General features: G+C 36.2%; 5 protein-coding genes across 8 annotated transcripts; 2 read left to right on the top strand and 3 right to left on the bottom strand.

Annotated features, from left to right (window-relative positions):
• Positions 1-3,449: 3,449 nt before the first annotated feature.
• On the top strand, positions 3,450-7,164 carry LOC133870296 (protein NSP-INTERACTING KINASE 1-like). Of its 2 annotated transcripts, none has more exons than XM_062307397.1 (11): positions 3,450-3,877; positions 3,981-4,113; positions 4,243-4,314; positions 4,396-4,539; positions 4,611-4,682; positions 4,828-4,851; positions 4,939-5,036; positions 5,277-5,426; positions 5,520-5,858; positions 6,128-6,507; positions 6,584-7,164. In XM_062307397.1, the coding sequence occupies exons 1-11, from the start codon at positions 3,778-3,780 to the stop codon at positions 6,902-6,904; spliced, it is 1,833 nt and encodes a 610-aa protein (XP_062163381.1). In that variant the 5' UTR covers positions 3,450-3,777; the 3' UTR covers positions 6,905-7,164. The 2 variants fall into 2 exon arrangements, with proteins under 2 accessions (XP_062163381.1, XP_062163374.1); XM_062307390.1 differs by having other exon boundaries at positions 3,452-3,877; positions 4,789-4,851.
• Positions 7,165-7,939: 775 nt separating this feature from the next.
• Positions 7,940-10,383, bottom strand: LOC133870282 (F-box/FBD/LRR-repeat protein At1g13570). 2 transcript variants are annotated; one of them, XM_062307374.1, is made up of 4 exons: positions 10,228-10,383; positions 8,788-9,622; positions 8,518-8,676; positions 7,940-8,400 (listed from the first exon to the last, which is right to left on the bottom strand). In XM_062307374.1, the coding sequence occupies exons 2-4, from the start codon at positions 9,598-9,600 to the stop codon at positions 8,104-8,106; spliced, it is 1,269 nt and encodes a 422-aa protein (XP_062163358.1). In that variant the 5' UTR covers positions 9,601-9,622; positions 10,228-10,383; the 3' UTR covers positions 7,940-8,103. The 2 variants fall into 2 exon arrangements, with proteins under 2 accessions (XP_062163358.1, XP_062163363.1); XM_062307379.1 differs by having other exon boundaries at positions 7,940-8,397; positions 10,228-10,380.
• A 3,892-nt stretch (positions 10,384-14,275) lies between these two features.
• On the bottom strand, positions 14,276-30,941 carry LOC133870275 (inorganic pyrophosphatase TTM2). Its single transcript, XM_062307366.1, has 12 exons — positions 30,599-30,941; positions 28,258-28,614; positions 23,033-23,147; positions 22,186-22,381; positions 21,986-22,099; positions 21,443-21,616; positions 18,444-18,638; positions 17,829-17,951; positions 17,609-17,730; positions 16,517-16,640; positions 16,129-16,401; positions 14,276-14,825 (listed from the first exon to the last, which is right to left on the bottom strand). The coding sequence occupies exons 2-12, from the start codon at positions 28,592-28,594 to the stop codon at positions 14,604-14,606; spliced, it is 1,995 nt and encodes a 664-aa protein (XP_062163350.1). The 5' UTR covers positions 28,595-28,614; positions 30,599-30,941; the 3' UTR covers positions 14,276-14,603.
• Positions 30,942-40,462: 9,521 nt separating this feature from the next.
• Positions 40,463-66,373, bottom strand: LOC133870261 (protein PHYLLO, chloroplastic). Of its 2 annotated transcripts, XM_062307349.1 has the most exons (28): positions 66,121-66,373; positions 65,829-66,038; positions 65,446-65,663; positions 64,768-64,885; positions 64,489-64,605; positions 64,063-64,164; positions 62,029-62,088; positions 61,847-61,915; positions 59,531-59,635; positions 59,209-59,403; positions 58,765-58,863; positions 56,986-57,549; positions 51,250-51,474; positions 50,314-50,616; positions 48,091-48,158; positions 47,633-47,791; positions 45,998-46,123; positions 45,792-45,905; positions 45,580-45,697; positions 45,241-45,396; positions 44,814-45,056; positions 44,512-44,679; positions 44,203-44,346; positions 43,270-43,731; positions 42,419-42,706; positions 42,171-42,328; positions 41,957-42,064; positions 40,463-40,915 (listed from the first exon to the last, which is right to left on the bottom strand). In XM_062307349.1, the coding sequence occupies exons 1-28, from the start codon at positions 66,280-66,282 to the stop codon at positions 40,672-40,674; spliced, it is 5,103 nt and encodes a 1,700-aa protein (XP_062163333.1). In that variant the 5' UTR covers positions 66,283-66,373; the 3' UTR covers positions 40,463-40,671. The 2 variants fall into 2 exon arrangements, with proteins under 2 accessions (XP_062163333.1, XP_062163342.1); XM_062307358.1 differs by lacking the exons at positions 64,063-64,164; positions 64,489-64,605; positions 64,768-64,885; ... (1 more) ...; positions 65,829-66,038; positions 66,121-66,373 and having other exon boundaries at positions 62,012-62,082.
• A 356-nt stretch (positions 66,374-66,729) lies between these two features.
• LOC133858754 (fe(2+) transport protein 1-like) lies at positions 66,730-68,244 on the top strand. The gene is made up of 3 exons (XM_062294220.1): positions 66,730-67,374; positions 67,445-67,594; positions 67,698-68,244. The coding sequence occupies exons 1-3, from the start codon at positions 66,757-66,759 to the stop codon at positions 68,001-68,003; spliced, it is 1,074 nt and encodes a 357-aa protein (XP_062150204.1). The 5' UTR covers positions 66,730-66,756; the 3' UTR covers positions 68,004-68,244.
• Positions 68,245-70,921: the final 2,677 nt, after the last annotated feature.

Below are 70,921 nucleotides of genomic sequence, written 5' to 3'. Positions count from 1 at the left end.
AGAGGTACTCGTTTTGCTACGTCTAAGTGCATTTTGTAGGCTAAATCATAGGAGGAGGGAAAAAAAAAAAAAAAAAAAGACTACCCCACAACAAATTAAGTTGGATTGAGAAACAGAGAGAGGGAGATGAGAATATAATTGCAGAGATGGAGAAAGATATTGATGGTGCACTTGAGTGATGAATTTTTGAAATCATAATTAAATTATTATTTTGTTTGCGAATTTTGAAATTTGACTTTTTAGAAAAAATTGAATAAAATATAATTTATTTATAAAAAGTTGAATAAAATATAATTTGTTTTTTAAAAAGTTGAATAAAATATGATTTATTTCTGAAAAAAGTAGAATCAGAATTATATTTTATTGTCAAAATTTCGTATCAAAACACACCATGAGTTGAGAAACAGAGAGAGAGAGGAGGATAAGAGACTTGGGTGTTGAGAAGGTTGGAGTTTTTGGGCAAAAGACGAATTTAATTTATTCCCATAGGAAAGGAATAGGCATTCCACTCCTTTTTGAGTGGAATACCTATTCCTCTTCGTAAGGGAATAGCTATTCCGTGGGAATAACTATTCCCTTAAATAATATACAACCAAACAAAAGAATAGCTATTCCGTAGGAATAGTTATTCCTTTCCATGGGTCTAATCCGCAAACCAAACGAGGCCTAAGGGTGGGTGTTTACAATACATTGTGCATTTATTTGAGTAAAATCAGTGAAAAAGGGCCATACAATGTACTAGAGCAATTGCACTTGATCCTGTATCAATAAGTGATCGAAACTCGAAACAATGGGCAGCTAAATTCGGATCAAGATTAAGTGCAATACCATGCCCTATTCCAGTAATAGAGCCCTGTATGTGAGCGTATGGATGAGCACTATCTACTTGAATAAGTACTAGAGCAGTCCAAATAAGTGTTAATCGAATTGTTTGGTTACCTATCTAATGAGGTGAGGCCTACCCATGCACTCACATACTTGGGCTTTATTGCATTGTATCAGAGCAAATGTATTGCATTGGATCTTAATCATATACTCTAGGACAACTGAAATTTTATGACGGCCTCATAACACTATTAGAAGTTCATGGTGGCCGTTACGTGGGTCGGTGGAAGTTCATGGCAACCACAAAAGGATTGTCAGAAAGTTCCTAACAGCTGCCACAAGGTAGTCGAAAGTTCACTACAGTAGCTAGTCACGTACACATGCGGCCTACATGTTCATGATATTTACTTTTTAAGAAAGCTGCTACTAGAGAGAGAAGAAGCAAGGAAAAAAATGAGAGCTCGTCGTTCCCGGGGGAGGCTCCCTCCCTCCCCCCGGCTCTTGTCTTGGCCCTTAATCCTCTTGGACTAAGATGTTTTGTTTCCTTCCTGAGCTTTTCTCAGTGTAGGCTATATTTCTCTAAGCCATTAGGGCTGTGGAGCTTTTGTTTCCCTAGCCTTGTTAGACTATAGAGGTTTGTATTTGCATTTTTTTCTTTCTATTTCTCGTTTCTGGCAGGAAGGCTCAAATCTAAGTGATTCAGCTTAGGGGTGTAGCGGTGATCGTGTCTTTAACGTTGGTTGCTTGGCCTGTTTTTTCAAATTTTCATCTTCAACTTTGGAACCAGATCTACACAATTTTATTGCTTTTTCCAAGACATGCGCCCCTCAGCCGCATTCTTCGTCGTCGTCCGATCTAGCCTCTAGAAGATCAAGCCACGTCAGTCATCGGTGTTTGGTGCGTGGCCTTCACATGCCAGAGAGCCTTTTGCTCTTTGGCGCGCATGACGGCCACACTCTGCTTTCTCTGGCCATGCACGGTGTTGGATGGGGCCTACAGTGGTTGATCTACGGCTGTGTGGTACTAGTGACGGCGAGTGGTGGACACGCGCCGACGTCTTCGGCGAAATCTGTTGCTGTCTCTTCTACTAGCAGCCTTTTTTTGGGTTTTTTTTTCTACATTGTGTTGTGCATTCTTCTTGTTTCCTCCAGTACATTCTGTTTGTGTATTGCTCAAATTTTATTGAAATTTCTTTTGGCTAGATGCTAGATCGACTCTCTTTTATTTGAGAGTGAGCATTAATGTAAAAGAGGTTCAAATATAATTATGAGCCTTCAGACCTTTTAAACAATATATAATAACACATGCTACATGTTCTAAAAAAGAAAGCTGCTATTAATCCTCTTAGCGTTACAACGGAAGAAAGTTTATAAAAAGGTTACCAAGCAGACTCAAATGGACTCCGTAACCGCGACGCGGGCATTAAAAGGTTTGTATCCAAACAAACTGTGAATCGCTTCTTAAGTTAAAAAGACATATTCAGTGCTAATCCAACCTTATTAGCTTTATGTCTGATCACAAATGACATCCATCCGATCCTCTTTGCTTTCATTGATGATCATGGAAAAGCACCAGGCAATCGGTCCAAAGGAACGTTTGAAACATCAAGTCAACGGCACTATGGGCCTACATTGCACGTGCACCTATGTACAAGCTATAATCAGGGTGGTGCCTCCGACCAAATACCAGAGTGGGACCCCAGCATCCACTTTGATGCTAACCGGGCACACTGTAACACACTACTGTTTTCCAGCAAAGAGTATTACCGTCTGTTCTTCATCTGACAGCATTAAATGTAACAGTCACAGGTGTATTTTATCTCACCTGATATTAAGGACTGCAAAAATAACATGTCTGAGTAATATTTTTTATGGAATTCTTATATAATTTTAATAATTTTTTTTAAAAAAATTAATCATTAAATATATATAATTCATGTGTAAGAAAATAAATTCAATAATTAATTATAAAAAAAAATAGTTAAAATTATATAAAAATTGTGTAAAAATTATGAAAAAAATATTACTGTAACATGTTACATTATTCATAGAGAGGGCAGAGAGAGGAGAGAGAGAGTGACCAGCTTTTGCTTTTTAAAGTTTGCTGCTTTTGATTGTTCATTGGATGGACTGTCCCTTGAATGTGGAGCCAGGGTGTACAGAGTTTTTAGAATCAATAAAGCAAACCCAAGTTAGATAATGGCAGGAAAAAGTATTAAAAAAAAGGTTGATAAAATGTGAGAAATAATTGGCACAACTAAGATCTCACGAGGAGCCATTACATCATCAAACTAAACCTCAATCCTTGAAGATTCTCACATATTATTAAAAACTGAAAAGAAAAAAACATGTTATGTTGGATTTCCCAGAGGCCACAGTAGAAGGCAAACAAAGCAAAGCAATCCCAACACAAATTTGGACTTTCTCACCTCACAAAGTAATTATAAACTGTATAGTGTTTATTAGTGAATATTTCATTATAAATCATCCAGGTAATGGTAAATGGAAAAGTTTCCACTCTCTAGCACCTTTTTCTTTTCATTAAAAATAATCCATGATTGAAGGTATTTCCCTTTTCAACCATCTTTCTCGTTTATCTAGATTTGGCTAATATGGCTCTTAGCTTTTATATATTCTTTTCTCCACTTTGCTAAACCAGTAGCACGCGTGTATTGTTCTTCCCCTTGGCCTTTACACTCCCAAACTTCTGTGATTTTTTGTTCTGAGAGAAGGTGTGACTGGGGATTGCCGGCATGGGACGCCTGAGCAGTTGCAGTGGTTGGCTTCTGATGTAAATATTACATGCAACAAAAGAAAAAGGCAGCTGAAGTAATTTGATTGTGTTTACTTGTTTAAACCACCCCTAACGGCTCTTTTACCTGCTTCCTTCATATATAGAAAGGAAAAGCTGATTTTGGCATCTGGGCTCCTAGTCTTTTGAACTTTCTATTCAATGGGAAAGAGAGTGGATGCTGTTTTGTGCTGTTTGGCTTTCTTATCCTTATGGGCGTCAGCAACTGGTTTGCTTTCTGCTAAAGGCATCAACTATGAAGGTAACTGGAGCTCTTTCTCAAGTTTTAAAGCTTGGATGTTTGCTTAATCGTTCCAGCAGAATAAATTTGAATGGTCTTTCACAATTCTTTATAAATTTTGTAGTGCTAGCTTTGATGGACATTAGCCGCTCTCTGAAGGATCCTCATAATGTTCTTGAAAGTTGGGATGAGACTGCTGTGGATCCATGTAGCTGGTTTATGGTCACTTGTTCTCCTGATGGTTTGGTAATTGGGCTGTAAGTAGAAATATATCAAACCATGCATTCAAGTAATTTGGAACTTGATGAAAATTCTCTCAGTTATATATATATATATATTATAAAATATTGTTTTTGAATTAATTAGATGAAATGGTTTTGGTGCAGAGGAACTCCAAGCCAGGACTTGTCTGGTATTCTGTCACCAAGCATCAGCAACTTGACAAATCTCCAGTTTGTGTAAGTAAACCAGCATATTAAGAAAGTGTGATATATTCAGCCTGGAGTTTCTTACTAGGGCAGTTTTTTTTTTTTTTGCAGACTCCTGCAAAATAACAAAATATCAGGACAAATCCCCTCTGAGCTTGGCAGACTCCAAAAGCTTAAAACACTTGATCTTTCTAATAACTTCTTCACTGGTCAACTTCCCAATACTCTATACCACTTGAAAGGCCTCCAATACCTGTAAGTAAAATCGTAGCTTTAACAGTCTCCTGCTGGTATAAATCTAATAGTGGGATTTCAATGCTGATCAGGCGGCTAAACAACAATAGTCTCACCGGAGCAATTCCTTCAGCTTTGGCAAACATGACCCAGCTTGCTTTTCTGTAATTCTCTTCATACCTTGTCCTTTAATGATAATTATATTTGTGTCATGAAATTTGTATGATCATATGTCTGAATAAGATGTATGTGGTTTGTTTGATGTTCTAGGGATCTGTCTTATAACAATTTGAGTGGTCCTGTACCCAGGTTGCATGATATTAAGACATTCAAGTAAGTCACTCAGAAAATTTTTCTTTTCCCTCTTCAGAACATTCAACTTTTTCTTTGTTTAATTATTTTGTCTTTTGCCTGACGCAGTGTTGTTGGAAACCCTTTGATATGTGCCCCCGGAACAGAGAACGATGGCTGCCGGACATCGTCGCCGTCACCTTCTTATACCTTGAATAATTCCCAAAGTAATGAAGAGTTCCTGCTTGTTGCAAGTTTGTTCAATTTTTTCAAACCTTCACCTTATAATACAAATACATGTACCCTTTCGACTGACTTTAGCTTTAAGTTCATGATCGAGTTACCCTCTTTAGATTTATATATGTGACATCCCTCCTTTAAGATTAAGTTTCTAAATTTCAATTTAGTTTCCCACATACAATTTTCTTGCTATTATCCTGACCGCTTTTTTCTCCATGATTCTTCAGACTCTCAACCTTCTGGAACAACTAAAAGCCACAAAATTGCCTTGGCCTTTGGTTCAAGCCTAGGGTGTATCTGCCTGTTAATTCTTGGGTGTGGTTTCCTTCTTTGGTGGAGACAACGACACAACCAGCAAATATTCTTTGATGTTTATGGTTAGTAAGATACATATTTTTTTTCAGACATTTAAGCAGTAGCAGACAGAATCAAATTAGTATGTATTTTATTAATACTCTTTTAAATTTCAGAACACCATGAAGAACTTTGCCTAGGAAACTTGAAGAAATTTCAGCTTAAAGAATTACAAATTGCTACAAACAACTTCAGCAGCAAGAACCTGATTGGCAAGGGTGGTTTCGGCAATGTCTACAAAGGCTATCTTCAAGATGGTACAGTAGTAGCTGTGAAAAGGCTCAAAGATGGAAATGCCATTGGGGGTGAGATCCAATTTCAAACAGAAGTTGAGATGATCAGCCTAGCAGTGCACCGGAATCTCCTCCGCCTCTATGGATTTTGTATGACGGCCACGGAGAGGCTTTTGGTTTACCCATACATGTCAAATGGGAGTGTTGCTTCCCGTCTCAAAGGTACATTAGGATTAGAATAGTGCTATTTAGCGGACTGATATAACTGTCATAAAACTGGAATATTGTGATAGTAAAAATCAGCCTCGGGATCAGCAAGGACTTGTAAACAAAAAAAAAATTAAAAGCTGATTTTCACTATTACGTCATCCCAACCGTATAGCAGTATACTAAATAACATTTTTCTTAGGATTATACTATACCACTGCCCCCTTGTATTCTATCTCCAGCATGAACATATAACGATGATGATCTTCTTTTCTCCATTGTAGCAAAGCCAGCTCTGGATTGGGGTACAAGGAAAAGAATTGCCTTGGGAGCTGCAAGGGGTTTGCTATACTTGCACGAACAGTGTGATCCCAAGATAATTCACAGGGATGTGAAGGCAGCAAATATATTGCTTGACGACTACTGCGAGGCTGTGGTAGGAGATTTTGGACTGGCAAAGCTGTTGGATCACCAAGATTCACACGTGACAACAGCAGTAAGAGGAACAGTGGGGCACATAGCTCCGGAGTATCTCTCAACAGGCCAGTCTTCTGAGAAAACAGATGTTTTTGGGTTTGGGATCCTTCTACTTGAACTAATATCTGGTCAAAGAGCTCTAGAGTTTGGCAAAGCGGCAAACCAGAAAGGAGTCATGCTCGACTGGGTACCCACAAAGTTTTCCTTCATTTATTGTCCAGACAGTAGACAATATTATCTAATTCATGACACAACAATTGCAGGTGAAGAAAATTCATCAGGAAAGAAAGCTTGATGTGCTGGTTGACAAGGACCTGAAGAACAACTACGATCGAATAGAGCTTGAAGAAATGGTTCGAGTGGCTTTATTGTGCACCCAATACCTTCCAAGTCACAGACCAAAGATGTCTGAAGTGGTCCGGATGCTGGAAGGAGATGGGCTTGCAGAAAAGTGGGAAGCTTCCCATAGAAATGAATCAACCAGAGGCAGAGCCAATGAATTCTCCTCCTCGGAGCGATACTCAGATCTTACTGATGACTCTTCCTTGCTTGTCCAAGCAATGGAGCTCTCTGGACCCAGGTGACACATGACATGGTTGTGGAAAATGAGACCAAACCAGTTATACAATAATATGAGTGAAAAATCCCTGTCGAAATGAGTTTGCTGTATATTAGATGATATTGAACCTTCAAGGAATTGTGTTCGCTTCTGACTGTACAGAATCTGACGTTTAGGTGAGTGTTACGTGTCCTTTTGTTTCTGCTGAGTGAAGAAATTTTTGGGGCAAATGTCATAGTGAGGACTTGAACTTGTAAGAATAATGAATTTGTTTGTTTTAATTAATAGCATTTTGAATCCAAAAAAAAAAAAAAAAAAAGGTCTCTTCATCCATCTAGCCATTTTAACAAAGGATTTCACTAATTACTACATTTCAGCAAATTTGCTAAGCATTGACGCTCAATAATGCATAAGTTAAATTAATAATAATAAAAAATAAAAAAAAAACCTTATTCTCTCTCCTCTTTGGTAGTAGTGAAAAATAAAAATAGATAGAGAAATAATATTTTAAAATGAAATAGTAAAGTGGATAGCTAAAATGGCAGATGTAATTGATTTGGAAAAGTGAATAGCTTTAAAAAAAAAAAAAAAATGTTCTTTAACTCAATGTTAGGCTGTTAATTAGCTGAGCCGGAAATTGGGATGCTTTATTCTTTCTACTTCTGAAAATCCAATATCAACTTCAAGATTTCTTTCAAGCAATCACATGGCAGAATTGAAAATTCTATTACTTTAAATTACATGATTTTGGAATCTAAGAATTTTTTAAATTCTTCGTCCCAACACATCATAAAGGTTATATCAAATTCTATAGCCGTAATAACGTGATTAAACAAGTTACAGGATACCAAAATTTAGTTATCAAAGCTTAAGCTGAAGGTAAAAACACTATTTCAGGGGGGGGTGCCATGCTGATATTTATCTGTTACATTAATTTTAGACTAAAGATATATAATAATGATGTGCACAAGTCTACTTGTTTCGAGATAAATAAGGTAGAAAATCTATATAATTATTATCTTTGAGCTATTAGATTTAACTTTATCTTCAACAGCAACACTCATGCAAATACAGTCAACGATTTAACTGGATGCTAACATCGTTTGTTATTTCAAAAGAAACAGTTACACATAAATGTAACTGGAAATCAAACTACCAAAAGGAATGAAACAAAACAGTAATCAGAACGAAAGGAACTTTACATTAGATGGATGCATTTAATGTTTAACCTTGGCTGAATAAAATTTCTGCTCTAGCAGAAGCCCTTCGAAACCTCACCAACTCAGTCAACATATTCAATCTTCCGTCCGTAACAAATGGACAAGGCATGATACTCATTATCTCCAGCACTGGAGAATTTTCAAGCAAAAACTTGATGAATTCCATCTCATGTGGTGCACCAGACATCTCTGACATCTTCACAACTATAAGTCTCTCAAATGAGCAATGCGAAGGGCATTCTTTCTCCCAAAAATCCAAATCAGTGGCTTCCATAGCAGCATGCGTGGTCGAGGAACCCTGCTGGACATTAATTGATAGAAAACATGATGGCCGTAATCTTAACTCTTGAAAAAAGTTATTCAAAACAAAACTAAAGCATTCACCAAATAAAGCTTCAATATGTTGACAATAGCTTACCGAAATTCGAAGTTCCTTCAAGTTCTGAGAGTTCGTAATCAAGCGAAGAACAACAAGTATCTCTTTCATATCTTCAAAACTTACTTGACATAATTCGATAATCTTCAAATGACTATATGTAATTGGAAGTCTTCTTGGGTCACCACCTATACTTAAGTACTGGAGACAGGAAAAAAGTTATGATAGTTTTGCATACAAAACTATGATGGAGACCTCAGAACAACGTGGAGGAAGATCCAGTAAACAAACAAAAACATGACATAGAATTACCTTTGTGAAGTAAATACGCCCAATGAGCCTCTCAAGATGAGGTACACCACCAAGAAGCTTGATAAAATTGCAACCTGAACTTTGCTCCATGTGTTCAGCAATGTCCTCAGTCATATACATAGCAATAGACATTGCAACAAGAAGAGGAGTATTTTCAAGACATATGTCTTTGAATTCACCTTCAAGGCACAAGTATTTGAGATTTGGGGCACGAATATTAAGAGTTAAACTATCAGAGTACGACAGCGATAGATTCTCAAGAAGAGGGCAACTAGAAATAAGACTTTCAATTGCGTCAGAGGCGTCGAAAACTTGGTAAAGATTAAGGGTCTTCAAATACAAGAAGCCCTTAAAAGTAGGAGGCGGATCCAGTTCACAACGAAACAGCTCCAAACGAATTAATTTTTTACAATTAAAAAGACATGAAGGTACCCGAATCCACTGGCTTTCTCCCAATTCAAGAACCAACTCTTTTATATCTTTCCTTGAAAGGAAAAGTATCCATTGATCTATATCAGGGCAGCTCTGCAAGTATGAAGTGCAAAGCTGGAACTTGTGGATTGGTCCTTGGTGAAGAAATAGAGCCCGAGTAATAAAGTTAATAAGCTTGTGCTCAATAAGAGCTCGGTCATTGGATAAAGTTACACATTCTTCATCAAATACAAGATGAGTGAGTGTAGCCCATCTATACCTCCATTTACTTGATAAAACACTTGTTCTTACAGCCTCTCTTATTGGTAGCCGTGTGAGAATGCTCTCTAGAATGCTTTGAGGCAGATCGCTGATCAAATCCGGACTTGAAAAATCATCCATTTGCGCATCTCAGCTAAGAGGACTGCAGAGCAATCCAACACAACGTCTAAGCAATTGAAAACATAACTCAGAAAAAATCAAATGCCACCGTTATATTTTCATCATCTTCCACATTAAAACAAAATAAAGAATTTAAGGAAACCCATAATGTCTCTTCTAATATTACACGCGTTTATAAAGAAAATCAAAGAGAACAAAAGATTCCAAAATTATATTTTGCATCATCAGAATCGAAGGAAGCAAAATGCCACTAATCTGTCTCTGATATAACCATTTGACTGTAAGTTGATGTGAGATTTATCAGCGCAATGGGTAAGCAAAATCACCACGAGCACACAATACAAAGCTCTTATATCCATTTCTTACCCCTCCCACAATTTTTCTCAGCAACCAAAAAGAGGGTTTCTACAATATTTCTAATTCCATCTAAACGTGCTATCAATTTCTTTCAAATTTTAGTTCAGAAAATACAAGAAAAAAAAGAAAAGAAAACCCAATACAACTAAAATCAGATGATAGACAAAACGAAGCATAAAATATCCAAAATTCAGATGGGAGAGAGAAAATTTTGTAAATGAAAAGTATTGACAAAACTTTGATTTATATAACCGGAAAAGCAATAAATACCCAGATTGGAAGATGGACCCGAGGCTCCTGATCCTCTCTTTCTTCTTCTTCTTCTTAAGAGAAATGCCAAATTTCTTTGCGAAAGCAATGGGGAGATTGTACCAAACGGTGAAAGAAAAGTGAGAAAAGGTGTGGAAAGTTCAGAAATTTAAGACTCACAAAGAAAATATAAGAAGTTTCATTTTGCACCCCTAAACTTCAAGTCGTTTCCCTTTGCTCCCCATATTTTTTTCTCTTACGTTTTTTGTGTTAAAAAAGAAAATCCTCAATTTTCTTTTCTTTTCTTTTCCTTCTTATTCTGTTCTACATATTAATTAAGTGATATATTAATTTTAATTTTTATATGTAATTCCAGAGCAATCTACTTATCCTTTAGGATACTTATTACATAATAAACCTTAAACCTTAAAATTTCGATTGTGTCAATTTTAAATCTACCTATAAATTCTTATTGAGACTAAGTAAAACCACATAAAACTCCTCTTATGTGATTCTAGCCTTCTAGGTGGCAGTTTGACGCACATAAATATAATTAGGAGAACTTCACTTAAGAATATCGAATTTTCACAATTTTGAAAGAAGGTACCTGAACTTCAAAAAAAATCTCAATTTAGAGTATTTATTTTCCGAAAAGTCTTAATTAGTGGTCATTCGTTGGGATTTTCTGTTAAATCCTATCAAAATTTAAAAAATACCCTTGTGTTTATTTTTTAAAAAAATATATAAATTTTTCAAAGATTCAGGCATCGGTATTTTTGCAAATTCCGTTAAATTCTAACAAACATATAAATCCTAACAATTTTTTTTTTCTCAATAAAAAAGAGAGGTATTTTGAGAATTTTGATAGGATTTAACGAAAAATCCTAACGGATGACCTCTAATGAGACTTTCCGAAAAATAGATACCCTAAATTGAGATATTTTGAAATTCAAATACCTTCTTTCACAAATGGTCAAAGTTCAATATTCTTAAGTGAAGTTCTCCCAATATAGTTTGATGTAGATGTGTTTTTTTTTATTATTATTATTTTTTTAGAAAAACTTGAACATTGTTTTTTAGTGCTCAAATAGATATGTCTATAAATCTTAATGATTTTGAAATTACAGGGTGAACATTAACATACTTAAAACTTACAGTAATACTACGTGTCAATCTATATTTTTCTGTCTATTACTCTAAGTTTGCATATAAAGGCTAGCAAAATGAGTTACTCTAATGAAGATAATTATTAGATTTTAATCAAATAGTGATTTTAAAAGCTTTATCCAATAGTAATTTTAAAAGCAACATTAACTTTGCGTTCGACAAATATTCAATGCCTTAATAAACTTGAATTATATAAGTCTAGCAAAATAACTATGATTACAAATGAAAATAATTGCTTATCTAATATCTATCCTCTCTTGTTTTCTTAGTAGACTTTTCTTAGAAAATATAAATACAAAGGGTTTTACCAACGTTACATAAAATGTTGCATAAATACCATTAGCTTGGGAAATGAAATAAATAAATAAATAAAAAGAAAGAAAAAAAGAAGAAAGAGAATATTCGATCCGAATATGAAGAAGAACTAAGCACCGCGATTTTGCTAAAAGGAAATAACACTGTTGAACAATTTTATTTTTTTTTATTTTTTTTTTTTTGTAAAAAAAAAAAAAAAAAAAAAAACTACACTAATGAAGATAATTTTCCTTAGCATTCACATCATCTTCCCTTTAATTTTCTTTAAATTTGAGGAACAAAACTACATTTTGTTTCTCTATTCATATACACTCCATAATAGCTTCATTTATCTTTCCTTATATCAATTAAATATTATTTATTTACAAATATAAGTTTACACTTACCCTTACATTTTTCACAAAATTCCAACACAATTCTTAATAAAAGGCAAAAAAAAAAAATGACAGATAAGAGATGAAAGAAAAATATTTTGTATTAAAATAATAGATAGGAAAGCTCTCTTGGTTCCTTATACATTGGGTAGAATTATAACATTTCTAATATTTAGAGAATTAATAAAGTATCTGTTATGGGTAATTTTTTTGACATTTTTCCTATACATAAAAAAGAAAAGTGACTATAAAGAAGCTGTTGAAAATAATCCAAATACATCCGTGACAAGACCTCTTTCAAGAAAAGTAACTCATCTTGCTAGCCTTCTTACATACATTGATTTATTATTATTATTTTTGGGGTAACTAAGTTATTTATTTAAATGAAAAACCATACAAAGGCAGAGGGGGCAAACCCCAGCAAAATAAAACTAGGTCAAGAGAGAATATCCTCCCCGACACAACACAAAAGAAACAAAATTACAATAATTCTATGAGTAATGTTTCTTACACAATTTTTGTACAACTTTTACACAACTCTAACAACTTTCTTTTAAAATCAGCCATTGAATATTTAGGACCCACATGTTGGAAAACAAATCCAATGGTTGATCATAACAAAAAGTAGTTAGAGTTGTGCAAAAGTTGTGTGAGAGTTGTGTAAGAAACATTACTCTAATTCTATTAAAATACCTCATCCGAGATTTCCTACGATCTTTAAAGCCATCTCTTACATGCATTGAATTGCCAAAAGATAAATCCTATTTCCTACTAGTAGACTTCAAATATTATTCAAAAAAATAAAAAAAGTAGACTTCAAATAGAAAAGAAAATGAAACTAACATCGAAGGGTTTGGATACCAGCGAAAGGACTCAGCCGTCAAAAAGCTTAATTGATCTCTAGAAGTATAAGGAATCACACATCATCAGGGCCTGACAGCTCACAATCCAACCATTATGGGTGTACATGTAGACAGATATTAGTCGTCTGCATCCGTTATTCTCACATGCAAATGTGAATAGCAACTGTGCAAATGCATATAGCAATTTTAAGGTAAATTTTATATCTAATATATATACATTTCATTTATGAATGTGTAATATTTAGACAATTTATATTTTTACATTATGAATTTATAATATATATATATATATATATATATATATTTTTTGTTATGTTAGATTTGTAATTTATGTTTGCTAGCTTGATTGTTATGCTCATTGAATCATGAATAATAAAATATAAGGGTGTTTCTTATGAGCATTAATTACCATGAATATTTTGAGGTCGTATCCATCATCCTATTTTTTTTTTCTCGGTTCTACATATTTTTGGTGTTGCATTATATTTTCAAAACAGCCTAAAAGACTAAAAATTGGTCAAAATTATTTTTAAAAGAGTTGAAAATAGGCTCATTACCTATTTGCAGATAGCGGATAATAACCGTAATAACCACGAGGATGCGAATGGTAAAAAATTGTGCGAATGCAGATGTGGATATCTAAAAGTAATATCCGCATTTTGCGAATGCGGGTGCGGATATCGCAAATACCCGCATGGATATCCACGTGTACACCCCTACCAACCACTTATTAGGATCTAAATGCACCTTTGCCAAATGACATTGCTAAGCAGCGAATATCCACATGTACACCCCTACCAACCACCTACCAGGATCTGAGTGCACCTACACCAAAGGACATTGCCGAGCAACTGATTCTCCCTCCTTCAGCTCAACTAGCTGAATGCCTACGCCATGCTACCCCACCTAACAGACTAAGGGAGGAAATTTCGAGAAAATCTCAACGTCAGGTAATAACTTCTTGGCAGGAGTCCCTTAAACCTTAAGGATACGTTAGCCTATATAAAGAGCCTAGGTAAACCACACAAATATGCAATCCGACTCTTTAGCTAAACTCTGGGAAAATACATTTTCACTGTTCTTTTGCTAACTTAGGCGTCACAGTAGCTTCACTGGATCCCACTAGTGAACTCTTCTAACCCTTTCTTTCTCTTGCAGACTCCTCCATAAAAGGCAGTCTTGAGGTCACTGTAGGTTCTTGCACCAACAACCATTAATCCTATTTTGTTTGCTCTTCTTCCGTGGAAAACCCATGAAATACACTTCCAAACCAAGCCACAGGCCTACTACTACCAGACTGAATTTGCAGTAACTGTGAATAGAAGACTAAGGTTGTGGGGGAATTCGTAATTCACATGTAAAATCAGTAGTTAATTTGTAGATTATAAACTTTGAAAATGTCATAACAAGCAAATAACAATTATTGACATGAGCATGGAGGCCCCCAAAGTCACAAAATTGACCGCTCCACCCTTCCTTGAAAAACCCTCAAAGAGAACCTCGAAAGCTCCTCCTAAATGCTTTTAGTATCTATACAGCACTATCAGCAGCCATTGGTAAATCAACTGTCATTTCCGAGCAGAAGGGTAAATATTGCAAGACAGGAGAAACACAGGAAAATTGAAATAAAATTTAAAACAATCTCCTAATTTTTGTATAACTCTACTGGGTGGAGGAATCAACTTCGAGTTAAGAACCCCTTAATCAAGAAGATTCCTAAACCACCAACTGCCAGTGAAAACATTATAGGGCCGGCGAAAGGTTCAACCTTAGCCATAATAATGCTTTTCCTGCTACTTCTTACTTGGCGAGACCTCTCTCCCGAACTCTCACGGAGAAGATTGCTAAGACTGTCCAACTGATGCACGATTTGACGTTGTCCCCGCGCAATAACTGATAACTGATTTCAAAGTAGGAACCAATAAGAAAATGAATAACCAGCCAGCAAACAATCAATGTCTGAAACACGACTTTTGCTGACTAGATACCAAATGCCATAAAACACTACAAAACTCTTGATCAAATTGTCGTTGAAAACAGAAATCGATGCAATGATCATACATTATTAGAACAATCATCAAAACTAAAATGGGATAATTTTTAGTCTCTTCTGATCCAGAAATTATCAGAACAAGAAAGGATAACACCTCCCACCACAAGCTGTTCTTTCAGTTTATTGAGAACGTAACTAAGCAAATAATCAGAATTGCTCTATGCAAACTCAATTTTTGTAGGTTTTGATCTATATTTATTTTTATTTGTGAACATCTTCTTTTAAGTATTCTCCTACATGTCACAATACCCTCCAATTTATAGCAACATATCGGCTGCTACCCAATCATATGACAGCTGTACATGAATCAGTAACAAGGACAGAAACTTAGACCAATGCTAGAAGGTAAAGCCCTATTGCCATGGTTTTAGACGCCCGGGTTCCAGACCTGTGTACATGCAAACTGACTAGTATCTAATCACTATCCAGATTTTAAAAAGAAATAAGTACCTAACCGAAAAGAGTCAAGTAAGAAGACTACAATATGATCCATGAGAACAGATTGATAAAATCCCTGAATCAAGCAGATAAAATTTTTTTCTACCCTCCAAAACTGCAAGTTTTTTCAGTTAGCCCCATTGCCATGTTTTAGAGGCCTGGGTTCAAATACAGACTGATAAATTTTCTGTATCTCTTCTTCACTGCCTCCCTAAATTTCTGAACAGTGGTACTATTTTTGTCACTTTCCTCTCTGGTTGCTTCATTGCATCTTTAAGGTAGTTCATTCCTATACTGCATTTTATCATCCAACCTCATGTCATCAATCCACTTCTTTGTTTTTATTTCCTTCAAAAAAAATTTGGCAGTAGACTGGGTTGCAAATTAAGGAACATCTACAAATCTAACTGAATTATTAGTGTACAAAAAGAAATCGTTGATAACTTTTTCTTTTTTTGATAAGTAATTTTTTGTCCTTAGGAGAGAGGGGGAAGGAGAGCTTCGAATTAGTGTCCTCGAGGGGAGGAGGTTTCTAGTTATAAACAATATACTCCGAACAGCATAAACATGGCAAGGTGTTTAACCATCATAGCAAGCAGCCTTAACATATCAAATGCAACTATTAACATTGTGACTTGTCTCTTATAATTATTTACCAAAAAAGCTACAGAATAACAAACTTTAGAAGGGAATAAAAAGGCTAGATTAATACCTCTTCCATCAAAGGAGACTCCTTAGCCAGCTGGGAGGAAGATGACGAATTAGGCATCATGGATCCAGTCAACGAACCATTGCCTAAATTAGAGATGAACTGAGAAGTGGGAGCAGAGCCATTGCAGGGGTCAACTTGAATAGACATATTTTGTTGGCTAGGAGAATTTTTCTTGATGGTTAACTTGAAATTGAGCTCTTCAATATGATTTGTAAATTCATCCATTCTATCATTCAATGAGGAAATTTGTTCTGAAAGCCGAGTAATGACCCCCTACAAAAATAAATAAATAAAAACAGATTGACAAATGAAATTTTCAATTGCTACTATCGAAGCAAAAGCACAATATCAGAACCATTAAGAATAACTTAAAAGATCATGAGTCTACCTCATTCGCCACTGTTGCAGAGGACTCCGAGTTTCTGTCATCAAACCTTCTACTGTTGGCAGCATATCCAGTAAGCCTGGCCAGATTCTTGTCCCTCTGGGTTGAATATGAATGTGACCCACCTCTGTTCAAAATCACATCGTCACTCAAAGGCAGCCAACTTATGAAAGAAATTTCAAATAAAAGAAAGATCAAACAAACAGAAAAAAAAAAAAAAAAAAAAAAAAAAAAAAAAAAAACAAACAAACAAAAACAAAAACAAAAAGACCATATTTGAGAAGTTCATTGCATAAAAGGTGCGTACATACACATACAACTTGTTTTCAGGTTTTGGACCATTAAATTTTTATATGCTTTTTTTAAATAATATTTTCTTCCCTTCAATATTGTCCAAAAACTTCTAAAGTATCTGTCAATGACACACCTAGATATTCAGAACTTAAATATCTTTATAATAAACACATAAATCCCTGGGGCACACTAATTTTGCACAGCAGACTAAGTGATTTTTACTTTAGTTTCTCAAGACAATAATGATACCAGATAACAGAAAAGCAAATAATCTATCACATGGAAAACCTAGCAACAGATTGGCAGGAGCAGTCTATTTTTAAAACATAGAAGGTAAATCACAGGAACCACGATGGAAAAAAATAAAAAATAAAAAAATTGTATTGCAACAAAAAATCCAGAAACCACTTTGAATTCCTAACAGGCCGGTTAACTTTCAAGGCCATATTCCTAACTGAATACTGACAAAGGTTAAGAGGACAAAAAGGGACCACACATGATTTTTATAGTGACAAAGCATGAAAATTCCATGCAAAGACATTGGCATCCTCTTTGTCGATTCTCAAACCCAGAGAATCAGGACTTCTAACATGATAAAATTTTCCGTGAAATTCAAGTTACCAACTCAAATAATTTGAAGCAATCGTAACATGTACAGATATATACAATTCGCAAATCGGTGGATCTCACATATCGACCTACCAACTGAGGTTGTCCATAACCTTGTCAGAATACAATTTCAGCATTTGTATATTGAATTCACAACAAGAATAACAATAGAGAAGGCTCAGAAAAATGCACCTCTTAAGATGCTTATTTCTCATGGTGATTCTATCTGCAGAGGCTCTAGAAAGTGCTTCTTTGGGACTTGAAACCAGATCCTCATCTAGGCTGAGCTTCGTCTTTAAATCTTCTGGCAGGGCCTGTGGCAAGATTAGATCACAACAACTTTACTTTCAAAAAGAAGAAAAGATCACAACTAATGCAAGGAAAGGCATAATAAGTTTAGGAATTTTCATACCATGACATCATTTACAAGCTTTTCCAATTGAATTTGTTCGATGTAGGTACGAGGAACGTATGAACCTTCCAATCTCAGCTGCTCAGCAACATATTTTACATGTAAGCGGTCCTTTCCTTGCACCTTTTCACCAAAAAGCAAGAAATTTAGGTTGGTATAGCTCATTACAATAAGAGTTCAAAAAGATTAAAGATGAACAAAGTTGCATTTAAACACAAAACATCATGTCTCTTAGATGTATATCTTAGCCTCAACCACTTGTTCTGCAGTCATATGATGGAAATAGGTAGGAAATAAATGAAGAGAAGTGAAAGTTATGCCAATAAGAACCACTCAATGAGTCAGGCCAGGCAAGGCCCAGACTAAACTTTTCCTCTTAAGGTCACGTCAGCACCAACCACACCAGGCACTCAGGCGAGGGCAGGCCTTGGCCTGAACTATGAATGTTCTTGGTGCAAGCCTGGACCAAACAGGTCCAGCCAGGCCATGGACAAGCCTATATAAAAGAAATGAAGCATATGCCTAAGCATAGGTTTTCTAGAACCAAAGCTTACAACATATGTAGATTACTATCCGAGTATTCACAGATGAAGGTGCAGAAATACACAGCCATACCTGAACATACTGACGTTTTAATTGCTCTAGCCAATCGATTTTTACAATGACCTTCTCATCAGAGAATACATGGCTGGTTCTTTTAAGGATAGCTGCTATCGTGTATCCCAAGGCCATTAGTCCACCAAGTAGACGCACACTAACCTCAAAAGTTATTCTTGGTGATATGAGAAATGGATTATCTGTCATCAATTCCTGCAAAACAGAAGTATAACCCACCAAGTCAGGTAATACCATATAGCTTTGCCTTCAATGTGTCAAATCGATTCTTAGCTAGAATGGAGAGCCACAGAAAGGTAAGATGTCAACCATATAGGAAATTTATTCCGTTATTATATGGATTTACCAGATTAAATAAAGTGAAAAAATCATTGGGAACAATGGTCTATGTTGAAAAATTTTAAAATCATCAAGGAACAAGTACAAAATTCAATATAATGCAACTACTATGGTCTACAACTCTTAATATATATATTTTCTTTTTTTAGGTCCTCCAACTTCGATTAGTGTTGCTATTTGGTCCTTATTCTTCTAATTACAGAGAAATTGCCCTCCAATTACTGACATTGTTCTTCAATATTACCCTTCGTCCAAATCTGTTTAAATTAAGTTAAAGTTAGTCACTTGCAAGTACCATGATTCAAATTGCACAAGAGGCTCGCTTAATTGGACATAATATACTGCATCACCTTATAAATATCTTGGATTTTTATTTGTTTACTCAAATAACAAAAAATAAAAATTCTTCCTCCTGTGGAGCTTCCTGGCGCTTCCTGCCATCTAGACAAATCTTTCAAACGTAATAGACCCAAAAACTCAAGAATCAATGGTGATAAATCTAGCAAGAGGGCATGGTGTGTGGCGTGGCTATGTAGGTAAGTTCGAGTTAAAAAAAAAAAAAAAAAAAAAGAACGAAAGAAACTTTGTTTGACCTGTCCTAATCTTGATTCCAACCTCCTCCCAGGACAAATAGTCTCAATTCCCAAACTTCCTCCTAAGGCCACAAGCAATGCTACTACAGTACACAAATTGGGTGTCAAACCTTCCCTTTGCGCCCAGACGCCTCCTTGCTAAAATAACAACACCTCACATACCCAAGTACCAAGGGATTCCATGAAACTATATCTTACTCACCCATCTTATGTCATGTCAAGGTACTGCTAAAAAAATAAATGCAAAATATCCAATTCATAGTAACGTGTTGGTTCACCGTATTCTGGAAAAAAAAAAAAAAAAACCATTGGCTTCATCTATCAAGCTATGAGAATGAGTCAATGAAAGACACAAAAATCCACAATCTATTTTAGATACTACATGGAGTAACTCTGGACAAAGTAAAAGAAAAACATGTGGGCAGACCAAATCATCTAATCGCTAGCATGGATCTGTGCAACTTAATCAGAAAAAAAAATGGAAATGGTAGAAATATTTATCGAAACAAACGAAAAGGAAACGAAGGACCAAACATACACCATGCATGGGGACATGTTTAAGAATAAGAAATTAGGTTTTACCGTAAGTTTTTTTCAACAGACATTACACCAAAATTAACTAGTCAGCAACAAAGTACCAATGGAGTGTGACTACAAGCAATACAATCTGAAACCAATGAATTATAAAAATCTGCATTTTACATTAAAAAAGAAAAAGAAAAAATAGTCTGTACGATTCAACCAGATATGCATTGAGTTGATTTGGGACAGAACCCAACAAACTTACAATTCTGCCGAGGAGAAAGAAGGAAAGACATGCAAAGCACCCACTAAAGAATGAGATTAGACCATGAAGAAAAAAGAGGGGGAAAAAAATAGGTACACAACCCACCCATGGAAAAAGATATATATTCTTTTTTATGAATAGGAAAAGGATATGACCATGGAGAAAAGGAAAACAAACCAAGAATGATAAGGAAGAAGGAAAAACAAAAAATAATGATGATGCTTCTGGGTTCTTTCAACTCTCATGCAGATGCTGATTTGATTTGGGGGCTGGGGATTTGTTTTGTTAACAAACGACAGTTTTGATTTTATTTTTTTTTCGCACGGGGTGGGGGGGGGGCAAAGGCCCCAAACTGTATTTAAGTAGCCTGAATGAAAAACACCCAAGTAGTAAAATTCAGCATCAGGTAGGATGTACTCTGGGTCTTGGAGAAGCTATTCTGGTGGTAAGAGCATTGCCACAGCATGACAAAAAACTCGTTATTTTTTTTCCCTAAAATTCAGCTTTGCTGCTCTTTACACGCATAAGTGTTGACTTGCTTTTATTCTGGGACATACACGTACACATCCATTTGTGCATATAAAAATTTTTATTCTTCAAGTCCAATTTCCAGTTCAAGCATATAACGCAAACCAATCAAGAAAATATTGACAGAGGATTGCCTTACTAACCCACAAGATGCATCATGTTTATCATATAGCTATATTTGATCATGCCCTACTAAGCCCTCGCCAATCATAAGACACTGACCCTCAGACTAGACTAACTAATGAACAACTGTCAGAAGCGAGCTACATCAAATTCTTTTTCTATGAAGCTATTTCTAGGACCATACCTTTACTAAACAATCATGTCTGTAAACATAAATACAGGGCCATACAAAAAGTCTATTAGTTCTCAAAATATGTTTTTTTTTTTTTTGATAAGTAATTTCAAATTCAATAAAAAGCGCAGAGGGGCGCAACCCTAATACACGGAAAGTATACAAGAGAGCCCCTAAACGGGAGAAACAACTAATAAATTTAGAAAGTCTACAAAAGTAAAAACACCTAGATGGCAAAGACGGGACGCTATCCAAAGATATAGCGTGTTAAGTACACGCTTCCCTAACACTACCATTACAGTCTCGACATCTTCAAAAAGCCTCGCATTCCGCTCCCGCCAAATGCACATTTTGATCACTAAAAATTTCAGAATGCACATTTTTCCCTTTTTTTTTTTCCCGGGCAAGTAAGAATGCAATTATAAAAACAAGAAAACTCAAACTTTAGAGAGCAAACCTCAAACATGAGACTGTATTTTCCATCTTTATTCCGCATCCTTAAATATGATTGGCAAGATTCTGGATCTTCACCAGGTGGTAGAAGGTATATATCATAAGTCTGCTCTGTTGAATCTGTATGATTTTCAGTGAAAACAGCCTTGACTTGGTCCACCGTCACCTTCCTTGCTGACTACAATTAGAGGCAGCACTCAGTTATCGATGTAGACAAAGTTGTAGTACTACATCCATCCTACATTATTTGTCCACAAGCCATTTTGAGATATTCCAAAATATTGTCCACCATAAAAAGTCAAGAGACATAATTTTAATAATTTTTCTAACCCATGTTTTATTTGAGTTTAAATTAAGGAGGCTACTTTCGAAAATAGATAACTTTTTTATTTAAAAAACAATGCATCAAATGTCATCTCCTTAAAGAATTGCATTTTCTAAGGTGGACAAACAATATGGGATGGAGAGTAACTTAGAGACTTTCGGTAAGAATGGCAACAAGTATACACATAAAGTAAGAAATAAATATTATAACATAGAGAGTGACCTTTAATATATAAGTAGGAGTCTGAAATCCAGTAAATGGATTGAACTTGTTGGTGATTTTTATATGTGCTGTTTGGAGATCTGGCTCAATAAAGGCCTTGTACATTGGATATACCTGTGTAGAAGAGGCTAGTTGAGAACTTCTAGAAAATCAATTTCTATTAGGATGCTCAAATATAATGATTAAAAGGAAAAACAAACCGTTTCCGATATTTGCTGGATTATTTCTTCTGGTTCTTGTCCAGCACGTTGTATATCCCGTAAAACCCTTTTGACAAGGTCAAAGTGAACTCCACCTGTTACAGACACACGAAGGTCCAGTAGAGGTCGCAACCTTTCACTCAAAGCATAGATGCCCTCAATGATGACAATACGGGAGCTTGGCACTTCGAGTGTCCTGTCACCAGTACATGCATTTAAATACATACCAGGTGGGTATGAAAGAGGTGTAGATAATGTAACTAGGAATTAATAAACAAATCAAAAATCAAAATCAAAACTGCCGGATTATTCAAGAAATTAACCATGTGCATTAGCAGAACCAGCAAACATCAAAAAAGGAAGTCCAATATCATAAAGGATTACATTTGTACAGGGAAAAATATGGCTTCAGATTTGAAGATATAGATAGGACATATTACCCAAAATATTTCTTTTCCTTTTTTTTCTAGGATGGGCAGGAGGCTCTGAATATAAATATAGATCTCTCCAATTATGGAAGATCTTGCACAAACGACTTGGTCCCTTGAAATGAATGAGAAAAAAATGGTCCTCATAACCATATCTAAGTAAATGAAAGATCACAATATCAACCACTGTCCGTGTCCAATAGCAGAGAAACTCAGTACATCATTGTACCGATCATTCACAATGAAAAAACAAAAAGTTTCTACTGTTTGTTAGGACTAATTGGGACTTTTAGAACTCACATCTAAGATCTCCATATATTATTCCTTGAACTACCATGAAATAGTATAAGTTCAAACAGCTTAATCAAAGAATACTGCACCCCTCAGCTATGAAAAAGTATTAGATGGAGAGCAATTACCTGTATCCTGTGCGAGAGCTAGACTTGAAATCATAAATTGGAACCTGGACCTCCTTCCCTGCCTTTAAATCATGGACATTCTGAAGTAAGGTATGATAGTCTGTCAAGCGTGGATCTGTTTCAGAAAGATAATAGAACCACTAGAATTATACATGTCTTATTTCCAAACTTGAAACAGTTAGCTTGCTTTGATTAAAGTCTCACAATTATAAGTAAATTCCAAAACACACTATTTGACAGAAACTAATTAGATTGTCATGTCAGCTTTACAATGATATCCAGACATGCTCGCTTCTTTCCAATCTGCAAAAGTTGGTTGGCTTAACAAATAATTTCCATGAAACTAGACGGAACTTGGAAACAAACAAGATATTTATATACTGAGTGCAAAGGATATATTCGTTCATTAAAAGACAAAAGAGCAAGGCAGTAAATGAGCTATTGATTCAGGGATGACACCAAGGGCCAAGATATCCAAGGTTACGCACACCTAAGAACCCTAACCATGACTGTGTCATTAAATCAGACTCCACAAATGGACTGAAGACATTCCAAGCTCACAATGACATTTTTGCCCAACCATACTCATTTTAAAAAAAATGAAAAAGAGAGGCAAAGAAGAAGCTTTGGCTCCACTCTTGCAGTGGAGCATATAATATCCAATATCCAATCATATTAAAAAGAACACTTAGAAAGAAATACTATTCAACAGGTCTTGCAAATTGCATGTGTATCCTAAGGTTTCAAAATCTCAAGAATAAAAATCATCTCAGAGAGAAAAATAAAAATAAAAAGGAGAAACAAAAGCTCTCCAGCCCGAATTGATGCTTTAAGTTTCTATGAACAAACTAGACTTCATCAACAATAAATTGGAAATACTCCATCATTGGAGCAACGATGGAGTATTTCCCTATGGATCACTATTAACGCATATCCTACACTTACGGCACATGCAGAATTGGAACATCCATATCCGGTCACTAATGATAAGCCTTAGGTTCTAGACTTATTATACAATTGAAATACTTGTATCCGGAACTCTAGTGATATCTTTGTATCCGGAAACCTAGAGATAAGTCATTAGTCTAAGACTTATAATAGGATTAGAATTCTTGTTTGTAAACGCATGCTGAGATGATAGTATCCAGCATGCGATATTGGTTAGTTTAAACCTAGAGATAGAGTTGTACCTAAACTATACTTTTGTTTCTTCTTCTTCTATACATATCAACGCAAGCTCACATTGATGAGCACGTCAGAATTTACAGCCATCTCTATATTCTTCCACTGTTCTATTATGGTATCAGAGCCACATATAGACTAACGTCTCATATGGTTTATGCACCCTCCACTCCCACTGCTGCCATAGTGTCTCCCACACCCTCTCCTCCTCCTTCCATTGCCTCTATCTCTACAATGGCGTCACCACCTCACCCAACAAACTCTTCCCAAATTGTTTTTTCAGTTCCAAATATGACTCATTCTCTCCACATCAAGCTGGCCAAAGGCAATTTCATGGCTTGGAATACTCAAATCCTTGCCTACATCAAAGGGCAAGATGCTTTAGGTTTTCTCAACGGTTCTTCTCAACCTCCTGCACAGCACAATCCCGAATCCCAGCCCTATTGATGGTGCTCCTGCTACTATTATCAATCCTGATTATCTTGCATGGTGTCAACGAGATCAAATGATCCTTAGTGTTCTCATCTCCACCCTTACCAAACCCTCTATGTGGTTCATGCCGTCGGATGTGCTACAGCCAGCCACTTATGGAGCACATTGATCTCCATGTTCGCCTCTCAAGCCAAAGCTCGTGTTTTGCAGATCTATTTCCAACTTGCCACGGTCCAGAAGGGAAATCACTCCATCACTGAGTATTTCCATACGATCAAAACCCTGCGAGACACACTGGCTGCTGCTGGACAGCCTATCGATGAGTTTGAAGCTGTTTCTTTCCTCCTCAAAGGCCTTGGTACCGAGTTTGACTCTTTTGTTACGTCTATAACAACTCGGGTGGACCCTCTTTCATTTGACAAGCTATATGGCCATCTCTTAGCTCATGGGATGCCGATTGAGCAACAATAAAGGTTTTGTGAAGATGGTTGTAAGCTAGAAGAGCGAGGGTGGTGTCAATAAGGTGAAGATGTTTGCGTTCAGCACATCCTTGTTGTTGATGTGTGTGAGGACAAGACAGACGATGAATGAGGATTGAAAGTATGTGTTGAGACTGCGATATTCACCACCCCAATCAGTTTGAAAACTTTTGATTTATGTGTTTAGAAAGTGTTCGATCATAACTTGAAATTTTAAAAAGGTGGGTTTAAATCAGATTTTGATTGGATAGGAAACACCCAAGTATAACGACTAAAGACATCAACAAAAGAAACATAATAACGATTACCATTGATAGAAAGAGTTGGGGAAGGACCCCATACATCAGAATAAACCAAATCTAAAGGCTTACAAATAGTGAAAATTGAAACTAGAAATGGCAATTGATGTCCTTTAGCCTGAGGACAAGCAGTACAAGGAGAGGGTGCCTTATTGTTGATGACTGAAAGCTGAAACATAGAGAGGACTCGGTGGACTGTGTGGAGTGCAGGATGACTTAAGCGCTTGTGCCAGTAATCAGTGGAGGTTCGTTCACCTACAAGAGCTTGCTTATTAATGGAAGGTGGGGATGAAGGATGGAGTTGGTAAAGTCTATCCTTAAGAGGGCCTTGATGAAGAGTGATCCTGGATTTGTAGTCCTTAATCACAAAATGGGAAGAGTGAAACTCAAAAAAGACAGCATTATCACGTGCAAATTTTTGAACTGAGAGTAGATTTTTACAAATAAGAGGAACAAGAAGTTGAGTGAGGATATAACGACCGACAGGTAAGAGTTAATAGAGCAGAACCAATGAGTGATAGGCAAACCTGAACTATCGCCTACACAAACTTATCCTGGCCGGTGTAGTCCTCGGATGAGAGATTGAGGTGTTGATGCTCACTAGTGACATGATGAGTGGCCCTGGTATCAGTATACCAATTTTCTTCAATTGGCAGGGCTGGAGATGAGTAGTAGGCATGTGGATTTTGCTGGTAGGCTTGCTGTGGTTGCTAATATGAGTCGGAAGATTGGACAGATTCCAACCTTTGGTAGCATCGAGCAGTAGTGTGGCCAATACGACCACAAAATTGACAAACAGGCTAGTTGGAAGAAGAAGCATCATTGTTGAAGTAAGATCCTCGGCCACGGTTGGTAGAAGAATTGCCTCTACCACAGAAGGGTGCTCTGCCGCCAAAGGAAGAGCCTCTACCACCACGGTATTCTCTTCCCCTCAAGCATGGCAGCACGGGTTGTGTAGTGGGCATACGACTGGGCGAGCTCCATGGCTGGAAATTGTTGCTCAATTCGCATCTCATGGCCATATAGCTCGTCAAATGAAAGAGGATCCACCCGCGTTGTTACAGATGTAACAAAAGAGTCAAACTCGGTACCAAGGCCTTTGAGGAGGAAAGAAACAGCTTCAAACTCATTGATAGGCTGTCTAGCAGCAGCGAGTGTGCCTCACAGGGTTTTGATTGTCTGGAAATACTCAGTGATGGAGTGATTTCCCTTCTGGATCGTGGCAAGTTGGAAATAGATCTGCATAACACGAGCCTTGGCTTGAGAGGCGAACATGGAGATCAAGCTGCTCCATAAGTGACTGGCTACAGCACATCCGACGGCATGAACCACATAGGGTTCGGTAAGGGTGGAGATGACATCACGCAAGATAAGCAGGATTGATAATAGTAGCAGGAGCACCATCGATAGGGCTGGGATTCGGGACATGTTGTGCAGGAGGTTGAGAAGAACCGTCGAGAAAACCAAAACCATCTTGCCCTTTGATGTAGGCAAGGATTTGAGTATTCCAAGCCATGAAATTGCCTTTGGCCAACTTGATGTGGAGAGAATGAGTCATATTTGGAACTGGAAAATCAATATGGGGAAGAGTTTGTTGGGTGAGGTGGTGACGCCATTGTAGAGATAGAGGCAATGGAAGGAGGAGGAGAGGGTGTGGGAGACACCATGGCAGCAATAGGAGTGGAGGGTGCAGAAACCATATAAGACGTTAGTCTATATGTGGCTCTGATACCATAATAGAATAGTGGAAGAATATAGAGATTGCTGTAAATTCTAAAATGCTCATCAATGTGAGCTTGCGTTGATATGTATAGAAGAAGAAGAAACAAAAGTATAGTTTAGGTACAACTCTATCTCTGGGTTTAAACTAAGATAAACTAACCAATATCGCATGCTGGATATTATCATCTCAGCATGCGTTTACAAACAAGAATTCTAATCCTATTATAAGTCTTAGACTAATGACTTATCTCTAGGTTTCCGGATACAAAGATATCACTAGAGTTCCGGATACAAGTATTTCAATTGTAAAATAAGTCTAGAACCTAAGGCTTATCATTAGTGACCGGATATGGATGTTCCAATTCTGCATTTGCCGTAAGTGTAGGATATGCGTTAATAATCACAAAGCCCTATACTCAATAGCATTACAAATTAGCACATTCGCTAAATAAATACCGGAATTTTTTTATTTTTTTTATAAGTAAGAAGCCAATCTCAAAAAAAGCGTAAGGCGCGCCTTAGTACACTGGGAATATACAAGGAAAACACCTAGTTAGAAAGAGAAAAGCGAGTGAGAAAGTCAGGAAAAGAAAATGACAAAGGGTGGACATAAGCCGTAGTCCAAAAATACAAGAAATGGTAAAACGAGGAAAGAATCTCTTCCAAGGTACTTTCCAAGTCCTCAAAGCTTCTATTGTTTCTTTCCCTCCATAAGCACCAAAAGAGGCACGAAAATTGTAGCAATGAGATAACTGACAAATCATGACCTAAAAGTAATATTGAGTCAAAACACTTATGGCAATGCTTCTGTACAACTCTGAGCTTAGATTTAAGTCACTCAATTGATTAGTTTCCTCAAAACTTTCAATGTTAATATGCATATGTCTAGCAAGGCCCAAGTACATGAGAAGTATGCATATGCCCTCACCATGTATAAAGGAAAGCTTTTTCTTACACAGATTTCAACAAGATAATATAAAACTTTTGCAGATCTTATCCCCTAAGAAACACAAATGTAAGAAAATCCCCAATATTATAATTACTTCTGGAGAATACTCATGATATGCTAAAGCATCATAAAAGAAGAAAAATGAGTAAGAAGATGATTTACCATCAAAGTTGCCATCAACAACTCGACTAGAATCATTGTAATTGTCCATTGAAATAACAGCAACACTGGGCATAAAACTGAGTATCTTTTCTGTAAACACTGTCTTTCCAGCCCCAGAAGGACCTGCCAAGCCCACCAATATTATTCCCTCATTCTTTTGGGCTAACAATTGGCATGCACGGATTACTACAAAGAACCCCTTCTCAAACGACAAAGGGTCTTGAAGAGAAGCAATCTCATATCGATCACAGTCCTTTCTCTTAACCAATCGCACTTGATCTTTTAACAGAACCGGCCGTCTCTGATGTGAATCAGTAATAGAAGTATCTAGAACCATTGCAGATATGCTGGGTCCCTCTGATTATGAGAAAAAGCACCAAGATAAACAAATTTGAAAACATATAATGCAACAACTAAGAATTTAAGTCATGTGAAAGGCTAAAAGGTAACAATCTACATTTAAATAACAGCAGATGTATATCAAAATCAACGTGCATAAAAGAACAAGGATTCAAGACTATGAAATTAAAAGGTTTAATTAAACAAATATTTCCAACATCCAATTAAGAAAAGAAAATTTTCTGGACTTTCTTTTAGACTCATGTAGTATTTCTCTGTAGTAGTTGGTTTAAAAGATCAAAACTATTATAATTACAATTAAAGATGGTGAATTATAGCAGTATTGAGACAATTCATCAAAATCCTAGATAAGCTCCTCAGAAGTGTAAGGAAAACAGAAGCCCATTTAATGTCATAAAAGACAGCACTACCTCGTCTAGTACCCTATCATTAATATAGAAGAATGACTTAATTTTCAAGAGAGATCGAAATAATCCTAATATAGAATGACTTAACTACCTCGTCTAGTACCCTATCATTAATATAGAAGAATGACTTAATTTTCAAGAGAGATCGAAATAATCCTAATATAGAATGACTTAATTTACAAGAGAGATCATCAAAATCCTTGATAAAGTCCTCAACGGTGCAAGGGAAAACAGAAGTCAATTTTAATGTCATGAAAGACAATAGTAACTTGTCTTGTACCCTATCACTAAGATAGAAGAATGAGTTAATTTTCAAGATAGATCAAAACGCTCCTACAGTAATTTCATGAAAATATTAAGCCACGGAAATCAAATTAAGGTCCATCTTTCCCAAGTGGTTCCAGCTTTGGTCGAGTAAAATCAGAAAGACCTCCAATTCCTTCAACCAATAAAAACCATGTCGCCAGATAAAAATAAAGTTAGTCTTGTTCCCCATGGGAAAAAAAATTAGTAAGGCGAATGTTTTATAGGGGTCCCAATATGCTTCTATGAAAGTCATATGGGCTAGATGCCTGAAGTCCATCAGTAATTGGTGGCAAATGAAAAAGATTCTCATTCTTCAACTGTGAATGAACTGAGCCCAGCTGATGCCAGTGCGCCAGTACAAATCTTTGTTAAGCTAGCAACGCCTGTGTCGATCTAACCGAGTCCATAATACACACACACACACACCATGTTAAATTGAATTTGCTGTTTCATGCTGTTATCTTCCACTTGTATCATATAACAGAGCACAATTACTGGTGAGTCTCCTTGAAGAACTTTAAGATTGGAGCTAATTATACATGTAAAAATCAAAGAAGGAATCGCTACAAAATTTAAAGTTTTCTCTTTGTAAAATAATCATGGAAATTTATATTGACTAGATGTAATTGGATTGCTGATCATCATAAGACTCAATAACGTCATCAGCATCGAATAATCATATCTTAGAAATCAAATGCATAACACAAGGTCACAAAACCAACACATTTTGGTATAATTCCAAGTATTATATTCAAGAAGTTGCCATAGAAGGAGTAACTTCCAATTAAAAATACAATACTATATATGTATCACAACTTTGACAGGACGTGCTTTTGAGAATTACATCAAACACAAAGACAAAGTACCAAATTATGCTTTAAAGATCCAAACAAACACATGTTGCACTCATCATAAAACAACAATAAAATCTTTTGATCCAAACAACATCCTCCATTATATATATATATATATATAAAATAAGGATCACCAAGAAAAGAATGTCACAAACATAACATACCCAGAAAAGAAAACCAACAAAAATCATATATAGACAAACAAAAACCACAAAAAAAGGTTAACTCTCTTCTAACAACCTGTTTGGATCCAACTTTATGTGCCCCCAAGCAACCGACTTAAACAAAACACGGAATAAAATGTGAAAAATAACAATTACGCATAGAACATAAATGCAAAACAAACAAAACCCAGAAAAAACAAGGATCAAAACCAAACCAATGTGCATTGTTGGACATTATGGAAGCACTAACCGAGTCACAGAGCGAGTTGTTTCTTTCACTGGCAACAGGTCAAGGTGAGTCCACCAAGAATTAAACCCAATAAGGCAGGCCAGCCCAAGGTCGGTTCCTCCTGTATATTGCTTTCCCTCTGGTTTTATTTCCCGGTATAGAAAGGAATGTGATATTCCTGCGCTTTTTTGGCTAGTGGGAATTCTGGAGAATCTGCTAACACTCCTGTGAGAGAGATAGAGAGAGAGCACTTAAAGCGGTAGTTTTTTTCTCTTTCCTTTGTTGTTGAATTTCTTTATAGTCACGGCTCGAATACCAAAGTTTTTGAAGAACAAGGACTTTGGCAAACCAATTAAGCATATTGCAACTATGATATGTCTCATCCAACCCTAACACTAACTTATCGGTCTATGCTTTGCCTTTAATTTTTTAATTTACGTTTATTTTTTCAAAAAAAAAATGTTTCAATTGAATCTTATTCTTTTAAGTTAAATAACAATTTGTCCTAAAAACTTAAGGCGATAGAAATTTGTAAATTTAATCATTTAATTTATACTCCAACACTCCCTTTCTCATGTGGGCTCAAACTCTCTTTTAATGGATGAAAACCAACACGTAAAATATTTAATTAAAATGGAAGGCGAAGGATTGAGACAAATTTCGAATTCAGGACTTCTACTCTTATACCATGATAAATCATTTGTCCTAGAAGTTTTAGGTGCGTTTGGGATTGCAATTTCGTAAACAAAAAATGCAATTTAAACTAAATCTCAGAAAATGAATAGTTTGTTAATTGCGATTTGAAAACGCAGAAAATTGCTTTTTCAAATCTCTGGTAATGGGGTGTTTTTTTTAAAACGCATAATTTTAAATGTTAACCTGCGATTTTAAATGTTAAACTGCAATTCTGCCAAACGCTTAATTGCGTTTTTAAAAATCACTTGTTCAAATCGCACTTTTTGAAATCGAAAATCTAAACGGACCCTTAAACTGATAAAAATATGTAAATTTAAATGAAGCCTATTTATTATTATTCTTTAAGCTGATAAGAATATGTAAATATTTTTTAATTTACGTTTTTTTTTTAAAAAAAAAAAAATTGTTTCAATTGAATCTTATTCTTTTATGTTAAACCACCATTTGTCTTAAAAACTTAAGGTGATAAAAATTTGTAAATTTAATTATTTAATTCATACTCCAACACTCTCCCTCACCCGTGAGCTCAAACTCTTTCTAAATAGGTGAGGTCCAACACGTGAAAAATTTAATTGAAATGGGAGGTGAAGGATAGAGACAAAGTTCAAACTCAAAACATCTGCTCTTATACTATGATAAATCACTTGTCCTAAGAGCTTATGGTGAGTTTGAAATTGCGGTTTTGTAAACAAAAAGTGCAATTTTAAACCAAATTGCAAAAACTGAATCGTTTGGGAATTGCGTTTTTAAAAAATTGCGATTTGAAAACACATAAAATTGCCTTTTCAAATCGCAGGTAATGGGGTTTTTTTTAAAAACGCATAATTTTAAAGGTTAACCTGCGAAGATTTTGTCAAACGCTTAATTGCGTTTTTTAAAAATCACTTTTTCAAATTGCACATTTTAAAATCACAAATCTAAATGGACCCTTAAACTGATAAGAATCTGTAAATTTAATCATTTAATCCATACTGATACTCTCAACTTTCTTCTGGTTTTTCTTTAACTTTATAGGATAATAAAACAAAAGAAAAATCACATGCAATATATGCATTCAAAAAATAATCATTTACATGTTAGTGAGATATACATAAAGAAAAACACTATAAATTATATTTTTAATACACAATTATTCTACAATACTAACATAGAAGTCTCAACTAATCATTCAATAATTGATTAAAACAGCATTATAAAACATGTGAGATTACTCATGCGTAGTGAGTGCCACTCATGTTGCCTTTGATGATTATCATTAATCAAGCCAAGGAATTTAGGATATATCATCATCATCATCATCTTCTTTAGTTTCCAAAATTTGGTGCTGCTTTTCAATCATCAATTGCATTGTCTAGTTGAGTTGTAGGAGGTAGCACGTTTTGTCCTAGCTAGCTTGATGTCCAAAATATGCGTTTCTTTCCGTAGCTTTCATGGTACAATTTTAATCAATTATATATGCAAATTCCAAAACTAGTTGGAAAGTCCCTCTCCTTTGTCACCTCCTCATCTCCATAGCATTGGAACGTCCCTCTCCTCTGTCACTTCCTCATCTCCATGGCACTCGTTCATTCAATGCTACTTGTGGATGTCCAAGTTAGCAACCCCTATGTATTGCTTGCATGATGTCTTAAGGTGTGTACATGCATTAATTTATGGTAAACTAGCTATGTTACAGCTAGAGGGAATAGGATCCTCGGGATCCTCATTTCGAATGAACGGAGAATATTCATTTCACGGTCAAGATTTATAGTCGGTGCAGTATATATAATTTCATGTTATTTAATTTTTATAAAAATACGTGTCAGCATTGACTTTATATATACTATTAGATCGATACACAAACTTTAAATCATAACCATAAAATATATATTATTAATTTCATTTGAAAGTGAGAGATCCTTATCCCAATATACATTATGTCAATATTGGCATGTTTTTTAAAAAATTTAAATAACGTGGCATAATGTATACCGTTAAATGTATCAATGGCCATAAAATGAAAACCATTTAAAATGGAGAGGATCCTTGTCCCCCAAACAATATTATTTTACTATAAGTAATATTTTATTGAAATAAATGTTAAGTGCACTTATCAAAAAATTTGCAAATATGGTAAGTATCATGTGGCAGTTCACATTTTAATAATTGACATTGTAAGTATTTCGTTGATGGCCATGTGAATTTGTAAGAAATCTGTAATAAAAATTGTAGACCTCAACATTTGTGTGTGTTATCACTCATTACTCGTGAGCCCAAACTCCTTTGGTTTTTACTAGGAGTTAGATTTCATACGTGCGACCCTATTATTTCCATCACAATACTTGTTAATGACTAATGCTCTGTTCGTTTCGACGTAAAATGTTTTCAGTCATAAAATATTTTCAACGAAATTATTTTTCAGGAAAAATGATTTCTATAAAAATATTTTATAGTGTTTGGCTCGTACGAAAAAATACCAGTAACGAGATTTCGGTAGCACTAGCTAGATTTCGTCACAGAGTAGTTTTGCCAGAATCTGGCTACTATTGTCGAATTCCGGTGACAGTAGCCTGCATCCTGCATCAATAGCCAGATTCCGATGACCAGATTTCAAAATTTTTGGGACTTCAGCCGCAGATTCGGACTGCCAATAAACTCCAATATCTGGCATGCAAGAATAAATAGTTTAAATTCAGAAAAACGATTTACGGTTTTTAAAATCGTAAATCTTTTTTTAAAAATTAAATAAGCTTTTTAAATCAAACTAAAAATAATTTTTATGAACCATTATTTTTTGTTGTACTAAACATCAAAAAATTTTAAAAGATATTTTTTTTAAAGAAATATTTTACATCTAAAAAAACGAAGCATAATTTACAAATACGCTATTGGATGAACTAAATGTGGCAATTAATTAAAGAAATATATCTCCCATGTCCCACATCATTGTTGGTCGTACGTTTAAAAGTTTAAAGTGAAACTTTCTAGCTGGGAATTTTTTATTTCCTTTTGATGTTGAAAAGAATATAACATGAAAAAGATATATGCTATTGATAGTGAAATGACAAATTGGGAATAGATTCTATTCCCACGGCTGGTCAAAAAGAAAGATTACTGAAAAGAAAAATTATTGAAAATGAAAGAAAAAGACTACTCAAAAGTTAAAAGCAACAATATAATTGATTGAATAATATTAAAAATTGCTTTTTATTTTTCTAGTAACTCTCCAACAATAATAATCGTAATAAAATTTTAGATATTTTTTTTAAATAAAAATCGATATAAGGGTTGGTTGGAATTATCACATCAACATTATGAAATAGTACGGCGTGACAATTTCAATCAACCATTAAATTTTTTATTTTAAACAAAAATTGAACCAAGTGATAATTGAGTCTACCACATCAGCATTGTGAGATAGTTTGTAGGATAAAAATTTATTTTCTAAATGGACAAATTGCTACTGATTTGCTCTATTTTAACTTTAATTCAAAAAGGGGGCTAAAGCTAGTTGCTTGATTCACTTGTTAGTTGTTACGTGTTTGTATGTGTCTTTGGGTTTGGGTACGTACATGAATAGTTGTCACACTCGTGAAAGCAATAATAGCATTGGCATGGTACGTAAGAGATATGCATGACATGGGTTGAACATCATGTGTCGATCTGTAACAAAAATCTAAAAGAATCCGTGGTTGGTGCTACAACAAGTCGATCTATTTGTAGAAACAAGAGAGAGAGAAGGCAACATACAAAGCCCCGTGGTTCTGTGCTCCTTGTAAATTGGTAGGGCTTTTTTTTTTCTTTTTTTTTTTTTTTGGTTCAAATAAAGGGGAAGAGAAGAGAAACGGGAAGAAACTAAACAGGGTAGGCACTCTATCAACAAATCCAAACGAAAAAAAATGTAATATAAAAAGGAATAAGAACGAGAACAGTAGGCAATGAATCCAAAAATGATCCGGGTCTCTCTAAGGATCACACAAGGCGGTCTACAATGGCAAAATGGCTCGGTAAGGAGCCCCAAGCGATAAAAGCAACAACCACCATAAAGTGGTTGGTGCAAGAAAAGTATTGCCAATAACCAAACTGGATTCATCAACATGGAACCCAAACAACACAAACAATGAAGTAAAATACAAACAACGTTGCGGAAAAACACTAGAATTAACACGGAACAGAACACCGACAAAAGGAAAAGTGGAGGAAGGTGGTAATAAGTGCATCCATGTGTAAGCCACTAGATGCCGGGATGAAACAGACCACCACGAAAGACTGGCGGCAGTAGGGAGAACTGGATGGAGACAGCACGCACGACAGAGGACAATCCACACGTCAGTGCATGGTGGCCAGACTAGGACGCGGTAGGATGCGGAAGGAAGCAAAGAAAGCCAAGAACCCTATGGAGTGGAGTGGCAGTGGAGCTTCCTGAAGTTGGTAGATCTAATTTTGACCAAAAATAAAAAAGGAAGAAAGATCCAAAAACTTCACAAAGGGGGGTGGAATCGAGGCTGAAAGCAGCATAATGGGCTGTAACCAAACCAACAATGGCGGAGAAGAAGCGAAAGTAGCTAAAAACTGGGTCATCGATGGATCAGACCTCCGAGGAGGCGAATAAGACCTTTGATAAGACATTCAAAGAGGCGAGAAAGGATGAGGGAGGGAGGAAAAGGGAAGTAGGGGGGAAGGGGGACGCCGATGCTCCCTCCTCCCCTAGCAACGACTGGAACCACAAAAAGGAGGGGGATATTTTAGGAGAGAGAAGAGAGTTTATGAGGAAGAATAGGTTACAGTTGGTGCTAGCTTAAACGAGGATTGTTTTGGGAAAACAGCAAGAGAAAAAGGCAATAAACGTTGATGTGACATGTTTTAAATAATTTTTTATTTTTATTTTTTTAAGCTGTTGCTAAGGAAAACTACTAAAATACGTCATGTCATATAGTATAAACTAAGTACGATAAATGAGTATGAATAATATCATTATTTTGAGATTAAAAATAAACTATCTAATACAATTACAAAAGCATAAAATTTATGAGTAAAATATAGGGTTGAATATTGGTTAAATTGGTGTCGGTAGATCCATTTTCACCTCCCAAATCGACTAAGTCGGTTATTTCGACCATTTTTGGTTATTTCAGTAAAGTCAGTTAATTGCCAGTCGGTTAATTTTTATGGGCCAAATGGGTTTTTTTTTAGCCAAGCCTATTTTCAATAGGTCGAATCCCAAATTGATTGTTTTTGGGCCCAAATGGATTTTTTTGGGCTAAACAAGTGTTTGTTAGACATGTTTATAAGAACCCTTAACATATTTATTATCTTAGATTATTACAAGGTGTCACTAATATATAGGAAAAAAGACACTTTACCCCCCTCTTTTATCCACGGCCTGGCGATATACCTCCCAATGTATCAAAATTAAGAGATGACCCTCCCGAACTTGCTAACGAGTGACAAAATTTACCTTATGTCCACTCACCCATCAATTTGAACGAAAATTCGGTCACCTGCGTTGCACGTGACCTTTTAATTGAAAAACATTCCCAAAATACCCATGTCCCCATCAGCCTTTATACCCGGTTCAAACTCCCATAATACAAATAACCTGAAAAGCTTCAAACCCACCAAGGACAGCACGCTCACGTCACGTGTTTTGCCAAACCGGGCCTTGGGTTGTCCAAGAACCAGGGCTCCACATCCCACAGGATCCAATTCTGCTTGGACGAGATGTGCAGGTTGTCAGTCGTGATTGAGTTTTTCCACGGCAGCATCCCTCCGTTGGTGCGGAGATACTTGCCGCACCGAGTCCTCAGCTCCCACTCGTACTTCCAGTCGTAGGCCTTTTTCCAATATGGTCTGGAGCACCTTGCATCCGGTCATGACCAGAAGAAATGTCACGTCCGTGGCAGTCAGGTACGTGCCAAAGCAGGTTCTCAAGGGTATAGCGTGGCTTTTCCCTTCGACCAACTCAACGAACCACACGGCCTTCCGTGACGAACCGTTGCAACTCTGGTGAACCTTCTTTCAGTCATCGTCGGCAACAAGGTACTTTTCCAGGTGGCTTCGGATTTTCACGGCCTTGGCTTTCTGGAAAACCTCCATTTCCAAGCTCTAACGTCAAAGACTAATACTCGCCCTACTCTTTGCTGTGTATATATATATATATACACACACACACAAATGATAAGATATTTATAGAGGTTAAACTCTAATAATTGGATTTCAGGGATTGTGACACGTGGACTGCATGTTCATACGTGGCTGTTGCTGCATGAGAAGATGAACCTTTCATTCTTCTTCTCTTCTTTTCTATCTTCTTCCTCAAATTTCTCTCAGTTTTTTTCTATTTTTCCTAAAGAATCAGCCATAACAATTCAGAACTGTTACAAGGTTGTTGTTATCCTCAAAAAGCACAAAGCTCCAATTGCTGAGTGCCTTTTAAAAGAAATTGCAAAACCAGCTAAAGATTCAATAACTGAGGCATCAAAGTCATTTTGATTTTCATATTATCACACAAAGAATGTTATCCTGTGAAGTTCTTGGGGAAAATTGGATCCACTATTCAACCTTGTTCTACCCAATCGAAACAGAGGACCCTGTTCAAACCTCCTCGTCTCAGGCCATTCGCAAGCCATGTGCGAGCACAGTCTCAAACCCGGGCACGGAGACGCACCCCTGGACGCAAACCAATTTGCCAGGAACCCATCGAGTATTGGCGCCGGTACGTTGCACCCGAAGTCGCTCAGCAATGGACAACCCTCGCAATTCACGTTCCGTGGATGAGGGTGGGAGAGCGGGTGTGGGTTCCGCGTAACCAAGGAGCACGTGGGTGTGCCCGAACCCGGCATCGAGGCTACCATGGCAGCAAGCGCGCGGGTATTGGCTTCCATTTTCCTGCACGATGTTGATCGGAAGGTGGAGAAGATGTACGTGACCGAAGAAAGCTTGAAGACGACTTTCAATTGAACCAATACTGAAATGCAGCGTTTAATAGGGGGCAATTTTGGGAATGATTTATGCTTAAATGGTCACGTGTAATCACGTGAGTTGCACGTGACCGATTTTCCGTCTAAACAGACGGGTGAGTAGACGAAAGGTATAACTTGCCACACGTTGGCAAGTTCAGGAGGATCATCTCTTAATTTTGGTACATTGGGAGGTATATCGCTAGGCCATGGATAAAAGAGGGGGGCAAAGTGTCTTTTTCTCTAATATATATGAAATTAAATGAGAATCGATTAATATTGTTAGGACGCTGCCTTATCATACTTTGACCTTTATAAAAATACTAATAACCATGTGTTTAAGTAGGTTCGATTCGGTTAACCGACAAAACAAAATCTATATCAATTAACCGAACTGAACCAATGTCACTTGCCAGTATACATTTTTTATTTAGACTTTTGACAATCGAAAGTTGGTAGAGGAGGTATGTAGTCAATGACGGTTTAGCGATGGTCAGTAGGTGATAATCGGATATTTTGCCCCCGACTCATAATGAAATCAATTCCTTTACTATTGCATTGTTACCTACTTCTGGTATAAATCATTTTAAAAATAAATAAAGAACTGATCTAAAAAATAATAATAATAATTGCCTCATCCAGCGGGCAATGCACTGTGACAAGCGACGATTCATAATGCTATTTGACTGGACCTTAAAGAAGATTCTAAAGTCTTCTTCGTCAACCATTCATGACCTCGTTTAGTGACCCACCTCTCTCTGAATCTCTCTTGTTCGACCAATTCAAAAGTGGTTGTTGGTGTGCATACTTCCTTTAATTTTAGAGAATTATTTATATTCATTAAAATGTATAATAAGTGGTGCTAACTTTTTTTATTATTAGTTTTATTTTTTATTTTTTTTATATATAAATTCATGTGGTGGTTTAAGTGATATTTATCATAGTAACCATTAAAATATAGATGGTCATATAATATGTCAATCTTTTCATTTTTTTTAATCATTTTTTTGGAAAAGTCTTCCAACTATATGTGAAAATGAATTGGTTATTTTGTCAATAATTTACGTAATACTACCTCAATTATTAAAATATGAATTATCATATTATATTATAGTTGATATGACACTCATTTTCTATAAAATGTGAATCGATTGAAATGAGAATTTATAAAGTAATTATAACAAAAGATTTTGCGTTGAAATTGAAGCGGTGGAATTTTCAAACCGACTTCAGAAAGAGCTTAGGCAGATTTATGATCAACTGTAGTACTGTACCATAAATTCATCAACTGTACACATAGGTTTCAACGTGTTTTTTTATAGTAAACGCCGTTGCATTTAAGTCGAACAAAAGTCATACCTTCAATTGTACGATGCCTTGAATTTTAAAACCGATAATCTTTCTCGTTCTTTCCAAACAAAACATCAACTCATCAAGGGCTGACTTTGAATTTTCCCCCGTTGTCTCGTTGTCCGACTTTAAATGGTAATTTTTTTACTTTCATTTGACTCTGTCTTCGGCTGTCTCAGAGGTGCCTATTATTTTAATCTTTGAGGTCTCAGGTCAGGAACTGGAAGGTATCTGATGGGCCCCTTTGAAAATTCAAGAACTTGAAAAAAGATGTTCGGGCCTAATTAACCAAACCTCATAAAGAGAATTGATTGGCAAATTGGCCCGATTCCCTTCCCTTTAGTTTTAACAACTGAAAACTCTTCAAACAACTTGTTGGACAGCAGCTGCAAAGCCCTTTGGGAACCGATGGAATCATCAAACCAACCTTTTTAGTCACCAGGGGCCCTGCTTCTCTCTCTTTGCAACCTCATCCACTTCAATTCAACAGACTCACCACAACATACACTCCATCATCCACGTAATACCCTATTACGTGGACTACTAGCAACAATTTTTCTTTAAATTTAGGAAATTAAATTAAATAAATTTCACGGTAGCTTTCCTTACCATTTCTTTATACCATTTAAATATCATTTCAAATAAATACTAAAAGAAATAGAGATGAAAAAGAGAAGAAAAAGCCATTTTTATATTAAAATAATGTTAAAGAAAGCAAGAGTAATCTAGGGTAACACTCTTGCTTCCCTTGGTTTTTCAAGGTTTTTAAAGAGTTTTCCCCGATATTTAAGAAATATAATGGATTTTAAAAAAGTTAGTGCGCTTACTCCTTACAAGCAAATAACTGACTACCCACTAGCAATACCGTGTCATACAAGCTAAAATTCATTATTAGGGCACATTTGGTATACAAAATAACCATTTCATTAAAAAATAATAGTTATCACTGAAAATGAAAGACGCTAAAATTGAATAGCTATTCATATTCATTAAACCCTGAATGCGTATTCTGCTATTTGGTACAGTGCAATACGCCAATATTCTGTCAGATTATCATCAGCTGACATATGTATCTTACTATAAAAAGGTTACAGCTCTCCGTAGGACTCTTTAGATTGAAAATGACGTCGTTTTCAGCTTCGTAAAAAATTGTCTCAATGCACTGATTATAGGGAGAGGGTTCTCCAGATGAGCAGCATGGCCACAGTTGGGAATCTCAACTATCTCATGGATATTGATGCCACGGCAAGCTTCATAAAACATTTCTTGAGCAATTGTCTTGAACTTTGTATCCTTCTCCCCATAAATGAGCACAAGGGGCGTTTTGCAATGCTTCAAGTCTTCCCACAATGGCCTATAATGCAAAGAAAAAGAAAATAAAACTAGTAAATAAAACTGATTTTTGAAATTAGTGTATGAAACTCCTAAAATTACATAGAGAATGTATGTTCTAGAGAGCATAGAGAATGTGCTTTTTAGTTCAAATAATTCTTACAATTTTGGTTATGAAGATTTAGGAAGCCTCACAAGCCCAAGGACTATCTCTACGAATGACCAGGACAGACAAGCAAGAAGAAACAGAGAGGCAATGGCCCAAGTAAAACATAGTGCTTCACCTATCAAGTGGAACCATAATGTAGCAAAACAAATTCCTTTCTTTCTTTTCCTCCTCCTTCAATTATTTTTTGTTTTTTTTTTTATGACAGTAAATGGAAGGCATTACCTAATTACCCTGATTTTCGGGGTCAAATAGATGCTGCACTCTGAGACATTGTTAGAAACAAAATCACCCTATGTGTGTATAAGTAATAAAACTATGTCAAACATGATCTCCATGTTTGAATTTGTGCATTAAAAGATACAGAATCAAGAAAAAATAGAACATATGGACATTGCAGAATTGTGTTATCAATGTTCTACAAGAAAGTAACTTATCTAAAGTAACCCCACATGGTAGCACACTCAGCCAGGGGCTATGCCTCCACTGTGCCAAAACTCAAGCATTATTTTTTATTTAAAAAAAGACTTGTTCAGAGCATCATGTTTAATTCCGCATGCACAGTATATAGCACATCTTGTCCCTAACGAAATTTCACAAGTTGACAATGGTGAAATTCTTTGTAAACATCCAAAGAGGTATTTGATGAAAATGACATGAATTTTACTTTACACATGCATCAATTGATTCATCCCAAGAACTTAAACCTCCCAATCTTAAAATTTCAGAAACCGGTTTCCAATTCCATAAAATTCTGGCTTAGATATGCAAATATAGAAGGTGCAGAACATATTTATAGATCCTCTGTGGTCCCATCATTTTAAAGGAGGGACAAAAAAAAACTCAAGACGCTGATACTTTAGATGAGGAAAATTTTAGAACTCCAGATAAGCTTACAACTGCCTCCCAACGCTTAAGTCAGACAGAGCTTTTGCAAGATTCCACACATCATCATGCTGCAAGCGGCTGGTGACTATTTGATTGAAGTGGGGATGGCCTCTTAAACTGTTTAAATGCAGAATTTATTAGCCGATTAATAGGCCAGGAATCATGAGTATAATGAAGGCAATCACAGAAGCTAGACAATCTGAAAGAGAAACCTAGAAATCACCTTTTCCACAGATCTCCAGCGTACCAGGTGTCCACAAAGAGTTGTAAGCCATGAGCAACAAGGGAACGTGCTCTGGAATCATCTTTAGCCCTACGAACTTTTCTTGCTACTTTATCTTTTAAACCAGGGCTTCCAGCTATTAAAACAGCTCCTTTGATCTACATGATACATATTTATTTCTATTAACCACAAAAGAATAAATGTGAAGCTCAAAATGATGATCAAAATCTCAAACATCACCGGTGTACCTTATCACTAAATCTCAGGGCCATGTGTAGTGCAATTCTTGCTCCCATTGAGTATCCCACACAAATAACTTTCCCAGGAGTAATTTGATTAATCATTTTATATAATATGTCTGCAACTACCTCAATAGAAAAACTTGGCTGCGTGGTACCATGGTTTTGTAACTTTGATCCCCCATGACAAGGAAGATCAATTGAAATACACCTAGCTGATCCTGAGATGGCTTTCATGATAGTAATCCAGTCTTCACCAGTCCCAAGAAATCCATGAAGAAATAAAACTATATTATCCTGCAACAGCTAAATCATGGTGGAGTGAGCATGCAATAAAGGAACACAACTATGGGTCGATACATATCAGTCTCAACAAGCAATGGCAGCAGAAAATTCAAAGAGTTATTAATAAGTAAAATTATTGTCACGGAAATTGTCCAGCAACCATGCAAAATAAATAACATATACACAGTAAAGCAACAATTTGATCTCCACGTCTCAAAACTGAAGATGCCAGGCAACCTTGTTATCAGGAGATCATCCCTTCATGTTCATAGAGTGCATTTCATTTGAGCTTTTTTAAGTCAACTAAAAGAGGCCAAGTTTTGCTAAACCTATTCCTGCTGTTGATACAATTTTGCTAACAAACCACTATTAACTATGCATTAATAAATCAATTAACTTTTATTGGCAGAAGAAACTGATTACAAAAATTATGGTTCCCAAGTACCACATCTTACTGTTTCCAGTAACTGTAGTGATTATGATCCCAAAGAATGAGAGAGCATCTAGGTACATTAACTCGGCGAAAGATGACAAAAGAAAAAGGATAAGTACAGTAGTAAAATTCTTCTACTTACACTGGTTCTTTGTCCAACCTCATGAACTTTGAAGAAACAAGAGTAACCCTTTGTATCTATATTCAGTTTGTATAAACTAACTTGCTCCCCAGTAAACTTTCTGCAAATGACGCTGTGGTTAATTTGAAGTTTCTGCAGAACTCGATTAGCATCAGCAACAGAAGCTTCTACGAAACCACTATATGGATCACGATCAATCCTGAGAGGATCAGTTGTAACATCTTCTTCAAGCCAGCGGTATGTTCCTAGGCCATGGGCTATAGATGGGACCAGTTCATTTTTCATCGCTTTGCATATGTCTGCATTCTGCAGCTCAAGATAGCAAGAAAATTGAATGTATGCTGACAAACCTAGGCCACTTTCAAATGCAGCACTGACAACAGCCATCTTTCCCTGGTGTTGTGCCCAGCGTGCAAGCAATGCTGCATTTTCAAATCCACCAATGACACTTGGTTTGATAACCTGAAACGACCAGTACAACAAATCTAAATCAGGATAACACTAATAATATATTTAAAGATGATCTTTTGGTAATTGAGAGTTTTTTCTGCACTTCCTCCAATATATAAGGTTCCCCCAGCCCTCCCCCTTGCTTTGGTTATGGTTTTGTTCCTTGGAACAACTTTCTTCAGAATCAAATTAACAGTGAAGTATTGGCACGCAATAGTAGTTGCAGACAATGCTCTTGCATTGCTGGCAGCAAACATGCAAGAGCTAGGCCAATCTAAAAAGACTTCACTAATAAATGACCCCCATAGATAGTCCTAGTTGAGCTGAGTTACCATTAATCCTTAATTGCATGGTAGGTATGTCAATCTCTTTATCTATGAAGTAAATAAATAGGTATATTGTGGTGTAACTTCATCACCAATGAAAAGCATGAAACCAACCTCCAATACAAGCTTATAATAATGAAAATTCACTGTCACTTACAACGGCAACTATTCCTGGGTGAGTATACTTCGCAACCTTTTCAAGAGTATTTTCCTGAATATTGCCAATTGTTTCATCCAGAGCTACAGGCAAGCCACTTTCTTCACAGAACTTAATGATATCATTTTCATCCTGAACAGGTTCCTGGTATAAAGGAAAATAGTAAGCTAAACAATTACTTGACAAGAAACACCATGACTATCAATGGAGATCAATGTACAATTAGATTTAATCAAGGATATCAAGTATTATCCGTTCCTTAGGAAACACAACGGGTAGAACAGTAATAGTCATGGATAAAGAGTATACCTCAATGTACTGCAGGTCACAGTCCTTTACGAAAGAGCTAAATTGTATAGCTTCTTCAAAGGTCCAGCCACGATTTGCATCTGCACGGAGATCTATCTGGCGTCCAACCCTCTTTCTTACTTCTTGTATTACTGCGGCATCGTCCATGGGGTTCCCCCGACGTGCCACCTGTAGTGGGAATAATTGTTAAGCTAATTAACATTTCCAATACACCCAAGCCTTTAGAAACATCAGCTGCATTGACAACAGCGGCATGTCAAACAAACATTAAGCGGCCCAATTTAGCAGTATGATTAACTTACTTTCAGCTTTATTGCAGTAAATCCTTCTTCAACGAGAGTTTTAGCAGCATAAGCTACTTCTGAAGGAGTTCCATTGGAATCCATAAGGGCACAAATCTTAACTTTTGATGACCTTTCAGATTTATCTCCCTCATTAATCTGAGGCTGTAGTATGTTTAATAAACTGGAACTTTGTCTGGCTGCTATGACATTAAGAATGGCCATTTCCAAGCCACATCTGACACTAGGAAAGATTGAAGATGGCTGCATAACCATGAAATCAATTATTGCATAAAATATTACTTCATAAATAATGTGTGAAGGAAAGATATAACTAGCAACAAAAGAAAAAACATAACCATCGAAAACTTTTGATTTTTGTTCCTTTTAAGAATTTTATTGACTGGCAATATTGGCATTATACTTGCACAATAAGGACGGGACCTACCGGGACTCCCAAGTTGTTCCATATCCAAGAAGAAAATGAGCCCTTTAGTAGAGGAAGGAAGCAACTAATCATATTTCCTTTTATAACATGAAGAATAAACCTGAGTTGCTGTTCAACATCAAGCAGGTTTTCTCTGTGGATTTCAAAAGGTGCCACCTGTTTAATAACAACAATGCATGATCAATTAATTTTTGAGATCTTGAGGGATGACTGGGAGGGAGGGAGACTGATGATAAAGATAAAAGAGAGCAAATTATGCCCGCTTGTTCCATGAAGGGTTATATCTTCATTCAAAGTGAATATAGTGGATGTAGAGAGCAAAAATCTTCTAGAGCTAACCTCACCAAGCCCGACACTCCCATCTTCAAGATATAAAGACAAAATAAAACCTTCTCTGTAAAACTTGCTACTGTCTTGATCAACTGTAGTCATAGTAGATGGTGCACGTAGTGGGATTCTGCCACAGACAAAATTTTGAAGATATACACCAAATTCCACAAATTTGAAAGACTACAGGAGATTGCGTTTCATTATGTAAATGAAATACCCACCTAAACAGTGAGTAATCCATTCTATGGATCTTGCAAACGGAATCTTGAACAGAAAATCTCAAGAGGGTGCTTAATGCATCATTTGCTGCATGGCTTGCGAATTTTCTCAAAATTCTGAGATGCAAGGCACAATATGTCAGCAGACATTGACAAAACAAGGGACTAAGAAAAAGATTAATCGAAGCAGAGCATTGGCACCTAACAACCTGTGGAAGGTGGCATTGGCATCAATGGAACTCTCAACTTCAATTACACAATCCATCTCATCATGTTGAGATATCAATAAAGCATCTTGAAGCTCCAACTTTGTCTGCACTAGTAAATGCTTCACACTGCACATTCAGATTTTCTAAAGTAATTAAAGCAGGAATTGATTCACTAAGATATCTGATTCATATGTTATAAGCATACTAAATTGCAAGATTAAGCTCTTTTCACAAATAAATATGTTTTCCATGGTCCTCTCATTAACAAAATACCTATTAGACAAAGAAAAGACAGCTATAAAATGTCGATGTAGTCATTTTCACAATATGTAATGTATAAAGATATAGCCTTAAGGAGAAAATTCATTTTTCTGACCCTCAAGGTTGGTTGGTAATTGTTTAGGAGGGAGATAGCTTCTAAATCTTCAAAACCTATTACTGATTTTAGAGTTTTGTTGAATTCTGCTACTTTCACCACTTCTAATTAAACAAGTAGGCTAATAAAGGACATCAGAAGATTAGCAATTTTGTAGTTGGGTAGAACCCCCTTTTGGCACCTTTTTTTTTTTTATAAGTAAAATATATTGAAAAGGCGCAAAGGGGCGCAACCCAAAGAACACAGGATGTATACAAGGAACCCCTAATGAAAAGAACATAGAGAACATCTATCTAAGAAATCAAAATAGGAACATTCATGCATTAACTTAATTCTATCTCTCCACATAAACAACATTTGAAGCATCTTTCTCTTCAGATTCGACAAACTAGTCTCACAATCTTCAAAACAGCGTGCATTCCGTTCCCTCCAAACGCACCACATCAAACACAACGGAGCCATGGCACCTTTAGATATCACTTTGGCACAATTGATATACTCAGCCCAACTCATATATAATTGTATGCAACAAATTTTACAAATTACTAGATGATTTGCATACTCACGTAAAGCCTTCCTTTTTTTCTTTTTTTAAAAAAAGTAAAAAATTAAAAAATTAATTGAAGTCGCATGATTATAGGGTTTCAATTAGGCACTTGGGTTTGGGGGGTTTTCTTCTTTGGGGGGTTTTTTTTGTATGAGGGGGGGTTACTTTGTATCTTGGGTTTTATTGTATCATGGGGGGGTTCTTTTGTATCTTGGGTGTTTGATGGGGGGTTTCTTTTGAATCTTGGGTTTTATTGTATTATGGGGGATTACTTTGTTTCTTGGGTGTTGGATGGGGGTTCTATTGGGTTTTATTTTATTATGGGGGTTGCTTTGTATCTTGGGTGCTTGTTGGGGGGTTTCTATTGTATCTTGGGTTTCATCACTTTCATGTGGGTTTTGGGTGTTGTGGGTATGTTGTTTCTTATGGGTTTTCTTGGGTTTTTCATGTGGGCTAACTAAGTTGCTCCTGTGTATGCTTCTTGTGCACTTAGGGGCGCCTTATGCTTTTTTAATGAAATTTTTTTACTTATAAAAAAAAAATAAAAAAAAATCATCTCATATTTAAAAATGTGATAGTAACTACCACCTTAAAGCACATATAAAGAAAAAAATGGTGCAGCAATTCGAGACAGAAGTATGTCATAGATGTAATCAGTCAATAGAGATAGAAGAACAAATTAAATATGGTAACTATCTATCTAGGTTTATACCCATGTGCCGCGCACAGCCTGTGGATCGAAACGCTATGAGAGGTGTAAAAGTATTGCTTCAGTATATTTGGTTCAGTTCTCTCTGCAACAGGAAGGAGACTGAAGATCGCACCACCGTGATTGTTTATCACGACTACTGTCATTGGTTTCCGTGATTTCCTTCAAGCAAATAATTTTTTTTTAAATACTAGAGAAACAAGTTTTGGTATCAAAAGAACAGACAAGACAGTAATTGTACATCAGTTACAATGATAAAATGTTTAGAAAATATAAATCAAGCCGCTAGTTTGTTAAGGGAATGTAGTTACCTATATCGTCTAACATGTATGAAACAAGATACTAGGAAATTAAAGAAGCAAAAAAAAAAAGAAAAAAAAAAAAAGAAAAGTAAAATGAAAGTGAAAATGAAATGCATTAAGATAATATGACACAAGCCTGCAAAACTAAAAGATTACCACCTTTGATTCAAAATTGCCAAGCCATTTGTATCATGGAGGAAAGAAACATCTCCCATCACACAAAGTACCTGAACATAATTATAGAAACATGAATCAAAAATATTTTGTCTAAATCGGAAATATAACAAACATTAAAAAAAAAAAAAAAAAAAAAAGTAGAAAAAAGAAAAAGAAAGAAAGAGGAACAAGATCAACTTATACTCATGGCAGGTAGCTATTGCAAAAATGAAAGGAGAAAGTTCCTCCTTATTTTTATCACCGGCAGAGGAAACAGCCCCTGTAGAAACTTGTTTCTTTACAAAGCAATTCTACATTGGGCAACTTCCTATCATCTTATATTTACAATATGAAAACAAAAATAGAATCAGGATACGTATATGATAGGTTACTAAACATCTGAAACTCATGATCAGGAGACCATGAGAAGTCCTTTCATGATCATTGATAACACCATCAACTGTCAACCAAACTAGGTGACCTACAGAATCTAACCAAACAACATTAAAATAAGCTTGAATTACTCTTCTGCAATTTATTGCAATACTAGTAAAATTACACTACGATAATAAAAATATCAGGACGTGTTTTTTTTTTTTTTTTTTAATGACGAAGAACCCCTCCAAGGCAGGACCACTTCGTATACCCACCCCTATCAGTTAAACCTCGGATCCATGTAAAGTGCCCCCTTCATACATATCGGGTAATACTCCGGCTTCGCCGGCGGGCTGGCCCCAAAGAATTATTTACATTTAAGGGAATTTGAACTTTAGACCTCATGGGACTACCACAAAGACTAAGGCCCTTACCACTTGAGCCAACCCCTTGGAGTTAATATCAGGACATACTGCCCCAAAGAGTTCCAGTTAAAGTCAAATGTACCAAGAATCATCTCCTTGTAATAATATCAACAATCAATCAAATTCCATGGATGGTATAAGGCCTTTAAGACTGTATCACTGCCACAGAATAATTCCTTATATTTCCTGTTGATCTCAGTAGAAACAAAAACATAATCAGATGAATCGTCAAACAAAACTTGATTGTTTTTCTTTCTCATTAATAACAGGTCATTTGGTCTGTCTGCCTTCTCTCCCCCTCTCTGTTCATTTAGAAATAGTTTTTGTTGTGATGGATAAGTGCCAATATGAGAACTGACAGAAACAGAAATGAAGATATTAGTTTTAAGGTTGGAGTGGCACCAATTGAGGATTCAATGAGGAAGAGTCACCTCAAGTGGTTTTGCTACAGCAACAAATGCCTAGAGATGCACAGATACGAGAAGAGTGACATCACCAAAGTTGGAGTGAAAATGGGCTAAAAGAGGCCACAATGACGTGGGTGGAATTACGGATGAAGGACATGCTAATTAAAGATGTAATAGAATAATTGAGTTGAATGAAGAAAAATGATTCATGTAGTACATCCGAAACGACAGAACACTGTCGCCCACAAATCTCTAGCTATATCGCAGTGGAGTGAGTTGTTGAATTATAGTGAGATGGAACTTGGTTGTATGAATGATCTAGCTATCAACAAATCAATTTCTCATTCTACTTGCAAAACAAATTTCCATACATTGATTGAACTTGGGTAAGAGACTGTAGATGGCAATACTCAAAAGGATAATAAAAAACAAAAAGAGCAATTATATCTTTGACTGTAGCTTATGGATGGCTCATACGAGAGAGAGCAAATAATGACAAACATTGGAAAACAACTACTGCTACAAAAGAAAGGCACTTTAAGTGTAACAGCCAAAGAAAAAAGAAAACACCATTCACAATTGGCATAGACTACACAAACTTGTGCCTGGCTTCAAGGGGAAAAAAAAAAAAAAACGTTTTAAGAAACTTTTTTTTTTTTTTGATAAGTGAAGTATATTCAAAAACCGCAAAGGGATGCAACCCATAGTACACAGGACGTATACATGAAGCCCTTAATTCAAAGAAAAAAGAGAACACCTATCTATAAATTCAAAATAAAAACACTCATGCATAAACTGAATTTTCTCTCTCCACATAAACAAAAAGAAACGTTTTAAGAAACTTGATAACAGCAAAAAGAAATAAAAATGACATCGTGAAAATCTCTGTCGAAATGCCCATCAACAGTTTGTACGCAGCACCAGAAAATTCCTCTAACTGAAGAATAATAGCAGTACCCAGGACTTAATACTCATAAAATAGTTCAATTTAGAAAGAAAAACAAATCTTGAGAACTTACACGCCTGTTGCAACCCACGGCAAAGCCAACAGCTGTGCTGAGCAACCCATCAATACCACTAGCTCCCCTATTCCCAGCCACCCGTATCCAGTGACATGGTAGTTCTGAGTATAACATTGTAGCTGCAATACTATGAATACCTTCTGACCAATTAAGTCCATACATATCTAAATCGCGTATTGCCATGCTATTCCCAACAAAAAGAGCAGACTTGTATGATAGTGTTTCTGAAATTACTTGTGCAGCTTCAGGTTCAGTTAATGAGTACTTGGTGCTAATTTGGAACGATATCTCCGATGCAACCTACAATAAAGTGCAAGAAAACTCAAAAGAAACAAAGCGTCAATCAATATACAAGGAAACAATTTTAACCACCTGCAAGTGCAATAAGACATGCATATTACACTAAGCAAAAGCATTAAGTTCATTGCAACACCCCATGTATAATGGGTGAAACCTAAAAAAGAAGAAAAAAAGGTACTGTTTTGTTCTCTTTCTAGATAGAAGAGAAAACAGCAAAGCAAGTGAGCTATAAAAGTCTCCCTTCAGGATAAAACCAACAATTCTAAAGCCCAAAATTATGTCCTTAATTGAATCAGGACCACTGGTGACATCCTAAATTGAATTCAAGATCGTGCAATCAATCTCAAACCACCAAGGAAGCAACAATACACTCTGCATACAGAAAATTAGTCAATAGCAAACTTCAGAGAATACAACAAAAGGCTCAAACATAGGTATAGTATATCATATTCGTTCACAGCTAATTCCAGCTGTTTAGTAGGGCTTAAGTTGGTACCAGCCAACTTGGAGCACTAAAATATCCATCTCTATGACAAGGAGTTTGCCACAGAAACATGCCAAACTGGGAGAAAAAACAACATAAATACAGAGCAGCATATAGTATTTAGAGCCTCATTGCCTGGGATCAATTACCACCATATTCAGTAATTGTAGAAAAGAGCTCCACTTCTTATTCTTTTTTGGAGAGCTAGCTTTAAGTAAACAATCGGCAAATTCAACAATGCCACTCTGAATCCGATGAGTTACAATGTGTGAAGGATCGTGACGACATGGATGCTCGTCAACCATGATATATGAGCATGGAAAGCACTGCTCTAGCATCTGAGAAATACGCTTGCTTGTTATCCTACTCCCAATCTGTATGCAGTTCAAAGTAAGGCAATCAACAAGATGAAAAACTTATGATAAACTATAAAATTGGCATATATATAATCATAGATTGTATTCATTACAAGAAACATATTCCATGTTATGCCATCCTTAACATTGTTCACAAAGTAAATTACCGCATTCCAAACTATCTTTTTTTGATAGGTAATCAAATAAGTTTATAAAAAGCATAAAGGCGCCCCTAAGCATATAAGAAGTATAAAAAAGGACACCAAAACAGCAAAAAAATAAGAGAAGAAAGGAAAAACACCCGCAAAACCCAAATACAGGAGGAAACACAAACACACCAACATAACCGCATACCAAACTGTCAAAACATCTATTTTACATCTCAAGAGGAAAAAAAAAACCTGGCTAAAGAGATTATTTAAAAAGAGACAAAAGAAATATCCCATCACAATTTGTTATTTTTGCAAATGGTAATGAGCAGTAATAGTCATCATTGGTTTAACTCTCGCATTTTAACTAAAACTGTAGCATGAATTAATCCGAATGATCTTTAATTATAAAATGAAGTAAACAGTATGGCATTTAAGTCCATGATGAAAGGAGTTAACTCTCATCTGGCGCCCCTTTTACCATTGTATGATTTAACTTCACCCTAAATTCTTAATTTTTAACACAAATTAAATAGTTCTAATGGAGAAAGTATTTTAGTCATGCAATCTTATAAAAATGCTTACTTCTTTTCTTTAACTTCATGCTTAATTTTGTGGAATACTCTTTTCAGTCAATTTGGGATGTCTTGGGTTCTGCCTCAACGGGTTTTCGATTTGCTTGCTTGTTGGTGGTCTTCGGGTAGGCTGAGGAGTGCTACGGTATGAAAAATGGCGCCTACTTGCTTCTTTTGGTGCTTATGAAGGGAAAAAAAATAATCGGAGCTTTGAGGATTTGAACAAGGCCTCGGAGGAGATTTTATCCTCCTTTTATCATACTTTGTATATTTGGACTACGGCTTACGTGTCCCCTTTATCATTTAGCTTTAATGATTTTCTATCTCGTTTCTCTAGTTAGGCGTTTTATTTTGTCTACTCCCAGTGTACTAAGGTGCGCCTTACGCTTTTAATGAGATTGGCTTATTACTTATAAAAAAAAACTTCATGCTTAATATTTCATTTGTAATATAAATCAGGTAATTTTTCATGGAGATAGAATTTTATCATATCATTTTTGATAAGTAGAATTTTATCATATCATATTAAGCCAACACCAACCAAATTTACTCATCACATTGAAACCTAACACGACGAACACAAATGTAATTGTGATCTCATACAAGTCACATTCTGATTATTTTTCTTACTCTTCTAATGCCAACTGAGAGGGGGAATATGATTATATAAGGCATCTCACCATCTACTTGATGTAAGCAACAAGCTGGTTTTGTTCTATTCTAGTTTTATTCAATTTAAAAGTCAAAGGTATTTTTGGTAATTTTGCTATTTCTGGACGTGTTTTTTTTTTTAATCTATTAGGTCTTATTTTAGGTTTTATTAGAGTTTTAGGATTTTATTTGCGGGTTCTGCTAGTTATTTAGTTTGGGCTTAATAATCAAAATCCATCAAGTCCAAATTATATTGAATCAGGTTTAGTTTTCTATAAATATTTATGCAACTCTTACAACCCGATACAGATAACTTGTGAGAATTTTGCAGCAAATTATGCTGATGTTTGTGTTACATAATCCATTTTCAAGGTTGTATCAAGGAAACCCTAAGTGCAATACTTAAGAAAGTTCGGTATGATGTATACATCTACCTTCTTTCTTTTTTTGTTTTCTCTTTAATTTCCATCAACTTTATTTCCTTTCAAACCCAAAAATCTCTAGAATAAAAACCCCAACACAACCACCCATTATTAGCATCCAAACCTGCTACAATTATCGAGTTACTGTTCACATCCTCGAACCAGAACTGATTTTCTTCCTTTTCTTGCTTGTTTCTATCTTATTGCTCAATAAATAAACCTCAGCCCAACTAATTTTTTCAGGCATCTCTACCCAAACCATAATCCAGACAACCTTATCATAATACCTGCTGCCAGGAAAAGTTCCGGTGACCAAAATTTCTGTTTTAGCCCTTAAAACTCTTTAAAATTCAAGCTTTTCAAGCCCCAATGATAGGAACCAAAGGGTTTCTATTGATTGAAAAAAAAAAAGAAAAAAAAAAAAGAAAAATGGATAAATCGATCGCTTTGAGGGGACCGAACCTCCAATTAATCGCCTCAAATTGCCTTATGCAAAATTATGTTTTTTCTTTACTAAATTGCAATACGGCATCTACATTGAATTTATAGAATAAAGTATGACTTATTTAGGTAAGAGAATCCGGGGTTTCCTAACATTCTCCCACCCTTAAAAACAATCTTGCCCTCAAGGTTGATTATTAATGAAACATGTCTTCAATTCCGTCCTTGGTCCCATGGCGGCCACCATGTCTTCGTTAAAGGCAGTGTATCGGGACTGATGCGCGATACAAGAGGACCAAAATAAATTTTTTAATAATGTTTATTTTATCAGGAGAACCACAAATTTTTTTGAATCAACATCACTCTTTCGGACATCATGTAGTCGACCCTCACAATTTGGAGCAAGCACTTCTTTGTAGTCATTGGACTTTGTCTATCAATTCCCTTCCAATAAAGCCTTGCCAAATCTGATCATAACTTGCTTCTTCATCAAATTCTAGATATGGTATCTTAGCTAGTTATTTATCCATTTTGTACCCTTCACTCACTAGCAATTTAGCATCCTTGGCCATCATAGGATTCATGATCTCCTCAGTATTAGAACAATTATCAATATTGAGGACATCTAAAAAATTCGGATGAAATGAATTCCAACTCTGAAACTTTTACCTTTGAGTTGGTCGAACATTTGTACCCCAATCTCAGAAGGGGGGCTGGGTATTAGGAACTTGTTGATGTTCAACCACGCTTTGTTAGGTAAATGGTTATGCCGGTTGGGAATTGAGAGAGATGTTTGGTGGAGAGTTGCGATGGACTCCAAGTTTGGCAGTTTGTGAGGCGGGTGGTGCTCCCTTGAGCCTGTAGGTGCCCTTGGAGTGTTGTTGTGGAAGAACATTAAGAAAAGGGTGGGAAACTTTCTCTGGTTTTGCTAGATTTGAGGTAGGGGATGGGGTTAGGACAAAATTTTAGCACGATATGTGGTGCAGGGATACAATTCTGAATGAAGTTTTTCCTGATCTCTTTGGTATTGCTCGGGTGTAGAATGCCTCAGTTGCAGATAATATGGAGGTTTTAGGTGGTTCTAATCAATGGAACGTGAGCTTTGTTAGAGAGGCGCATAATTGGGAAGTGGTTGTCTTTGCTTCCTTCTTCCAAGTATTGCACTTAGTCATGGTAGTAGAGATCATGCAGATAGGCTCTGATGGGTCTCTTTCAAGAAAGGATTGTTCAAGGTCAAGTCCTTCTTCAACTCCTTTGGCTTGCTCTGAAAGTAGAAGATTTCCTTGAAAGAGTGTGTGGCGAACTCGGGCTCCTTCCAGTGCGGCATTTTTTACGTGGTCGGCAGCCCTAGGCAAGATCTTTATTGTGGAATATCTCAGGAAGAGGCATATCATCATTGTGGACATATGTTGCTTGTGCAAGAGAGATGGAGAATTTGTGGACCACCTTCTTCTTCACTATGATGTGGTTTCCACTCGGTGGAATAACATTTTTACTCGTTTTGGTATGTCTTGGGCAATGCCTAGTTGTATCTTTAGACGGTGGCTTTTTTGTTCCCACTATGAATTAGCTTTGCTGATTTTCTTGTTCGTTTTTCTATTCCTAGTTAGGTGTTTCCTTTTGTATACTTCCAGTGTATATAGGGGTGCCTTACGCTTTCAATAAGATTAAATTTACTTATTAAAAAAAAAACCTACCTATAAAAAAAAAACAAAAAAACTTTTACCTTTGTCACAGCTAACTCCTCTTGCATGGTAGGAGCTTTGCAAGTCAAGATAGAAAATGAGTTGCTTTTGCCAATTGTTGATTGATCTACCACCTTGATTACTTGACAATTTTTCTCACCGAGTCTCTCCTCTCTCCTAGCAAATAAAAGAACAACTTTCATGGTTTGGGGTCGTCGAGCCTTGACTTCTTGTTGGATTTTTAGCCGAAGTCCTTCAATGAATGTCCCCACTAACTATTCTTCGGACCAATAATGAGTTTGATTAGATAACTGTTCAAAACGACTTATGTATTCCTCAACTGTTTATGTTTGCCGAATTTTTGCTTGCTCACCATCCATATTTCCATATGTTGAAGGACCAAATCAAATTTTTGCTTCCTCAAAACAATATTTTAAAATCATGGTTTGGGAATATTCTAGTTACCTAGCATAGTAAGAAGCAGTCAGTAATTGCTAGATCTAATGCAGAAGCTGAATTCCAAGCCATGGACCATAGGATATGTGAGTTATTATGATTGAAGATTCTACTAAAAGAATGTGGATATGATTATAAGGAGCCTATGATATTATACTGCGACAACAAGGCTGCAATTAATATTGCTCATAATCAAGTTTAGAAGATCGAACTAAACACATTAAAATTAATAGATATTTTATCAATGAAAAATTGTGTGCACGGTTGATTTGTACACCTTATGTGAAAACAAGGGAGCAACTTGCGCAATTTGCAGATATTTTGACAAACGTAGTGTCCAGTAGAGTTTTTTATTCAGCCTTGTGAAAGCTGGGTATGTAAGACATTTTCGCCTAAGCTTGAGGGGAAGTGTTAAAGATATGCGGCTAATCTGATTTATTCTCCAAGTCCCCCATATTTTATTTCCATATAATTCTAATTAATTATATTTCCATATTAGAAATGTATTGCTCTTCTATATAAACCAGTGTAACTATATCATGAATTATCAAGGAAAATAAGACCATATTTTCTCTTCTTCTTTCTCCAATTTCCCTTCTCTTTCAACTATTTTCTCTAGTCATTTCTAAGTTTTCGTCTTCATTTTCTATACCAACCACTTTAAAATCACCAGCATACCAAATCAAATCCATGTTACTTATAAACTTTTGGTGTCCTATTTCTTGCTCGATCACATACTAATGACATTTTCAACTTCCAATTCCTCTTCAACTATCAATTTTGGACCATGATTCACAATTTCCCAAACACTATTAAATACAGGACCCATAATACTGCCTACATCAGAAATTACTGCAATTATGGGAACTAGGCTGGATGGCAAATAGCTGCTCAAGATGTAAACATATAAGCCAAGCCACAATTGATAGGGTTCCTTTGGGTGTAAGCTTAAATAAAGTAGATTTTTTTTTTTCCAGTATCACCAAGCTATCAATACTCTTCCTATGCACAACATAGGGCTTCAATTTTCAATCAAGTTTTTATTATCAATAGCTACAATCAAGATGAGTCAGATGTCTACAGGAGTTACTAAGAACTAACACTGAAGAAGGTAATAAAAATTAGCCAAAAGAAAAAGGTGAAAGCATACCTGAATAATCACATCGGCCTGCAACCAAACCCTAACAGAATCTGAAAGCAGAGCATGATCAAGATGGTCAATAAACATAAAATTCTCTTCAAGTTCAGGAAAAGACACAAGCTTTCTCAATCGTAACCCTGACAAGATGTCAGGCACAGTAGGCCACTGCAGGTGTTTAGCCAAGAGAAGAGCTGTCCATATGTCATCCTCTGTATGGATTGCACCAATAAGTAAAAGCCCATTCTTAGCCTTCTGAATAACATTTAAAACCTCTGTCATTTGTCCATGAGTATCAGTACATGCATGAGAATGTTGTACTTGAATATATTTAGTAAATGGTTCAGCGTTTGACATCCAAAAGTCTAACCCCTTCAAGCAGCTTGGCACCCACTTGCTTGGACTATTTTCTAGCGGCTCCCTGAAAGGGCAGTTGATATGAACGGGGCCACGAGGTGAAGAGGTTGCCCAATGTACAGCAGAGTCAAGTGTGGTAAGTAACACCCGTGCAGGAATCTGATCAGTGGCTGCAGGAAGACTGAAGAAAAACCTCACAAAAGAACCAAAATGGTTCACCTAATATACAAATTCAAAAATGTGATTCATGAGTATGCTAAAAAAAAACTTGGACATAGTCTCATTGCAGCAAGTAATCCATGATCCATGCAGGTATGCAGGTATGCCCTGATAGAAAATCAGATTTTCAAATTGCTTCATTAAGTTAGGACTTCTAAGACAAATGAAGCTGTTCGGAAAGATAAAGTTCATACAAAACATAATATCAAAGACCTACATTCATGGTGAAACAACCCAAAAACCAGCACCAGCAGCCCAGATTATTAACATCTTATGAGTTATGATAGCGTATATTTTAAATATTTAACACCCCTATAAGTTAACAAAGAATGTGGTTCCCACCACATATGATAGAAGCATACATGTGCTACATGCATGATTAGGTATTATCAATTGATGATGCAAGTACATTAGTTCCTCTCAGTGAAGAAAAATTGGGAACCAAAAGCTTGATTTATTATGGAGCTTTCTTTTGTTTTTAAGCTGCAAAAGGTAAGATACTCTTTCTACCTAACAAGGACGAGCAAAATAGGAGACCAAATACAGACATCACTTTATATATTGAGCAGATACGCAAAAGACATTTTCAAGCATTACATTTCATACCGACACTTGATATATTATGGAGCTTTCTTTTGTTTTTAAGCTGCAAAAGGTTAAGATACTCTTTCTACCTAGCAAGGGCGAGAAAAATAGGAGACCAAATACAGACATCACTTTATATATTGAGCAGATACACAAAAGACATTTTCAAGCATTACATTTCATACCGACACTTGCTGTATAAGCATACATTGATAGTAACTGGCAGAAAATATTCAGCCACTATCCATCCTTAAAATTCAGATTTTAAAAGAAGGGTTATTAATTACGATGAAATACATAATCACTTTGTCTTTCTCGTATAATTTTTTTTTGATAAGTAATAAGCCAATCTCATTAAGAGCGTGAGGCGCCCCTTACTACACTGGGAGTATACAAAAGGAAACGCCTAACTAGAGAAATGAGTAAGGAAATCAAGAAAGCTAAAAAATAAGGGGAACACATAAGACACAACCAAATATCTATTTAAAACAGTTAGTTTCTTTAAGAGCTGGAACATGCAGTATATCATTCAAAAGTAAAGGAGGAGCAGGAGGAGAATGAGGGGTATAATGTGTTCCAGTAAAAGAAAACTTGAAAATGCAATAATGCACTAAATTGATTGTTTCATACCTGATTAATTGCTTGGTTTGCTCCAGCATCCTGCAACTCTGAAGGACGATCTGCAGTGAGCAACAGAAGTGGTACAAAATCTTGACTAGCCTCCACAACCTGTATATTCTCACTTATGTATGATAGTAAATAGACAAAACTAAGCTACATATGTATGTGAAAAATCCAAGTTTCAAGATAAACATAAATGAGGAATGAAAGCCGAAGTAGAATAATGGTAGAATAAGAAAAACTGTGACTGTGACAGATGATCAAAGCAAGTCATAAGTAAAAAGATGTTACAGACTCGTACTTTGTGGTTGAAGTTCTGTACCACTATCATGGATTCACAAGAATAAGCCCACCAAAATGAAAATAGTAAATTCCAATTTATGTCATAGTCGATAAATTTTCATTTGCAGCTAATAGATGGAGTCCATATCATAAATATTCAATAAGACTCACAGCAGGAAGAAGATTTGAAACTGCAGTGCCTGATGATGTTATGACTACTGCTGGGTTGTGAGATCCTCTTGCATAACCAACAGCATGAAATGCAAGTGAGCGCTCATCAAAACATGCAATGCATGTTATTAGGGGATGAGTGGAAGCGGCAACAGCAAGGGGGGATGATCTTGATCCCGGAGCTACACAAAAATACTACAATGAAGGATAAATCAGAGGCATGTATATCAAAGAAAGAGAACAGCTTTTTTGTGACAAAAAACCCCTTCAAGGCAGGGCCCCTTTGGGAGAAAGAGAACAGATTTATAATACTTAATCTCACCGTTAGACCAAGTCGAGAGCATTCTTCAATTATAAGGGATGCCCAAACAGTGTTGATGTTGGCACAATCTTGTGTAGAGTAACACATTTCACTGGTATGATCCCACTGATAGTAGAAAGAGACATAGAACATGAACAATCTTCACACCAAGTTTGTTCCTTCTACAATTGTTACGCTACAACCTCAATATAATTAACATAAAAAGCTCAATAACAATCACTAAAGACATGCACTACTAGAAAAATTGTGCACTATGGAATTGATAAGGTGAAAAGGCAACCTTCTTAGAGGAGAATATTTTTATTCCGGGACACAATATTAAACTCCTCAACCCTCCCTGCTGCAAGGGTTAGTTATGATAATGAAAGGAATTTCACATTTCAATATTTCACGTCCAACTGATGCCATTTAAAAAGAAAAATATAAAAAAAAATAAAAAATAAAAAAATAAAAGAATAATTGCATAAAATTCTGACAATTTGAATTAATAAGTGAAAAATGTTCACTCAGGAGACTTGTCTTTACTAACTACTAGACCTAACTATCCACAGGATCTTCTCCAACTAATTGGAGTCAACTAATCATTCTTGATAACCAGTTCATCCTCACAAAAGCAATTATATTCACCTCTAGGAGGTTGATATCACTTCTAACAAAATCCTCAAATCATTTGCGGCAGTCCTCCCCAAAATTAGAACTTCAATTCACATATTCTCTTGCACAATGCTATTCATTATTTTCTTTTTCTTTTCTGGAGTTGCAAAAAGCTAAATAAATCACAAAAAGTTATTGCTTTTCTTTGACCATCTTTGACAATCTCAATGTTATTTCACTGCTTACCATTATTATGACTACGATCAGATATTCTCAATTAATGTTCTATTGCTTACCACTTTTATCTTTTAATGTCTTTTATCTCAACTTCCACATGCTTACTTACATTGGGAAAATTAAATATCCTCCAACATTATTTGCCATAAAGTGTGATAGTTGGTGCATACGCAGGCTAAAAAGAGCAGGAAACCAATCAATTCATGCTTGTATTGGTTGAAGATGGTGGCTCAAGCTGGGGCTGCACCCATGTTTCTGTTGACTTTGACAAAGTTTCACTAGTGTTAAGTTAGTTAATCAAGTTGGTTCCAGAAACTAAGCCTTGCGTCAGACCACACTGAACTGAAACCAAACTTTTAGAAAAAGCTTCTCAAGTCTACTACTCTCTGACCCTAGACAAGACTAGAAAACCACCAAAATTACTAAACCGCACCATGCAAATCTGCTCTTAAATTACATCCAAAATTCTTTTTCTTTTTCTTTTTTTTTCTTAATCCTTTTCATTAATCTTTTAATTGATAATGCTTCTACAATTCATAAGACATAGTAAACTTTTTGTTGAAGATGGAAACTATTTTATTCTCTCCCTGATTTTATTTACTCTATTATTCTGATTGCAATCTCCTAATATTTCCTTTCCATAATAAGTCTTGTATTCTCTCCTATTTAAACCCTACGTAACCGTATGAAAGAATATAATCGAATAAGAGCATTTTCTCTTCCTCTCTTCGTTCTTCTTTTCTACTCTGTCTCATAAACCAGCTTAGCAGGGGATATCCAAGCTCGATCATTTAGTAACTCAGCAAGGAATCCAATCTGAAAGTCAGCTAGCTTAGTTGTTGCAAAGAGTGATTTTCAGGCTTATAATATTTGTGACCACCATGTTTTTACACTATCCGAAAAAATCAGAACAGAGGCAAGAACAATATACCCACATTAGCATCAAAATGGTTCTAATATCAGCATCCGTTGGGGTATTAATATGTCCTGATCATGCATATAAGCCTGTCTCTTGCACGTTCACAAATGGATGAAAATTCTAACCTCACAATGGACCTTACATCATCATCATCATTGTAAATCATAGCACTAATAATAATAATAATAACAAATTACTCCCCAACAAACAACAGAGGCTCAAAGGTCCCATCTAAGTTTTTTTGCAATATTTAGTGATTACTCATGTCTTGTACTCCAATACACATTATGCAGCACAAGTTTGAAGACTACTGGCAAAGTTTGACATAAATCCAAATATCTTTAGTTACATAAAAATACAAACTGTTGTACTTAATTCATCTTGCATATGCACAAGGCACAAGCAACCTTGAGAAAATGCCACATAATTCTTTACTTTTCTTCTCACTCCATGTATATTGGCATTTGACCATGGCCGCTTGTGCATCCACTTTTCACTGTTAGCGGACAACCAAGATGCTTAAAAAGATATGCTTTTCTATGTTTACAGACAAAATATTACCATACCATGTTACTGGCAACAGCAGTGGTTGGTGAAAGGCTGATGCAGAATTGACAAGAACATGGAGCCTCTCTCTGCAATATAATTCCAGTGTCACAATGATGCAATAATTGTGAGCCCAACCTCACTTTGGCAAATTGAGAGTCAAAAATATAAAGGACGAAAATTACCAGGAAAAGGAGGATACCAGTTCCATAATGTCAGCCATCACTTCTCTTCCTCCTTGCGAAAGAAGGTTAATGTATACCTACAAAATCATCTTGCTCACTGATAGAACACCAAATAAATTTTTTTTTTTTGATAAGTAATTGCAATTATATAAAAAGCGCAGAGGGGCGCAACCCTTATACACGGGAAGTATACAAGAGAACCCCTAACAGGGACGAACAGAGAATAAATTTAAAAATTCTACATAAGTAAAAGAACTCAAACTATGATGAGGCGCTATCCAAAAATACTCAACTGGACATCCCTAACTGAACTCCAGCTAATTCAATTCTTTAAAAAAAAAAAAACAGCCCTCAAAGCAAAGAAATTTCAGAAAGCTGAAAAGTATTCCATATTTTTCTTATTTATAGTTCAAAGGTTAAGTTAGTAATAGTAAAAACAAAGCAACTACACAGTAGGCATTAGTCAAAGAGTTAAGTGATGATTGGATAATTTGTCCATAGCTGTCAACAAAAGAAAAGGAGAATCACCAGCATCAAAGCATACACACAAGTCTAAATTTAAGAAATATTCAACACTATTCTTATTATTCAGATTTTTCTTTCAAGAATTTGCTTCCATTATTTCCCCCTCTTGAACTTTCCTAATGAATTGAAACGATGACATACATAAAGAAACTCATTTTTTAACAAATCAAGATTATAAGTGTAAGTAAACACACAAATGATAGACTGAGTGTACAAAAGATTAAGGATAACAGTTGCGTCTCCTCTTTTTCACTAACTTTCAAGAGTTGAACTTTTTATTACAGATTTGATTGTACCCTTTTATTTTAGGGTTTTCTTCTATATTTCCAATGTACTATGGTTATCTTTTGTGCTTTCCAATAAAAAAAAATAAATAAATAAAACAAACTAACCAAAAGGTGAACAGCAACACGTGTACAATGCAGGTTAGAAGTTCTACTCTTCTCCCCCCCTTTTTCTGTCTATTCTTCCTTCAAAGAAAAGAAGCCACCACAAAGCTAAGACACACTTCTACCTTGTGAATGAGGCATTCATCCAATATTTCTAATCTTGAGGTAGGCAAGCCTCATCTCCTTTGACTAAAAGGAGGGTCAATACGTACCCATTTAGTCCTCTCTGAAAAGAGCAAGTCATGCAAAAACGCAAAAGCTCGTCAGAGCCTGAACTGCTTAAGTTGGCATTTTTGGTTCTCGTGAGCTCCAAAGTTGGTCAGCGTCTGATTTTGATGCAACATGTGATGTACCCAGAGGTGAAGTGGCCTGTCTATCTCTCATTTTTCATCCACATCTAAGTTTCCTTCTCAGTACAGCAATAGGTAGCGGAAGCTCCTCAATCCTCTTCCAGCATACTATCTCCTTTCTCTTTTTCTGCGTTTTATCCCTCATATCCACTACAACCTAGAAAAGTTTCATGACCATAACTGACACTAGTTTTTCAACCTTGTCAAGTTTTGGAACTAGGATGGAAAATGAAATTTTAAAGTTAGCTAAAAGTTCCTAACATGTCACATTGAATCAATTTGACACTGCCTTCTGAACCTCCATATCTAACCAATCTGATTAAATAAGAATGTCTGTCACTGCAAACAAATATAGATACTTTTAATACCCTTAAAATTCTCTATGCAAACAAAATCTATAGAACAAACCTTGAACAATCAAAAACATTTAGGACAAATCAGCATATATTACTTGTCAATATTTTTAAGACGAGTGTTACTTAATCATTTGTAGAGATTATGGCAGTAAACTTGTCATTTTAAATGTGCATATCTTTCTTGGTTTTTTTGCTGTCAACTAGCATATTATTATCAATAGAATACATATTACAGAAATTGTTCTAAATATCGGAGACATTTGGTGAAAACAAAACCAAGAATACAAGAAACTATGAATACCAAACAACCACAGGATTAGAGGAAAAGTAATATATATTTGCCGTCTGCAGACCAATGTTGGCAATGGCATTTCACCCAAAAATGAATCACTGAATGGTAGAATTTATCTAAAAAAAACTAAAATCCATACCATCGAAAGAGTTTCATCCGCCACCACATTTAGCTTTCCAAGAGTAGATCTTATGCCTTTGGAGTGCCATTTCTCAGTAGTCGGACAAGAATAACGACTGGCCTGAACAGGAAAAATCAAAGTAAAAATGTTATATAAGAAAGTAGAAAAATCAATTTTTTAGGACTACTTGTAATAAAATTCTTCAACTCCCCCCATGGTTCTTTACTTTTTACCTTCAAGCACGTCAGGAAATCACTGAAAAGCCAATGTCAAAGGACTTCCACATGGTTCTTTACTTTTTACCTCAAAAATTGGTTTTTAGGTAAATATAGCACTCAGACTGAAAGTCTTCCAACCAATACCAAAATATAACAAATCAACCAAATATGAAAAGCAGGGAATTATAGAAACAAGAGCATTACGGGAAATGAGAACCTAGAATACCTGTTTGAGAGATAACTCATAAGAACAAACAGCTTCTTCAAATGAACAAAGGGAAGAATCACTCCACGCAAGTGTTGCTGCTAAAATAGAAACACCTTCATACTCATGTAATTCAATCTGTTAAAATCATATTGTTAATAATTTTAAAGCTTACACATTTGTGCTACCGCGTTATCGTCTAATCTTCAAGGATGATAATAAGCATGAAAACAAGGGGAAGAAAAAAGGCAGGCTCCACATAGTTGCATTAATACATATGCAAACAGATACAAATTTCACCTGAGGAATGAAAAAGTATGAAGAACCAGCCTCATGTACCATGGAAGATGACTCCATGTTGAAATTAATATCCATAAAACCATAAGCCATTATAGAGGTTGAATCATTTAACAGATATCTGCAGAGAAACCATACATACATTCTTTAGTTGATCTAAACAAGTCAAAATCCGTCTTTAATTTATAGGAAGGAAACCAAAAAAAAAAAAAAAAGGAAAAAGAAAACGAAGGGGAGAATGTATTGTAAGATTTATATTAATTTTGGATAATGGAGCATCACTCCATCACAAGTGAAGCACATTAGTACACCCTCTAACTCAACCTTCATAAGGTTTAACATAAATCCTTTCAAGTACTTTAGTACTGTTACTGCAATGAAGTAACCAGTAACCAACGGCAAGTCGTAGCTTAATTTGGGGTGTTTGCTATTACACAGACTTTAGATATGAAATAGCTGCTAATCCAAAAAAAAAATATGCTTATGCAAAACTGTTATTGAATCTATTTTCAATGCAAATAACACAATCAACTATCAGTAACCAATGAAACGAAGATGTTCTAATGAGTCACAAGACATTCTAAATGAAAGTTTAAAAAGCATAGAGAACCATTTGATCTATATGCTAGTATGCCCACGTTAATATTAGAAGAGCCACAAATGAGAGAAAACGAAATCAACCTTTTGGTCGAACTAAGCTCTGCTGAAGTAAAAGAAGAAGTATTCGTGAAGTAAATTGCAGCACCAATTCCAAAAACTCCACAGCTTTGTTTCAAGTAGAGTGATTTATACGTTGGATTGTCTGTATTCTTTGAAAGGAAAAAGAGAGGATACACTGACGACTCCGCCGGTTGACAGCAAAACCAGTTCAAAGCTTTTGGACTGGGAGGCACAGCCACCTGCAGATTCACAGTCACATTGCATTATCCGTAGAAGACCTATCAGCGACAGAAACTTGTACAACTTGGCGTATTTCAAGTTCTTAATAATATCTCACTCTATCTAATTCACCAATTATTGTGTATTGCTATTTTGCTCTATCTTAAATGCCGCAACAGTTGTACCTGAAACCTGAAGATTCCAGTGGCAGCAGCAGGAGGATCCATCTTCATCTTCTCAACGGCCTCTGTGATCCTCTGGAGCCCCTGCTCAAGCGTCAACGCCGGAGGAAGAGTACGCGTAATGCACGTCTCGAACACCAAATCTCCATCCTCAGTTCCCGACAATTCCCCGATTTCAACCACCGGACCGTCTAATCTCACCGCTTCAACAACCTAGCGAACCAGAGAAAAACTATAAGTATAACAACCGCGAAGCCAGCCGGCATGCGAATGAGGCAAGGAGACTCAGAAGGACCTTGGAATTAGGGAGTTGAGGAGGGAGGCGGAGCAAGTGAAAGCGCGGGGAATTTCGACTGAGAAATGTGAGAGTCGGCGGTGGCTTTCCGCGCCGGACAGACCGTTTAGTGCGGAAGTGGAGGTCTGAGAGGCGGGGAGAGAGGGCTCGAGCGAGTGACATTTGGGAGTTGAGAGCGAGAATGCGTGCAGGTTGTTGTGTTTGTGTACGTATGGCAGAATGGGAAATGTGGAGAGGTGGTGGAGGAGAAGGGGAACGGTTTCCAAGGTGAAAGGATAAGAAATCGCACAGACGCTATGGGTAGTTCAAAAATGCCATGTCACTATCACGCACGTGTCGAGAACACGTAACACTGATGCCACCAAAAGCAGGTGGAGTCAAACTCTGTGTGGGCCACCTACTGGCACACGCCATGCGCAAGTCTCCCTTTTCCAGGTCCACGATATAAAATTACCCTCATCTATGAACAAAATGACCACGCCAATGCCAACAAACTGAAGATATACTGCGCTCTCGTTCAGGGCAATATAGATATTTAAGGATCACAGCGTCGATGAATCCTAAAACCATGCAAAGACTCCACGACCCATATATATAGGAGTTCGGTACGTACTCAGTTACTCACTCGCCATAGCCATGGCCGCCCCTATCAAGCTCCACCCATTGGCTATCATTATCATCCTCCTCTCCTTCACAGTACAGGCTTTTTCCGAATCTGAATCCAAAGCTCCGGGGCAATGTAGATCAGAATCAGTTGGAGGATGCCACGACAAGGCCGAGGCTCTAAAACTAAAAGTCATTGCCATATTTACCATATTAGTCACCAGCATGATCGGCGTTTGCCTACCACTGTTTTCACGGTCTGTTCAGGCTCTTCAACCCGACCGGGATCTATTCGTGTTGGTTAAAGCATTTGCTTCCGGCGTCATACTCGCGACCGGGTACATGCACGTGTTACCAGATTCTTTTGATGACTTGAGATCGGAGTGTTTGCCAGAAAAGCCTTGGAGAAAGTTCCCGTTCTCGACTTTCGTGGCAATGCTAGCGGCTGTGCTTACTCTTATGGTGGATTCAGTTGCACTGAGCTATTACAAGAAACGTTATGCTAAAGCTGCTGTCGTCGGTGATGGTGAGAAAGCGAAAAATGGGACCATAGAGTTGGGAGATGTTGGGCACGGTCACGTTATGAGTCCTCATGTGCACAGTATTACTGAAGAAGTCACACAGTTGCTGCGTCATCGTGTTGTAGCTCAGGTACTCAGATTGAAATGTGCGATTTTTTGAATTCTGTTTTGTAGTTTACTTATTAAAGCTACCAATGCAGGTACTAGAACTGGGGATTGTAGTGCACTCAGTAGTAATCGGTTTGTCAATGGGGGCATCTGGCAATTCATGCACAATCAGACCGCTCGTTATTGCTATCTGCTTCCATCAACTCTTTGAAGGAATGGGTCTAGGCGGATGCATACTACAGGTGAACATCTCTCTCTCTCAATCCGAAATTTTTAAATGACATAATATATGCTAATATATATATACATATAGGTGTTTCTAATTTAAATTCTATATATGGGCAGGCTGAATATGGAACCAAGATGAAAGCAATTCTGGTGTTCTTCTTCTCGATCACAACTCCATTTGGGATCGCGCTTGGAATGGGTTTGTCAAATGTATACACAGACAACAGTCCATCTGCTCTAATCGTGGAGGGACTGCTAAACGCTGCGTCTGCGGGGCTTCTGAATTATATGGCATTGGTGGATCTCTTGGCATCTGACTTCATGGGACCTAAGCTCCAAGGAAGTTTGAAGCTCCAAATGTGGGCATGTTCTGCAGTATTACTAGGCGCTGGAGGCATGTCCTTGATGGCAAAATGGGCATGAAGATGCCACAACGTCGCTAATTAAGCTTTTTTTTGGTGAAAAATGCATTTCCTACCTCTCTATTTTCTCGTGCAGAGTTTAGATCCTTTCTTTTTGTAGTGAAACAGCTTTAGCTGTTGTTTTTAGGCCTTTTCGCATAAAAATTAGTTTTTAGTCAAGTCACTTAAATAAGGAAGTACTTCCAATTAGACTGTAATACATGATTTGGTACGGTCTTGGTTACAAGTTGATTTTGAATGCAACACTTTTTTTTGAAGTATTATTAATATTGATGCGATACACCAACCTTACTGATCAAAGGAACCAGTTCTTTTAAGAGATGGTAAAATTTTGGGTAAGAATTCCTCAACATATTCAAAGTGAGACAACACTAATTTATGGATTTGAACTAAAATAATGAACCTTACACATCTGCTGCAGATGGCCGATTCATAAGGTTTTTGACACTGTTTAGGTTGGTGATATAGAGAAATAGGCAAATGAACTCTGTTTAGGATTTTAAAGCATGACATTTTGGATGGCTCTAGTCCTTCTTATAGGATTGCTCATATTTTTCAATCCGGGGGAAATCAGAGAGTAGTTGCCGATGGAATTTAACAATCCCGCTTGAACATGGACATTAAAAGCCAATATCATGGATAAGGATATATATGGTCCGTTTAGGTGTTGAATTTTTTTTGAATAAGAATAATATTTTGAATCTGTTTGCGGATTTCAAGGCAATGAAAATGTGTTTGGATGTTGAATAAAATTCAGATTATTTTTGAATTTGTGTTTGGATGTTGAATTTTTGAGATTGGAAAAAAAATGTTTTTTAATGGTATGAAGTAATTGGAAATGATTAGATTGTATGAAAAGTTGTGTATAATAATTGGTGTTAAATTTATTAAAAAATAAATAAATAAACTTATTTTTTTAAAAAAAATTAAAATTAAAAAAACAAAAAACAAAAAAGGAAATGGTGGCTGGGCCACCCCTTTGGAGGTGGCCGCCGGGGGTGGCCACAGCCTCCCAAGAGTCTGGGGGTGGCCATCGGGCCACCCCTAGAAGGTTTAGGGGTGGCTGCGCGCCACCGCCGACAGCCACTGGGGGTGGCACACGGCCACCCCCATTGGCACCCCTTCCCTTTTTTGTTTTTGTTTTTTTTTAAAAAAAATAAATAAATAAATATATATATATATATATATATATATATATATATATTTATTTATTTATTAATAAATTTATACTTCTTTATTCGGATTGACACATGTCGCCATCTTATTGGTTTGATGTGGCGCTGCCATGGCATTTAACAAAATCTGTCAAATTTTTTAACAACAGCAGATTTTGTTAAATGCCATGGCAGCGCCCATAGAGAGTGATTCGTAATTATGGCATACCCCAGGGACCAGTAGTGCAATTATCCCTTAAATATTTTTAAGATTGGAAAAAAAAAAAAAAAATTAATGGTAAGAAATGATTGGATTGTATAAAAAGCTGTGAATAATGATTGGTGTTATAAAAATTAATGATGGTAATAATTGAAATAATCATGGCATTTGAATATTTGAATATTTAAATCCGGATTTTGTTCGGGTTGGATGTAGGTTTCCCGGTTTTTGAATAAAACCCGATTAGAATATTGAAAAAGTTTTGAACAAAACGTACCAATAGAAATTCTTGACGATTTGATTACCCTAAATTAAGAAATTTATATGATTTGATTATCCTAAATTAAGGGATTTAGGGTAATCATGCACTAAAAAAAACCAAGCAAATAGTGGCGTGGCCACAGTAATTCAATAGAGTAATGATTCACTACCACCTAAATATACAATTTTTCACCACCTTGTCTATGTGGCAAGGTGGACCCCACTTTAATTTATTTTTAAAAAATAAAAAAACTCAAAAAATAGTGGGGGACCACCTTGCCACATAGGCAATGTGGTGAAAAGTTGTATATTTAGGTGGCATTGAATCATTATTCAATTCAGTAAACAGCTTTATGACACGTCACTAATTAGTGACGTGTCAAGTTGTAGCATGTCACTAATTGCATTAGTGACATGTTAAGAGAAATGATCCCTACACTCATTTCTCGCAACAGCCCTACAACAAGCTGACGTGACTTGTAATATTTTATTATTTTTTTACAAAAAGAAAATAAAACAAAACAAAAAAAAAATAATAAAATATTACCAGCCACGTCAGCTTGTTGTGGGGCTGTTGTGAAAAATGAGTGTAGGGATCATTTCTCGACATGTTAAACATCCCACATCACCAAATAATGACGTGTAAAAAATGACACGTCACCAAATGATGACTTGTCAAATCTTTCGCGTCACTAATATTAATATCGAGTTAATATTTAAACAAAATATTAATATTTTAGAATTTAGTAATGAACAAAAATTAGAAACGTCACTCCAATAGTGACATGTCATTTTGCCAGGTTACTAAAGGGTGTCGAGCTACATTAACACGTCACTATTGAGTGACGTGTCACTTTGGCAAGTCACAATATAGTGCAGTGTCATGCTAGAACGACGCCCTTTAGTGACGTGTTATTTTCACACGTCACTACGTTGGTAACGTGATAGCTTAGCACGTCACTAAAGTAACAACGTGTTGATTTTGCACGACATTGAAGTGGTGACGTGTTTGACTATCACGTCACCTTTTAGTGATGTGCACATTTGGCGTGTCACTATTATGTGACGTGTCAGAATGCCATGTCACTGCTTTAGTGATGAGTGAAACGACACATCATGACAATAACGTGTCAAATTGGCACGTCAATACTTTAGGGATGTGCAAATATGCCACGTCACTATGGTAGTGACGTGTCATTTTGCCACATCACTAACCTAGTGACGTGGCATATATGCACGTCAGTAGGATAATTTTTTAATTTGTTTTTTGTGGTATATATATAT

The sequence above is a fragment of the Alnus glutinosa genome, chromosome 1 (genome assembly GCF_958979055.1).
Source record: "Alnus glutinosa chromosome 1, dhAlnGlut1.1, whole genome shotgun sequence".
NCBI lineage: Eukaryota > Viridiplantae > Streptophyta > Magnoliopsida > Fagales > Betulaceae > Alnus > Alnus glutinosa.
Note: the sequence above shows the minus strand (reverse complement) of the source record. Positions and strands in the feature narration are given on the sequence as shown.

What these genes read in the sequence shown, in the direction of transcription:
- LOC133858754 (XM_062294220.1), top strand. Translation starts at nt 66,757, where the DNA reads ATGGCCGCCCCTATCAAGCTCCACCCATTGGCTATCATTATCATCCTC. An exon ending in GTCATCGTGTTGTAGCTCAG is followed by an intron (nt 67,375 to 67,444) that starts GTACTCAGATTG and finishes CTACCAATGCAG; the next exon opens with GTACTAGAACTGGGGATTGT. An exon ending in TAGGCGGATGCATACTACAG is followed by an intron (nt 67,595 to 67,697) that starts GTGAACATCTCT and finishes ATATATGGGCAG; the next exon opens with GCTGAATATGGAACCAAGAT.
- LOC133870282 (XM_062307374.1), bottom strand. Translation starts at nt 9,600, where the DNA reads ATGGATGATTTTTCAAGTCCGGATTTGATCAGCGATCTGCCTCAAAGC. An exon ending in GGCGTATTTACTTCACAAAG is followed by an intron (nt 8,677 to 8,787) that starts GTAATTCTATGT and finishes TCCTGTCTCCAG; the next exon opens with TACTTAAGTATAGGTGGTGA. An exon ending in TGAAGGAACTTCGAATTTCG is followed by an intron (nt 8,401 to 8,517) that starts GTAAGCTATTGT and finishes ATTAATGTCCAG; the next exon opens with CAGGGTTCCTCGACCACGCA.
- LOC133870296 (XM_062307390.1), top strand. Translation starts at nt 3,778, where the DNA reads ATGGGAAAGAGAGTGGATGCTGTTTTGTGCTGTTTGGCTTTCTTATCC. An exon ending in ATGACCCAGCTTGCTTTTCT is followed by an intron (nt 4,683 to 4,788) that starts GTAATTCTCTTC and finishes TTGATGTTCTAG; the next exon opens with GGATCTGTCTTATAACAATT. An exon ending in TGTTGCTTCCCGTCTCAAAG is followed by an intron (nt 5,859 to 6,127) that starts GTACATTAGGAT and finishes TCTCCATTGTAG; the next exon opens with CAAAGCCAGCTCTGGATTGG.
- LOC133870261 (XM_062307349.1), bottom strand. Translation starts at nt 66,282, where the DNA reads ATGTCACTCGCTCGAGCCCTCTCTCCCCGCCTCTCAGACCTCCACTTC. An exon ending in AGGCCGATGTGATTATTCAG is followed by an intron (nt 51,475 to 56,985) that starts GTATGCTTTCAC and finishes AACTGCATACAG; the next exon opens with ATTGGGAGTAGGATAACAAG. An exon ending in GTGACCTGCAGTACATTGAG is followed by an intron (nt 44,347 to 44,511) that starts GTATACTCTTTA and finishes CCTTTATACCAG; the next exon opens with GAACCTGTTCAGGATGAAAA.
- LOC133870275 (XM_062307366.1), bottom strand. Translation starts at nt 28,594, where the DNA reads ATGGTTCTAGATACTTCTATTACTGATTCACATCAGAGACGGCCGGTT. An exon ending in AGCTTGTAAATGATGTCATG is followed by an intron (nt 17,731 to 17,828) that starts GTATGAAAATTC and finishes ATCTTGCCACAG; the next exon opens with GCCCTGCCAGAAGATTTAAA. An exon ending in AGAAATAAGCATCTTAAGAG is followed by an intron (nt 16,641 to 17,608) that starts GTGCATTTTTCT and finishes GATTTTGAACAG; the next exon opens with AGGTGGGTCACATTCATATT.